We start from the raw sequence: 50,622 nt of genomic DNA on the forward strand, positions 1-50,622 counted from the left end.
CTGTGACACCAAGGGGTGGAATGTATTGGAATTGCGGAAGAACTGGCGAGGAGATAGATGTGGTGTCAGCAGTGGCCCCTTTAAGGGTAAGACTTGGGCATCCAGCAGAGTGTGCTGCACAGCTGGAGCCACTGGAAGGTAATAAGGCCCTCAGGGATATAAGGAGCACCTAAGGCAGAATGGGTTGGTGGGTGATAGGAGTGCAGGTTGGAGGTAGGAGAGGAGACTGACTGGGTTTATGGAATTGGGAATCGGATTGTGACTGGACTTTGGCTTTGAACTTTGATTTGGATACCCTGATTGATTGGACTGACCTACCTGGAACCTGACGGATTGGACAGTGACTTGGCTTATTGGCAACTCTGATTGATTGGACTGGCTTGCAAGGCCCAGTGGATTGGGATTTGGCAAAAGAAGCTGCAAAGCACAGCGTTTAAAAGTGCTTCTCTCGGAATACCGAGGGCATTGTTCTTATTGTTCCTGTGGAGGTTCCGTTTGGTTTTGTCGATTTGGTGATAGTTTGTTACCCATATTTGCTTACTGGTGGAGTTCTTTTTACTCTTTCTAAGTTGGTACAGAGGGGGGAAAAATACAAGCTAACAGAAAAGGGCTTTTAAGAGCACCTGGAGGAACACAGCGGAGTGCTTTTAAGAGTTAATCTCTTGCCCTGGTGGCTTGGGCTGAGGAGCACAGTTTCTGATAAGAGGACAGATGTATTACTGTTTATTTCCTCTGACTGTGTTTGCAGCTCTGCTTGTAGAGCGTAAGTTTGGATGGTAAATTAAGTCTGTGACCTCTTGGGAGGAAACATGGTGCTAAGCATTGCTAAAGAAAAACAATAAATCATTGCTGTGGTTTTGATAAGCTTGTACTCATACTTACCTATCAATGCTATACTTACCTGGATTTTGAAGTTGAGCTCTGTAACCCGTGCCGGGCGGGTAAGCTAGTTGTTATGGCCCCTCTTTCAGGGTCAGATGAAGCAATGAATGGGGAGCAACCCAGAAAACAGGTTACTTGATATAGAAAAAAGTAAAGCAGCTTGTCTGCTATACTTGGCTGGCCCCACGTCTGGGTGCCTGGTATAGCTACAATGGTGCTGAGAAGCAACTTGACCTTAAAGTCAGGTTGCTTATAAAAGCAGATGCAGTGAGAAGTCACAGAGGCAGCCACCAGAAGTTACAATGCAAGGCTGCTTGAAAAGCATACAAGGCTATAGAAGTGAGGCTAGAACAGCAGAAAGTCAATGCAGAGGGTCTCTGCTCGCTGCGTCAGATGTAGCAGTGAATGGGGAGCAACAAGGAAAGTCAGGCTGCTTGATATAAGAAAAAGCAAGAGTCCCTGTGCCCGGGCTAGAAGTTGCAGGGGGTCCCTGTTCTGGGCGCCAGATGTAGCAGTGCAAGATGCTGCTTTGGGGAGCACCCAAGGCTTTTGGGGGCCTTGGTGCTTAGTGGGAGACACACAAGACTGTATCTTGTTGCCTGAAGGAGAGTGTTAAAGCGGAAGCACTCTGAGGGTTTGAAAGTTAGAACTTGAGGAGCAAAGAGTTAGAGCAATGAAAACAACAACAGACATGTATAGAAGCGAGATGCAGAAGGAAGGCTTGATGCAGAAGGAAAGCTTCTGGGATTCAGCCTTCTCTGACTTTTATTCCCTCTCAAACAATACACAACAGGCTGGGGTTTTCCATTCTCTGATCTTGTTTACAATACTAAACCATGAGTCAGAAATCTGCGTAATAGGGACATTACAAAAGGATGCTGAGATTCACACTGGCTATAACTAGCTGGCTCTCTAGCTTAACCACAATCCACATTCCTAGATATGATTCTCTATAACATCTTCTTGTTGACAGGCTACAGAGCTTCAGACTCAGCATGTCACCAAGGCCGCGCAAGTTTGCTCTGTGCAAGTGCAAAGTGTGCTTTGCTTTATTGCCAACATACCAAGGCTAAGGCTAGCGCCTCCACATAAACACTACATATAGAAATAAAATTTCAATTTTTTTCTCCACACATTCCTCTGTCAATCCCAGTAAAAAGGCTTCTGATCTCATTTGTATATTTATTTTTAAATGTGTTTCATGTGATTAAGGCCACCTGGGGAGCTTTGTGAATGAGTGGGGATTTGAGTCTAACACCCCCAACCCTAATTCTCCTCTAGACCCACTCCATTTTATCAATAGCCTTCTTAAACTGTGGAGCCAAGAACTGGACACCGTATTCCAAAGTTCAAACACTTCCAAGACATTCTCCTGAAAGCCTGCAAAGTTTTTATGTTGTGGGTGTGAAATATTGCATGATAAATAAAATGCAAGATATCCAACTAGAACACCTCCACATGAAGCCAGATAATCTCTAAAATGTAAGAGAGAAAAGAGCACACAGGTTGAAGTTGGCATTTCAAACTACCTTTAGTTGGATTTGCTTGCTACCAGGACTCATGAAAATGAAAGAAAATCTGTGAAATGGGACTACCACTGAGCACAACTAGAATTTTAGAATTGCTTGGAAGGGGGTTAGGACTTTGTGCAGAGACACAAGCTGCACTTGCCATCATTCCCTCTTCAATACAATTGTTAAAGGTTGAGGCACTCTGTCTCCCTTTGCATCTGGTCACCCTACCTAAGAGTCATCAGAACCACCAGACTAGGAAGGCACTTCAAGCATTATGGCTGCATTGCAGATACCACTGAAAGTACTTAGAAATCCCCCACTGCACCCAGCAGCAACTGTAACATTTAAACCTCAAAACAATAGTTGGCATTTCTGGTGTGCCCTCCATCTACTACAGCATGCCCATGAGAACTCTCACATCTCCCAGCAGTGAAAGTTCGTTTTTCCATGTTCTTTCACCTGGAGAAGAAGCAGGAGACAGGGCCTAGGCAGTGGCATAGCTAGGGAGGGGTGGGGGCAGTCCATCTCAGGTACCAGCTTTGGGAGGGGTGACACCACAAATGACATAAACATCGCTAACTTCGTGGAGGTTACAAGTAACCCCATCATGCCATATACCATTGGATGCATAATTTCCAGCAGAATGCAATGCAACAAATCTGAAGGAAATCTCCTTTTCATCAAAAGTTATGGCCAAAAAACAGGAACAAAAATGCACGAAGCCCTATGGAAAGTGAAACCGAGCCATAGCGCGCGTTTACTCGCGAATAGGCGGACTTGCCTTAGTCAGTCAGAAAGGGCAGGTGGAGAGGAATCCAATGACACCAGAATGGTCCCTATCCAATGAATGCAGCCTCCCAAAAACAGTTTAGCTCCTCCAGAGGCACGCACAGGAAGGAGACACACAGGACAGAGGAGAGACTTACAAGCCCAGCCCTATGCATGTCTACTCAGAAGTTAGTCCCATTATAGTCAATGGAGTTTACTCCCAGGCAAGCGTGGATAGGATTGTCCTGAGGTTTGGTTGCAGGTGTTTGGCTATGTCACCCCCCCCCCCCAGTTTGCAACTGAGATGGAACTGCATGTTGCTCCCCTCACCTTCCCTCCTCCCTGCCTTCCTGGCTGCGATCTTGCCTCAGTGGGCTTGTGCACCAAGATCCTCCCCTCCAAACGTTGTCAGAGACATGCTAGCAAACCATACACAGTGCTGGGACAGACACACAAATCTGCTGGGGAAGGGGGCAACAGTTTGTGTGCCTACAACTGCAGCTGAATCTAAGTTGCTCACTGGGGTTACAAGCCTTTCCATGCTTACCTGGGAGTAAGCCCTATTGACTATAATGGAATGTAGTAATTAGCACAAGCCTGGACTTGGCCTTAGTATGTTGGCAACCAAGCAGAGCATACTCTGCTTCTGTGAAAGAGCACACGCGGCGCAGCCTTAGATAACATGCTGAGTCTGAAGCCCAGTAGCCTGTCAACCAGATGTTATAGAGATGTGCCCCTTATCTTAGTCAATAGAATATTGTGGTTAGTTAGTGAGCTGGGCAGATACAGCCGGTTCCCAGGCAGAGTGTATATTGGCAACCTTCAGTCTCGAAAGACTATGGTATCGCGCTCTGAAAGGTGGTTCTGGCATAGCGTCTAGTGTGGCTGAAAAGGCCAATCCCGGAGTGAGCGGGCATAGTAACCCTCTTTATATTGCAAGGGATTGCAACATGTGTAAGAATAAATAAAGCTTGGTAGAGGTGGAGCAACTCACTCTCAGATCTGCTCCAGCCTCAAGCTTTGCTCCTGCATCTACATTCAAACCTGTCTGTTGTCTCATTCTTCGCTCTTGCACCACACCAAGCAGGCCCTGACTCTCGGGTCTCGGCCTGCTTCCCAAGTAGCATTGCACTGCTACATTGGGACATACTTCTGAGTAGGTAGGCACAGGATTGGGCTCCAAGGCTGTATTCCTATGCACACTTTCCTGAGAGTAAGCCCTATTGACTATAATGGGATTTACTTCTGAGTAGACAGGCATAGGCTTGGGCTCTCAGTTGGCTGGCTGGCTGGCTGTGATGGGTTCCCTGGGCAGGAAACTGAAGAGGGGAGCACATAAGGCAAGGCAAGGCATGTGAGGCGAGCAGTACTGAGCAGTACAGGCCTGGCCTGGCCTTGTAGTAGTAATCATCATCTCATCATTTATTTGTAATTCATGGATCCCTATTCTATTCCAGTTCCTAAATGTAAGCTGCAGGCTCTTATGATTGTCTCCAGCCCCCTGCACCTCTCAATTTGTATATACACTTTCCTGGGAGTAAGCTCCATTGACTATAATGGGATTTACTTCTGAGTAGACAGGTACAGGATTGGGCTCTAAATTAGATATGCCTTTTAGATTTGTGGTCTCTTACAGAAGTAAGAGTAGTGGTGGTAGAAGTCTCCAGTGAGCTCTAAGAACATTTCTATTTCAGCAAGCCTTCTGATTTTGGTCCTCTTTAGCACCTGACACCTGCTGCTTTTATTGATGCGTTTATAATTTATTATAGTATTTTATGCGCTGGTGTGTTCATCAATGGACCTGCCTGCAACTGTTTGCTTTTTTTTACATTGCATTTTACAGTTTTATTCTAGATGAATACATATGTAAATTGTAAGCCACTTGCTGTAAGCCCTCAGAAAAAAAGTGGGATAACACAACTTAGTTTAATTCATACAACTTATGGTCCAATCCTAACTTTCAACAAGCACTTGCTTTTTCAAAATATTAGCTAACATTTCTCACTCACTCTAACAAATAAAAAAGACCCAATTTAATTAATTTGATGTCCTTGCAGTTCAGGGAGGGGGCAAAATGTTCTTTGCACTGGGTAGCAAGCAGCTTAGCTATGCCACTGATGCTAGTGCAAGCCTAAATATGACAGCAACTGTTACCCTGCACATGCCCGATCTCATCTGATCTTGGAAGCTAAGCAGGGTCAGGCCTGGTTAGTACTTGGATGGGAGACCGCCTGGGAATACCGGGTGCTGTAGGCTTATACCATAGTCTTTCGAGACTGAAGGTTGCCAACCAAATATGACGCTCATTTTCTGCATGAATTTCTATATTTATAAGGTTTTAGAGAGACTTAGGAGTGTGCTTGGTTTTCCATATTACTGTATCTAGCTGCCAATGCCACATGGGTGGGTAGACCTGGGCTCCGAAGACTTTTCCAGCCCTCTGCACCGCCCAATCCTGTTTTGCCCTTCCCTGCCCCCATTCTGCTAGCCCATCACCACCCTCCCCCACTGTTTCACCCCTCCCCCTTTGCAAAGGGGCCCAGAAGAAACTTTGTACCCCCGGATAAAATCCCTCCTGGCAGGAGGATCATAGAAAAACGGGTGTGTCTCACATTGCCAGGAACTATAAGACTGCAATCCTTTCCTCGCTTTCCTGGGAGTCAGCTCCATTGACTCTGATGGAACTGACTTCTGAGTAGACAGGAGGAGGATGGAGCCTGGCTGTGTCTGCAAAAGGCAGGCAATGCTGCTGCTGCTCTTCCTCTGCAGGTGGCCACGGGCTGTTCCCTCCTGCACCCAGTGTGGTGCTACTGAACGAAGCAATGGCCGGGTCACCCCGCCGCAGGCCAGGCCAGGGAACGGGCAGCACCAGGCGGGGCGGGAGCGCGGCTCTCCCGAAAGGCGCCGGGGAGTGGCCGAGAAGGCGGAGGGATGGAGTCCGAGCCGAGGCAGGGACCAGGGAGACCGCCAAGCAGGGAAGGAGGGACGGCAGAGCGCCGGGGGACTGCATCCCGCAGTGCAGGGCAGGAGCAGAGCGAGAGCCGCTTGCTGGCGCCTCGGTACCCGCAGGGCAGAGCCGGGAGCCCGACCCCCTGCTCGAACGGTAGGTGGCTCGCCCCGGGTCTCCGCACTGGACCTGGCAGCAGGAGGCGCCTCCCTGGGACCGTCGGGGGCTGCAGGCTGGCTGGGGGAAGGGGCGGCACTGGGGGGCTTTGGATCTTTGCCCAAGTGGGGAACAAGAAGCCCCCCTGAAGAGCCCCCCTGCCCTGAAGACAAGCCCCCCCTCGGGGGAGAAGTGAAGTCTGTGCTTGTGGAGCTCCCCCTTCTCCCAGCAGGGGGCTGGCAAAAGTGGGTCGCATCATGTCCTGCAAAGCCCTCCAGCTGGGGAAGGGGACTGGTGGGACGGGCGCCCGTTTCTGGACTTGGAATGACTGACAGGTGAGCGGGGTGCAGGCCGGACAGCCCTGGCTCTGGACAGCACCCCAGAATGGTGCCACTCAGCCCTGGAAGGTGTATCCTGAACAGCCCTGCAGAGGTTGTTGGGGGGGGGGGGGTGACACCTGTGTGAGTAGGTAAGACTTTTAGGGTCCAACTAGATGTGACAGCCATTTCCCCCCAGCATATACGCAACAGGAACAAAATGTGTACACCTGTGGGCTGGGCAGAAATGGGGTCATCACATTGTTTGGCCCTGTGTGGGTGTTTGCTTTATTATAAGTAGTAGCTGCAGGGGAATCTGGTGCAGATCAAGACTTATTTTAGGAAAAGGAAAAAAACAAAACAAAACACCAGCGTGCCTCAAGTGCCTTCCCAAGGTTGGAGGTTCTCTGCCAAAGGGCAGAGATCAGTCCTGTGGTCCAATGTCTTTGTCTGGATGAGGGTCACTGCCCTAATGAGCGACAAAACCAACATTCCACATGGGGACTTGACTCAGATTTCAGGGAGTCATCTGAGCAAACCAGATTGCCAAATGAAAGCTTCGCTGGTGCAGTTCTAAATGTGATCCTAACATGGAGCCAAGTGAGAGGCAAAGAGTACCAAAGGAGCCAGCCAAGAATGAAGAGGGGCTGCAGCAAATGCCCAGCGGTGAGGAGGCATCTCGGGGGCAGGTCCAGGGCATTACTAAGTGCAGTAAGGAAAGCCTGAAATGCTTTGCTGCAAATGAGCAGAACTGCAAAGGTGCCCAATATTATTTATTATTTGGTGACTGCTTAAGACAGCTTTTTACAGGGACAGCCCTTGTGTTGCAGCAGCAGATTCAGGAGTATCTTTGCTTAATACTACCTTGGTGCAGATATAATTTTTGCTGGGTTAAGGCAGTGGCAGGGAGGAGAAGAGAGACTGAAGTGGAGTGGGGCACCGAAGAAGCTGTACAAGCAAAAGCACAGGGTCCTAGAGGTAGAAGAGAGGCTGCCTCATTAAAAAAAAAAATGGGCCTGGGGTGCAGCTGTAACTTGTAATCACAGTAATTGATTGAGAAGTGGAGATGGAGGGAGGTTAGGGGAATACAACAGGGGGTGGTTGGCTGGCCCAGTTATGAGAACAAGAGAGGTTGGAGGAGTTGGTATTGCCTGGAAATGGGGTTAGCCTTGATGTGTGTGGAAGGTGTGCATTTTTAATACTTGGCCTAGAATCTAGCATATTAGAGTTAGAAGACATATTTGGAGGTCTTCTAATCCAACCCCCCTGCTCTGTGCAAGCACTATTGTCTTGGAAATAGAAAGGGTTGGAGGTCTAGGACAATTAATCCATAAAATTTGAAGAAATTGAAGAAATTTATTATATAACCAATTGGTCATTACAATATAAGAACACATAAGCACATATAAAACAGGCAATAGCGGTTCAACCCTCCAGACACATCAAATAAAACTGAGTGCATTAAAACCTAACGTAGGATAAAAGCATAAAATGTTAAAATGGTTCCGAAATGGAACAAACTTCAGTAATTTTCAAGATCTTACCAGCTAATAAGGAGAATAGGAAAATTTAAGATTTAGACAGCAGGAAATTGGCACGGATTTTCTTTGCCACAAGGGCAAAGCTAGCCACTTTATAAGTGACATCAGAGTTTGAGTCAGCAAGGAACCTGCAAATCAGGGCTGAGATGGATCTTTCTTGGAACAAGGAAATAATGTTGAATAGGTATTTAGATCTGGGAAGGTCGTATAAGGGACATTTTAATAAATAATGAGAAACATCCTCTATATCACCAGAATTACAAATACAAGTCCTGAGATGATAGGGAGTATTTTTATATCTGCCTTCAAGGACTGCAGACTGCATGCACTGAAAGCGCAGAGCCGTGAAGGCTTTGCGCAGTGCTGGCACTGTTAAATAGGATAAATAATTTTCTGAAACAAAAGATAGCTTGTGCAATGGAAGCCAGAATGAAAAAGATGAAGTAGAGATGTCGCACAGGTCACGTCTCATATGGTAAAGTCGGATCTTATCTTTTACCAAAGCCTTAGCGTTTTTAGACAAATAGGAAGGCAAAGAGTCCGTGACAATGTCATATTTCTCCAAGATCTGTTTTACCAAAGTAGCCCAGGACAGCCGAGCAGAGTTGGAAAGTTGTTCTCTAAAACACATCTTGGGAAGACAGGAATCATCCATTGCTGCTAATTTGTACCAATACAGGGCCAGCGCAGTATGACAGTGGGCTTCTATGGAAATTAAACCTACCTCCGCTCTAAGAAGAGGGGATAAAATTTGCCTGGGGACGTTTAACAGTAAACATATAAAAGCATTTTGGGCAGATTCTAGTGTAGAGGTTTTAGAATAGCCCCAGATTTCTGCACCAAAGACCATTTGGGAGATTATTTTCTTAGCAAAAACCTCTACCGCAGGAGTCACCAGATTACCTCCTTTAGTTCTCATAAAGTGTAGTAGGGATTGAGATGTATGAGCAGCTTTAAGCTTGGCCGTATTTAAATGGGGGGACCAAGCAAGTTGAGCATTAAAAGTAACCCCCAGATATTTAAATGCTCTACATGGCTTTTAACCATACGCTACTGGCTCCAATTACATTATAATGTGAAACCAGGCAGTCTCCTATCCAGAATGCTATCTGAGTCTGGTTCTTCTAAATGGTATAGCCAAATTAAATCAAAAATCGAATCAATTGGTTTTTCATTGGATTTTTTAAGTTTCTATCCATTCCCTGAAGTTTATCAAAGGGTAAAGCAAAGAATGCTAGACATTGAGGCACAAAACCTCTTTGAACTTGCTTCTAGAATTTGCTTCCCTCTTAATTTCTCTATTCCGCTAAAGTATGGGCAAATGGCTCCTTATCTGAGTATTCTGATCAACCCCTCGGAATGTCGTGCAATCTCTTTGGCAAGATTCAATGTGTTTCCATCCAAGGTCACAGAAGGCAGATATAGGCAAATACCATATAAAGAACGCCTCTGCCCTTGTAATTTGGGAAATGTTGAATCAATCATACACATTCTTTTTTATTGTCCTCGGCACACTAGATCCCGCCACACTTACATGACTCCACTTCTCAGCAAAATGAATGGGCTTTCAGATAAGGCAAAACTGAAGTGTCTCCTAAATGACTGCTCACCAGATGTGCTAGAGGGAATTTCTAAATTTTTACTTTTGGTGATTTCCAAGCCTTCTTTAATGTAATTTGTCAAAAAGGTTGATATTTTATGTTGAACTGTAAATGTTTTATTAGTAATTTAGTATCTTAACTCCGTTTTTGATAAACGGGACTAGGACTAATTATGTTTGCTTTTATGATTTCTCTATCTATGCCTAATAAAGGTTTATTCATTCATTCATTCTAAATGCTCTAAGTTGCTCAATATAATTATCATCAATTCTCCATATGTGCTTCTTTTTTTGTTTTCCAAAAAGAACCACTTTGGTCTTTTTATAGTTTATGGACAATTTTTCCCGAACACAAAAGAAGCTCAATCTGGACATCAACCTACGTAGCCCAATAGAAGTAATAGAAAAAAGTGCAATGTCATTGGCGTACAAAAGAATTGAAAGTTTGGTATCCTCTATCAGCGGAGGAAAAAACTCCGGTCCTTGAAGAGCATGTACAAGGTCGTTTATATAAAAATCAAAAAGAAAGGGAGCCAATAGGCAACCTTGACGAACTCCCTTATCAGTGGAAATTTTCTCGGAAAGCATACCTGATGTCCCAAGTCTGACTCTTAAGTTAGTATCCATGTGAATCCTCTGTACTAAAAAAAGAAGTCTCCTATCAATATTAGTTGCAGACAACTTCTGCCATAGACGCGTTCTATTGATGGAATCAAATGCCGCAGTAAGATTAACAAAAACCGCATATAATCGTTTGTGGCCAATCTGAGTATATTTGTGGATCAGATGATGGATTACAAAGCTATGATCCAACGTAGACTTTCCCTTTTGGAAACCGGCCTGCTCTCTGGCAATGATCGAATTATCATTCCTCTTTTCTACCGGGTCGACCACCAAGCCAGCATCTCCTCCCATGATTTTGCATTCTGCTTCCCCAGAGCTCTGTACCATGGATGTCTGGCCGAATTGGAACGACGAGTCTTGTTCCCCTGTAATTCCTGGTTCCAATAGCTGTGTTGCTATGGAAATTTCTTCAACCCTCGATATTGTGGCATCGCCTCGATGACTACAGAATCCTGCTCCATTTTGTCCATCTTCAGGATTTCTCTCCATGGTTTTGCCTTGTCATTCACCAAGTCAGTTTAAAGCAGGAGTCATTTTGGAACCTGAGCTTTGTAAACCTGCAAATCAGATCACAGGAAGGAGTCTATTATCTCCTTGGAGTGGCCTCCTTTGCCCTCTCCTTTTCAAAGTCCTTCTGACGCTATATATCGTGTTTCCAGTTTGAGTGCTTTGGATTCCAAAAGACCTTTATCTATAGCACCTACTACCCATGATACTTTAAATGTTATTTCTTGAAATATTGCTGGCTGGATTCATAAATCCTTGGACAATGACATAAAATTTGAAAACAGAAAACAGCAAAGCACCAGCCCCATAATCCTCTGGAAAGTCTGAGCAGATTAAAACAGCAGTATAACTGCTGAAACAGCACCCCAAAAATAAAACAGCAGAATGAAAGCAGCCGTCTTAAAGCAATCATAAAAAAACAAAAAGCAACAAAAAATATGAGCAGGTCACACCTCTACCCTAAAAATCCAGCTGGATTAAAAATGTCTATAGCAGGGGTGCTCAATAAGTCGATCCCAATCTACCAGTCGATCGCCAGGCAAAATGAGTCGATCGAAGGCTTCTCTCCCGTCCACACATTCCTGGGAGTGAGCCCCGCCCTGGGAGTGAAGCATCCCTGGGAGTGAGCCTCGCCCTGGGAGTGAGCCCCATTGACTCTACAGGGGTGACTCATGAGTAGACCTGGCAGTGAGTAGACCTGGCAGGCTTCTCTCCTGTCCACGCATCCCTGGGAGTGAGCCCTGTTGACTCTCCTGGGGATGACTTACCTTTCCCCTGTTTTTGCACTGGTGTGTATGGAGATCTGCCCCCCCCAACTTCCATCTGTTGGTTCTGTGTGCAAGGGGTTTTGCACTGGTCTTGCTGTGATGTCTATATAGAGATATTCCCTCCCCCACACCTTTCCCTTGTTTTTGCACTGGTCTGTATAGAGATCTGCTCCCCCTCCCCACTTGTATTGGAATAAAGGAAATCTGGTGAGGAGGTAGGCTGTGGTGTCAGCAGTGGCCCCTTTAAGGGTAAGGCCTGGGCATCCAGCAGAGTGTGCTGCACAGCTGCAGCCACTTGAAGGCAATAGGGCCCTCAGGAATAAAAGAGCACCTGAGGCAGGAAGGGCTCCACTTATTTATGTGAGTCAGCCTTTTCCTACATGAAGATCTTTAAGTCCAAGTACCGTTCCACCATGACTGATGAACATTTGGAAGTGTGCTTGAAGCTGGCTGTCAGCAGCTACTGTTCGGGCTATGCATCCTTGGCTGATTCACTTCAGTGCAAGTCATCAAAGTAAACTCAAGTAATTACAAAAAATGTTTATAGTTAATTATGTTGTGTTGTGCAATATTGGCTCATGCGGTTATGCAAGGTACACCAACATACATTGTACACATAAATGTTATATGTTATGATGGCGTGAACATTGTAAAAAAACTGGTAGATCTCCGGGCCTTGCTGGGTTTCAAAGGAGCTCTCGAGCCAAAAAAGTGTGAGCACCCCTGCCCTATAGCCACTGCTGAAATACTTCTAATATGAAGCATTGGGGTGGGGGAGGGTAGTGGATGTTGTAACTGAGTTGACCTAGCCCTAGCAAAAGAAATAACCATGAACTCTAGGGTCTGTGTCTGCCCCCAGATCTCTTCTGCAAGCACTTCCCAGCAGAGGCAGAAGCCCCATGAGACGTATTCCCAACATAGAAAATAACTTTATTGGCCCAGAACAAACAGGTTTTTTACCTGGTAAATCTATTTTGGACAACTGTTTAGCCCTATCCCATTTAATCTTTAAGTATGCCTTAAGTCTAAAAAGTCCCATCTTTATGCTGCCTTCCTGGATTTAAAAGGCGCATTTGATACGGTTGACAGGGAGCTCCTTTGGCTGAAACTGGGCAATTTAGGTCTAGACAAGTGACTCCTGATGCTGGGCACCCACCCCACACTAGCCAGCCTGGCGCTAGCCCGGCACCGGCCAGGACTGGGCTAGCATGGGCGGTAGCCCGTCAGTGAGGCTTGCAAATATGCGAGCATGTTACGGTACATTTGCGACAGTGCGCGGTGGCACTGTGTTCCTTACGCAGCATTGTGCCTCGAAGCTGGTCTGCATAAATTTGAAACTCTGGCCTGGCTCAAATTCTTGAGATTTGGGCTAAGGGTCGACTTTGAGGCAAATCAGAACATCACGCTTAGCAACACCCTTGCTGATGTTTCTTCTTCCCCTGGTCTAATTTCATTTTACAAAAGACTTCAGTTGCTAGGTTTATCACCTGATCTGATAGGAGGATTATCCATGTCTGCTGCTTACAATCTTATTCGGACCCAACTATTCCCTATAGAGAAATAGGATTTACAAGCTGCAGCCCCTAAGTCTTGTTCCCTTCTATATTTTGGTCTTTCGTCGCCCTCTGATTCGGGTTCAAGCTATCTATCCTTCATGTGTTTGCCTTAGATTCCTAGAGCCTTTATACTGGGTAGGTTTAATATCTTGCCTACAAACATGCTGAGAGCAAAATTTAATACTGTGTTTCCCTAAAAATAAAACCTACCCCGAAAATAAGACCTAGTTGTGATCAAGGCCTTGGGGGGGGGGCGGAAGGGGTCCTAGGGATGACCAGGAACGCTGCACTCCCACGCACCACCTAGAAAGTGCCTGCTGTGCTACCTTGGGCAGAGGACGCTGAGGAGGAGCTGAGGTGGGAAGCAGCAAACGAGGCAACCCTGCCTACCTGGCTCTGAGGCTCTTCACACTTTCCAGGGAGTAAGTCCCATTACTATAAAGGGACTGACTTCTGAGTAGGCAGGCAGGCAGGGATCCTCCTGGGCACTTAGGGGATACCCTCTCCAGACCTTTCAGGGAGTAAGTAACTATAAAGGGACTGACTTCTGCGTAGATAGGCAGGCAGGCAATCTCCTGGGCGCTGAGGGGATATTTTTGTATGGTATATTTTTGTACATGAATAAATGTAGTACATGAATGACTGTGGATTGTTGTGCATTAAAAAAAGAGAAAAAGACCTACCCCGAAAATAAGACCTAGTGTGTTTTTCTGAGCCCAAAAAATATAAGACAGTGTCTTATTTTCAGGGAAACACGGAAGGCCATTGGAGAGTCCCCAGTCATGTTCTTGCGATCTGACCTCAGTTGAATCCTTGACCCATGTTTTATTGTATTGTCCCCACTATGTTGATCTACGCCATCAATTTCTATTCCCATTTCTGGCTCAGATTCAAACTTGGTTCGGTATCTGCTGGATGGGAGAAATGAATGTTGCTCAATATGTGTTGCAAAATATTTATTTGCAGTGCTGTCAAGGCGTAAATCCCTTTGTATTTCTATTCCCCCACACAGTGATCCTGAACAATAACTGGTTGCAACCTTGGATGTTTTATTTTTGTTTTCTGTAAATCTGTGTGTTGCTTTTGCTGCCGTTTAGTGGATATTGTTTATGCAAACAAAGGTTAAATGAAATGAAATTAATATTCCCAACGAGTTTATCCGTTGAAACAAGACTATGAGATGCAGGTGACGGGGCAGGAGATAAAACCGAGGAAGACATTTTGGCTCTGATTATGATGTAGTGATCTATGTAAGTTCTGCCAGAAAAGCTTCAGAGACCCCTTGTCAACAAGCACCCCAAGGCTCTCTGCAAGGTGGGAGAATTGGTAGAGTAGATCTCCATCAGGTTGGACGGCCAGAGTAAGTGGGACCACATCATGGGCTGCTGGCTGCCACCACAGCAGGAAGGGCTGCCACCACATGGGGAGACTACCACCATGCCTTCACATATATCCCATTTCAATGAGAAGCCCTACTACTGTGAGAAACATTCCTATTGGTGTGTTTGGCCAGTTATTGGAAGGTGTGTAGTCCTCAGTGTCCAACTGTTTCTGCCCAGGAGAGCAGAAGTAGTTATGCTCCACCAAAAACTATCCATGCTTTCTCTGTCAAGCATCATTTTGTAAAATCAGAGGAACTACTACTGGATCTAACTGTAGTTGCTCATTTACCGATGCACACATGTGAGCCCTGCAGTAGCAGGCTCACATCCAGATGTAGTTCCAGCAGTGAACTGCCAGTGTCCTTTCACCCAATGTCAAATCATGCTCTTGAACCTGCTGTCTTCACTTCTCTAGGGGAGGCCAAACACCTGGTCAACATGGCTGCACTCATGCAATGGAAGAGACAGATGGAGGTAACAATAGTGGATGTCATCAGAAGTCAGGAGATTGAGTGATGCTGGAGGGTTTAGAGGATCTTCTTTATAGGGAATCTTCACTGTCCAGTTCTGGTCGCCAATTCTCAAAAAGGATATTGTGGAAATGGAAAAAGTACAGAAGAGACTAATCCTTTTTTTATGTTTTTTTGGGTGGTGGTGGTGGTAGTAATTTTTTGTAAGTTATAATAAACTTTATTATAATTTACACATTTTGCATAATTTTCAAATACCATTCATAATGGTAGGGTGGGCTCCATCATTATCATGGTTGTTAGGTGAGACATGTTAGGCGTGTATTTGTTCTCCAGTGTTATCTCTCAGTCCTTCCCTTCATATAATCTATCTTGATCCAGTTCCTGCATCCTTAAGACCAGCGGTCTCTAAACTTTTTGGCCAAAGGGCTGCATCAAACATCTGGCATAGTGTCGAGGGCCGGGAAAAAAATTTAATATAAAATTTAAATAAATACATTGGAGATGGAACTTAGATGAATGAATAAATGAGCTCAAATGTTCAGGATTTCTTCAAACACCCAAAGCACACACTTAAATGGACCTCTATTCCCCCACCTCATAAGCACAACTCCAGTTGTGTTTGGTCAACTGGGCCAGAGACTTTCAGGGGATCAGAGGCTGGCTATGGGCCAAATAGAGACTCACCACGGGCCGCATCTGGCCCCCGGGCCGGGGTTTGAAGACCCCTGATTAAGACAATGGGCAAGCATGGAGAGGATACACTAGAAATAAAAACTAAGTGGAGTTTGCAGCAGTGAGTGTGAATGGAAGCTCTGAATAAGGGGGATACATGGGTTTCCAGATGGCACAGGGGTTATAGGGCGGTCCCCTGCCAACTCCAATGTCATTCTAAGCAGGAAGTCTCCAATTCATCAAGAAATATGCGTGGGTCAACCTAGACAAAGAGAGGCTGAGATGAGAAGAATGTGTCTTCTACCCAAATGCATTCTGGGAATGTCTGTGTCAGGGGCTATCAAAGGGATGGCTAATCTATTTGTGTGTTGTTGACAGGTGATTAAGTCTGAGCTGCTGGAACAGATGCATTCACAACTCAATGACCTGCTGGACATAGCCTTGGAAGAAGCTGCACACTCCTTTCCCCAGCCTTTGAAGAAGGGCTCAGCAGAGATGCAAAGCAGGTGAAAGACCTTCTTAGCTGCTATGCTTACAACACTCTTGCTGCCCCAAATCATCCCCCTTAGTAGGAGGAATGGGCCTAGCAGTTTTCTTGTAACAGAAGATGTCACACAGGAGAGAGAATATGGCAAGAATGCAGGATGACCTGTGTCACACATGAAGTGATAGGAAAGGCTTTGCACAGGATAACAACATGAATAAAAAAATCTAGTAACACAAACTTGTACAAATTTATGGTGCAGCCACATTTGGAATACTGTGTTTGTTCCATCCCAACACATTGTTGGCAACCTTCAGTCTCGGAAGACTATGGTATCGCGCTCTGGATGGTGGTTCTGGAACAGCGTCTAGTGTGGCTGAAAAGGCCAATTCGGGAGTGACAATCCCTTCCACACTGGGAGCAAGTGTAGTGTGTCCCTGGTCTGTCTCCCTGGCTATGGGCCTTCCTTCTTTGCCTCAGACTGTTGGCCAAGTGTCTCTTCAAACTGGGAAAGACCATGCTTCACAGCCTGCCTCCAAGCGGGCCGCTCAGAGGCCAGGGTTTCCCACCTGTTGAGGTCCACTCCTAAGGCCTTCAGATCCCTCTTGCAGATGTCGTTGTATTGCAGCTGTGGTCTACCTGTAGGGCGCTTTCCTTGCATGAGTTCTCCATAGAGGAGATCCTTTGGGATCCGGCCATCATCCATTCTCACGACATGACCGAGCCAACGCAGGCGCCTCTGTTTCAGCAGTGCATACATGCTAGGGATTCCAGCTCGTTCCAGGACTGTGTTGTTTGGAACTTTGTCCTGCCAGGTGATGCCGAGGATGTGTCGGAGGCAGCGCATGTGGAATGCGTTCAGTTTCCTCTCCTGTTGTGAGTGAAGAGTCCATGACTCGCTGCAGTACAGAAGTGTACTCAGGACGCAAGCTCTGTAGACCTGAATCTTAGTATGTTCCATCAGCTTCTTGTTGGACCAGACTCTCTTTGTGAGTCTGGAAAACGTTGTAGCTGCTTTACTGATGCTTTGTTTAGCTCGGTATCGAGAGAAAGAGTGTTGGAGATCGTTGAGCCAAGGTACACAAAGTCATGGACAACCTCCAGTTCATGTGCAGAGATTGTAATGCAGGGAGGTGAGTCCACATCCTGAACCATGACCTGTGTTTTCTTCAGGCTGATTGTCAGTCCAAAATCTTGGCAGGCCTTGCTAAAACGATCCATGAGCTGCTGGAGATCTTTGGCAGAATGGGTAGTGACAGCTGCATCGTCAGCAAAGAGGAAGTCACGCAGACATTTCAGCTGAACTTTGGACTTTGCTCTCAGTCTGGAGAGGTTGAAGAGCTTTCCGTCTGATCTGGTCCGGAGATAGAAGCCTTCTGTTGCAGTTCCAAAGGCATGCTTCAGCAGGACAGCGAAGAAAATCCCAAACAGGTTGGTGCAAGAACACAGCTCTGCTTCACTCCGCTTCGGATGTCAAAGGGGTCTGATGTGGAGCCATCAAAGACAACAGTGCCTTTCATGTCCTTGTGGAAAGATCTGATGATGCTGAGGAGCCTGGGTGGACATCCAATCTTGGGGAGAATCTTGAAGAGGCCGTCCCTGCTGACCAGGTCGAAAGCCTTTGTGAGATCTATGAAGGCTATAAAGAGTGGCTGTCGTTGTTCCCTGCATTTCTCCTGCAGTTGTCTAAGGGAGAATACCATATCAGTGGTGGACCTGTTGGCTCGGAATCCGCACTGCGATTCTGGATAGATGCTCTCTGCAAGTACCTGGAGCCTCTTTAGTGCAACTCAGGCAAACAGCTTCTGAGAGAAGGAAAACTCCATTCCAAGAAGTATATCATAGAGCTGGAAGGGATGCAAAGGGGGGGGGGGGAAGCAACCAAAGTGATCAAGAGACTGGAGCGTTTTGCCTGGGAGGGTTCTTTAAGTTGAGAGAAAAGCAGGTGAAGGGTGGAGGCATGAAGATCATTATAAAATTCTGCATGGTGTGGAGAAAGTGGAGAGGGAAAATTTTTCTCCCTGCTTCCCACAACACTAGGAGTCATCCAATGAAACAGAGGGCCCAATCCTATTCAGCTTTCCAGAGCCATGTCAACAGGGCATGTGCTGCATCAAGGGGTGATGGGGCAATCATGGAGGCCTCCTCAAAATAAGGGAACACTTTTTCCCTTACCTTGGGACTGCACTGCAACTGCATCACTGCTGGAAAGTTTGACAGGATTGTGTCCTAATTGGCAGAAACCTAATTGGTTTCTGGATGGATCAAGAGAGAGAACTTTGTCACACAAGCATTGTAAATTTTCCTGGAATTTGTGCCATGATATGTGGTGAGTGGCCACTGGCTCAGATGGCTTTAAAAGAGAATTACAGTAAATTCACTGAGCATCAGCTTATCGTCCATGAATTTATCAGTCATGATGGCTAAATGGAACCCTGTCTTTCATGACTCTGCACCTCTGTGTACCAGTTCCTGGAGTGGAAAGGGCCTGTTTCCTCAATACGCTGTTTGTGGTTTTCCTGGAGGGACCTGGGTGGCCATTGTTTGAATTGAAATGATGGACCAGTTCGACCTTGGGCTGGTGTAACCCTGCAGAGCTCTTCTTATGTTCTTAGCCTTAATTCTGGCAATTGTGAAAGGCAGTGGCATAGCTAAGGAGTTGGCAAATGCACCATGGAACAAGCTTTGGGGGAGCAACAAGCGGAGCTTGACGCTAGTAGTCAAAATTATGAAAACCTTTGTCTGTATGAATAATACCATCATGTTATACATCATTGGAAAGGTAATTTAATGCAGTGAAACAAACCACATTGGAATATCTGTACTCTATTAAAAGATAAGGCCAATTAACCAGAAAACTCTGTATTTACATACTTAATAAATTTCATCTTGGGGGAGGGCTGCAATATCTTCTTTGATCCCAGGTAGCAGATGCCTTAGCTTTACCACTAGTGAAAGGCACTGGAGCAAAGGCAGTAAAAACAAGAACAATAATTGCAAACTTCCTCAGTGTTGCAACTGTTGAGTGAACAAGATAGGGAAATATAATTACCTACCATGAATTTTAAGACAAGTAGGCGATTGGAATACATGAAAAGATACTTCTGGCTAGGATTGTACATTGCTCCTCACTTGATAGAGCAAGTGATCTTCTTGTTAAGTAGGGGATAAGATGCTGCAGCATCTCTGTGATGCTCTTTTTCTGACTCCTGCTCACCCCTTGCCCAGAAGCAAACCAGGTCTGACAATTAACACTAATCATTACCTTCTGTGGATCCTTGCAGAGAAAAAGGTCCTTTGCAGGACAGGCAGAAGAAAGTGTTCATTGCCCAACAGTCTTTGCTTGAGTGAGTATTTCTTGTGCCATCACCCAGGCAGGGCCATCCCAAGTCTTCCTAACACATGAGGTGGCTTGGCAAATGCAGCTTCCCCCTTACCTGGTGATGTGCCAACCTCTGTGCTTCCTACTCTCTGATATTCTAGCACAGCACTCTCCTCCCGTCCACGTTTCCTCTCTGACCCCCTCTCCTTTTTCCAGTCCAGGAAATGGAAGGAGGAGGAAGAGCAGTGGAGGCAAGTAGGTGGACAGAGTTGGGCTCCCCCACCAATCTGCTGACTGAGGGCCCAATCCTATCCAACTTTACAGCACTGGTGCAGCTGCAATGCAGCCCCAAGGTAAAGGAACACATGTTCCCATACCTTGAGGAGGCCTCAGTGACTGTCCCTATACGGCAGGATGTGGCAAACGCCCCATTAGTACAATTGCACCAGTGCAGGAAAATTGGATAGGATTGGGCCCTGAGGCAACCACTTCAGTTGACCTGATGAATGGGTCAGCCCTGCACCTAGATCATCAAAGGGGCTTCTAGGATGAATTATGTTCTCATTTCTGACATGTGAGATGCCTGATCAACAGGCCAGGCTGTTCAGCAACTTCTCTCAGAGGCAAGTAGCTTAGACTAGGGAGCTGAGCCTAGGAGAATTCATAAATAGAGGTAGCAAGTACCCCATTGGCTCCTTTGTCACCTGATTCATCTTTTGCGGGATGGCCGCAGTTTTTCTTCCTATCACTGGTGGTAACTGGTGTGTCTTGTGGCACAGCAAAACTAAAGTCAGCCAGTTCTGCTCCCTGTGAGCTCTCTTGGTAGTCCAAAGAGTGAGTCCTTCTACCAGAATCCCACCCTGGTTCAAGACCCCTAACATCACACAGTATGGCCCACAACCCTGCTGCTTGTGGCAACAATTCTGCATTCTGAGAAGGGGAATAATCTGTATTCTAAGTTATGTATTTTGCCACCCAAGCCAAATCCCTCACCCAATGTCATGTTTTAGAATACTGTTGGTGCCACAAAGCAACGTATAAAATGCATGCTGTACACTAGGTTCCCTGTGCACCTTTACACAGTTTACACATTAAAAATTACTTCTTTTTAAAATCTGCTTGTAATAAAACATGGAATATCTTTATTTGAAATTGGTAAAAGAGATTTCCCACCAGCCCTCTCCCCACCCTGGATATTGATGAGAACATACAATGGCTTCTAGAGATCACATACAGTTGTTCTGTGACCAGTTCCAGCTTTCCATTCACCCCATCTTACAGCTTCCCTAAGGTCAACCCTGCTCCTTTTACTTTTTTTTTAGTGAGCTGCTAGAAGTCAAACATTTCCACTCCATCTACCACATATTTGTGGCCCTGTTTTGTGTGTTTGCTCTCAGCAAAGTTGTGGTGGATTCCATCGATGAAGGACAGTATGGTTCGGATATGGAGCTGAGGGTTGGGAGACTTTTCTGTCTTGGGTGGCAGACAGACATGGGCTCGCAACACTAAGGAAAAAAGCACAAGTGAAGGCAATTGTTGATGACACCATGATAAACATTGATACAGAAAGGGCAAAGCACATTTGTGGGGGTGACGAACTTCTTGTAGCTTTGAGTTTTGAAAGAAAAATAAGCAATGCCTTTTACATTAGTGTTCCCATTCTACAAATTCAGAAGTTAGCCCCTGGGAATTACAGGTGGAGCCTATTTATCCATGTTAGTTCTGTGACTTGTTCCACGGGTAACCAAAAAAAGGGGTTGTGCTAAATTCCATAGAGTTAAGCAAATAGGCTGCAGCCTGACACTTGGAGCTGGAAGGAAACTAAGGCAGCTGTTTTCAATCTCCTCCGCTCCTCCCCCTTTCTCAGGTGGGATGCTGAGCTTTTAAGAGTTCAGTCCTATGCATTGCTACTGAGAAGTAAGCCCCACTGTAGTCAATGAGGCTTACTCCCAGGAAAGTGTGGAGAGGATTGTAGCCTAAATCTCATGCTTTGCTTGCTGGGAAGGCTTGCTTGCTGAACTGTTTTGTTTCGTAGGCTGCCCTGTGTGTGTCTGAGTGAGAGAGAGAGCTCCAACTTGCTGCACATGCTCTGGCTACAGAAGTTTTCTTCCCCCTTCCCCTCTTCAGCCTCTTTGCTGGCTCAGGGGCTCCAAGAGTGCTACTGTTCCTTTGCAAGGGGAACCTCTTCCATGGCTCCAAGTTATTTCCCTTGTTGCAATGTTTTGGGCTGCCTGGAAAACAGGCATGGAGAAGCCAGCGCAGGGCAAAGGAGGCAAAGATGTGTATGACTTTCAGTTCCCTCCACCTGCTTCAGGTTGAGACAAATCAGGTTGAGATAAATAAATAGATAAAAAATCTGTGGATAAATAGGTTGCACCTGTATATATATTTATATTTCCACCCATGCAAGATTTGCAACCCCATGTTCACTCCAATCTGGGGATTTCCTTATGGCACAGGCTGTGCTAGTCTTGCCTCTGGTGCTTTCAGTCATCCTTCAGCAGACATCCTATAATTGCAGGTATCCCAGCGACACTTGGGGTTAATGTTTCCCCTGAAGGGTTTGTCTACCTGAAAACTTTGTGGTTCAGGGAAGACCAGACGAAACTAGCAAAAACCTATGTAGAAATCAGTATTTGCTGATCAGCCACTAGATCAGAGAGTAAAGTATCTGGGGGCAGAATGCTAACCCCATATGTCAGCACTGACATAAGGGCAATGTCCTTGAATGACACCCAACTGCAGGATGCAGCACACGTCCCATTGGCACCACTATGCCAGTGCTGGGAAGTACTGAGAAGGGGTTAGGATTGCGCCCTGGGTGTGGTTATCAATATTCCCAGTTCAAGACCACTGGTACTTTACAGTCCCCTATTAACGGTCCATTAATGACCCTTTGCTTAAATGATGCTCATATTGTCTGTGTTGTCTTCATGGTTGCCTTTCTTTCTTCCACAGGCTTGTCCTGGACTTCGTGCTCTTCATCTTTGCTTTTGGGAATCTGCCCAGGGCACTCTTTACCTGGCTCTGCATGTTCCTCTATACCTTGCTTGTGCCCTACAAATTCCTGCAGATGTGGGCCAGCGCCTTGAGGACTGCAGTACACCCTAGGCTCTTCACAGCCACCACAGCAGTGGTTCTGCTGGTCTGCCATGCTGTTGTACTGGGCTTCTACCCCGTCTATACTGTTGTCTACTACCGCCCAGGGCCTGTCTCCTGTTTGATTATCACCTTGGAACAGGTGCAGCACCATGACTGTCCTGGCCCACTAATGTAGCTCACTGTGTGGAAAAGAATCTCCTAAGCAGTTTGGTTGGGGTGGGGGGGGGGCATGATCTTAAGGGTGAACCAGATATGTAGAATATTCTTTTGACATGGTATATCCAGCTATATTTTACTTAGGGCACAATCCTGTCCGTATCTACTCAAAAGTAAGTCCTACTGTGTTCAGTAGGGCTTACTTCCAGGAAAATGTTGACAGGAGTGCAGCCTTAGAGATCTTCCAAAGCAAAATCGAGATTCAGCAGTAAGGAGGCCCAAATTCTTCAATCAGAATGTATTTTGTGTATTAAGCAAAACTCCATAATATTGCCATTCCCCTGCTGATGACAGCAAAAGAAGCACACACGCATCATCAGTGAACCTAAACAGGATCCAGTCTCTTGCAGCATGGCAGTGGGCACACTCTTTTGCTGTGTGTGTGCGCCATGCTGGTAGTATTGTGGCAGCTGGAGTTAAGAGTGAGTTTCCCTGACTGCATTGATGATTTGTCTTTGCTGTTCCAGCATTGCCATGACCCCAGATGTTTGGATTGTTGGAAGGTATCATAGCCTGGAAGCATCTAGGTGCCAATTAGGTCAAGCTAGAAAGTGGGCAAGTAGTCAAGCAGATGGGCAGCTGGCAAATGCCTTAGCGGAGACTGATATTTTGGGAGCAGCTCAGTCCAACCTGAGCAAGAAGTTGCTGGGAAGCCAGAAAGCAACTTTATAGGACCAGGTGTAATCTCTGTGACACCAGGCCTCTGCCAAGCTGGTAGCCAGTAGCATAGCTAAAAGGGGCTCACAGCACTAAGTTTTGCAGGCACCTGAATAGGCTGTGCAAGCAGTTCCTCTCCATCAAAGCCATTCCAGGTGGCTGAAAAAAACAAAGTCATCTCCTCTATTTTGCTCAACCTACTGGAATGGCTTTGAAGGCTGCATCATCAGTGGAAATAAACAAGATGCATTCTCTTGCAGCATGGCAGTGCTGCATGCTCTTTTGCTCTGTGTGTACTCCCTGCTGATAGTACTATGGCAGTTTGAGTTAAGATTGAAAACAGAGGTTTCCCAGACAGCACTGATGAGTTTTCCTTTCTGTCCTTGCCCAGCTTTATAGAACCAGGTGGATACTTTGTGACACCCAATCTCTGCTGAGCTAGCAGCCAGCAGCATAGCTAGAACTTGGTCACAGCACCATTCCAAGTCATCTCCTCTGTTTTGCTCTAGCCATCCAGAATGGCTCTGAAGGGGAGGGGGAAAGACATCTTGCACAGCACGTTCTGGTGTCTTCAAAACTTGGTGCTGTGACCCCTCTCTAGCTTTGCTACTGCTGGTAGCTGCAATACAACCCTCTGGTCATTTGCAGCAGACTGCAGGCCAGGAATTCCCTCCACTGGCAAAGTACCATGGTAGAGAGTGATATCTGAGTCCCTGTGCCTGAATCCCAGTTCAAGATCACAAGTACCAAATAAGTTTATTTTCATTTTGTGTCAATACTGGTTTTCCTTCCCCTTTAGATCCGTCTCATCATGAAAAGCCACTCATTTCTGCGTGAGTCGGTGCCTCCTATCCTATATGCCAAATCAAAAGATGGTGCGTTTCATTTTGGACTCTTCCTCATGGATCTTTCCATGATTCTCAACAATGGTGCAATTCTCTATCATCCAATTTCCAGTGCTTACAGATCCTGCTTCCCACCCTTTACTGGTCCTCCAAAAGCCAGGGCTGGTTCAAGACTTCCCAATACATGAGGCATGTGCCAAAAGCTGCCCTTTCTTACAAGGTGATGTGCCAGCATTTCCCACTCACTACAATGGATATTGAAAAGAAGGATGGAACAGAACAGGACATAGGGAGTGAAGGGCATTGGAGAAACTCTCCTTCACACTTCCCCTTCTGCTCCACCCCCTCTTTATTCCTCAAACCAGGGAGTGGGTGGACACCCCCCACCAACCTGCTATGTGAACTCAATACCTAAGTCAGTCTCATGGATGGGCTGGGCCTCTGGCTACCAGAGACGAATGCCTTCTCCATTTCCCAGTCTTGTGCAAATAACAAGAAAGGATTTTTCAGTACAAGCTGAACTGATGCTCTCTGTTTCTTCAATAAGTGCATTATTTCTCTTGGGGCCAAACTACACATTACATCAAGCATATCAATGTGCCTGGCATGTGCAGGTGGCTTTTTCTCCCTACTAGCAGCCAAAATGTGTTCAGAAAGAGTGTTCAGTACAGACTGGGCCATGGCATGAAAGACTTCAGTTCCATCCCTATCCTACTTAGCTCACAGCATACAGAGCCCGGATACTTGGTGAAACTATACAACTGCCAGGCTGCAGGGTGCTGCCTGAACCTACACACCATGCTGCTGTGTGCTCATATGCAGTGAATCCCTTTTCTCAGCATGCAGCACAAACTCGTGTCTCTCTGCTTCTCCCTCTGTGCTCTCAGCTGCTTCTTTGATTTTTGTTTTCTTCCAGGGAAGGTGCATCCACCTGAATTCTCAACTTACCTGTATTTTCTCTTCTGCCCCACATTGATTTACAGCAAGAGTTACCCAAGGTGAGTCTTCGCTGCACCCCTGTTCATTCTTTGGAGACTTCCTTTATCCCCACCTCTAGTGCAGTTATCCTGTAGGCCAGGAAGAGGGCATAAAATTGAGAAGGGGGGCCATAGGGTTCCCAAATACTTACAGTGTAAGAACCCATCCTGTGCACCCACCCAATGGCTGCTCCTTTCCTTGCAGGACACCCTATGTGCGCTAGAGGTATGTCATCAAGAACTTTGCTCAGGTGAGAGATGCAGAGTGGTGTTTTAGGAAGATGATATTCATGCCTGGCTTCTCTGTGTATGAAGAAGATACTTAGGGACAGGCCAACAAGCATAAGACACACCCATTGCATTGGGCTGGAGGTTTATTCCCCCCCCCTTTTGCAGTTCTTTGGCTGCGTGTTTTTCATTAACTTCATCCTGGATCGTCTCTGCATTCCTTTCTTCAGCAATATGAGCAAGCAGCCTTTCAGCATCAAAACTTTGGTGCTCTCCATTTTCCATGCTACATTGCCAGGTATATAGGCAGAGTGGCCTAATCTGCATGGTGAAATGAGTTGTGGGATACAACAAACGGAACTTAAATCCGTTATGGTTCATTTTTGGGTGGGACGTTCTGGAAACTCCATCAGCCATATCTCCAAAGCATCCATCTGTCTGTTAATTCTTGTCAGTGGACCCCACCCCTAATATATCCTCTACTCCTTTTTCTCTTGAATGTAATGGATAACAGAAAAAAAAAATTAAAAAAAAATGCAAAATGAGATAAATCATACGATTTATACATTATAAATGAGAGAAATCATACAATTTATTTTTCATAATGTGTATGATCACAGGATTTAGGATTCTGTTGGCCCAGAATTCCGATTCATTTATTAATAGCAATGAGTTCACACATTGCTCTGTATTTGCTCTGTATGCAACCTATTTACTTGTGTATTTGACTGTAGCTCTTCACCCACCTGTGAAAAGAGCAGCAATATATTGCAGGGTTTTCAATTTTACTTGCAAAAAATGAAATTGTCTGCCTCTAGTTCCTACCTAGGCTCCCTCATTGAATCACTGCAGAAGACCAAAAAGACATATTTAAACCAAAGGACCAAAAGGCAGGAGGACCTGATCTCCTGTGGATCAACCTAGAAAATCAAGCTATAGCACTCCATAAAAGCAGTCACACCACAGGAAAGGTACTTGCAGAACAAGAGCCCCCAGTTAATTCAAGCATGTAAGCCAAGCCACGTAACTACAGGGGCAAGAAATATCCAGGACCTATGGCTGTATGACCTGGGAGAAAGTCTCTTTCTAACCCTGAAATGGCCTAATGAAATAAGAACTGCCTTACTGAGTCAGAGCTCAATCCTGAACTCTTGAGCGCTTGTAGTACAAGTGTACTGCTGGTGCTGGGTGTTGCAAATGTGCCGTAAGGCACACCCGCACCAAATCTGGCTGGTGCCAGTCGGCGCTGAGACCAGTGCTAGCCAGACGCCGCCAAGAGCTGCGGTGGTGCTGGTGGTGGTCTCGCAGGCGGGTGGGAGGAACCGGGGCAAGAAGGAGGTGGGAGCGGCCGAGCTCCCAGATCCTGAACTCCGTGTCAGGCTGGAAGGCCAAATACAGGGTCTCACAAGTCTGCGACAGCAAATTTTCTGGTGGAGACTTGAGAAGCAGGGCTTCATTGCAGGGCTTGGGGCTTTCCCCGAGGAAGGGAATGAAAGTCCCCTTTCCCGAGGAGACCTCTGGTGGCTGCTGTGGGGCTGCAGGATGCAACTACGCCTCACATGGTTGTCACTGCACCCAGCAACGGCAGCAGCTTTAGAATTCGGCTGCCAGACTCATGATCCACATAGATTAGTACACTATTCTGTCTCCAGACAATAGGAGATGTTTTTTTCACTAACAATAGTGCAGGAGCTGAGCCTAAAATCAGCATCCAAACCACGGCAGGGACAAAGTACTACAACCTCCCTGCTACCTCACCTACTACACCAGTTTGCCATATTTTATACCCATGTCCAGGTGCTATTTATACATAAAACTAACACCCCACAGGCACGTTATGCATATTTCATGTGTAGCCGGATGCTGAGGCCGGGTATCTGCCAAGATGAGGATTGGAGTTTACCAACATTGCACCCGATCAAGTTCATGGCAGATTTGATGTTTCCCCCTCCCTACAATAACCTTATCCATCTACTCCCCAGGGGCATTTCTGCTCCTGTTGGGTTTTTTTGGCTTCCTGCACTGGTGGCAAAATGCTTTTGCTGAGATGCTGCGCTTTGCCGACCGCGCCTTCTACAAGGTGATGGTGGGGCTGGGGGTGAGGTGCAGGGAAGGGATGGGGTTGTTTCTGTGCTGTTTGTTCTAGGCGGACCCAGTGGCGTACAAAGTCCATCTGGCACCCAGGACCCATAAAATTTTGTCACCCCATAACATTAATATTATTTTTTTTGTTTTTTTTACCCCATATTATTTACCCCATAATAAAATTTTATTATTTTTTTACCCCATATTAATAAATAAATAATTATTATAATTATCTATTTTTGTATCCAGAGTTGCCATTCCCAAAGAGATCATAGCATCCCCCAGCACATTCCCCTCTGCACAAAAACAGCATCCTCCATATAGCAGCCCCCCAAACACATACCCAACAGTTTTTGTTCCACTCCTCCTGAGGACCCCCCCCCCCAAGATCTCAGTTCCACAATCACCAAATTGAGCACAGGCAGGCAACCTGAACGTTCTTCAGCAGGAGAACACTGTGCCACACATATGCCCAAAAGGGTTTGGCAGTCAATGGAGGTACACTCTGCACATGCTCAAAGGCAGCTCTGTTTTATGGTTGCATCCAGATTAACCATTCCAACAGTTTTTTAGAGCATACCACTGCAATTTCCCCCTCACACAAAACAGCATCCTGCACACAGCAGCTCCCCAACACATATCCTTTGGTTCCCCTTCCCCTGAGACTACCCCCTTCCCAGATCTCAATTCCACAATCACCAAAGCACAGGCAGGCAGCCTGAGTAACTCCACTCCTCACTATCACAGAATCAGGCTGGCAGCCCCCAGCAGGCATTGGCTTCTTCTCCTTTCTCTGGTGCTGCACGAGGAGAGGGAGAACAAGTGCAGGCTTCTTGCTCCTCCTCCCAACTACAGACTGAGAACAGCACCAGCTGATGGGGGGGGTGCCACATGGAGGCTTTGCTGTGAGGAGATAGACTTTTGCAGCTCTCAACCCCCTTCCCCTTTGACGGGCCAATAATGTTTTGGGCACCAGCCAGGGTCACTCACCGTATTGGTCCACATCCTCCCTTACTTCCTGGCTGGCTGGCTCACTCACTCCTCATCCCTCAATCAGGGCCATCACTTGCTGGCTGGCTGGCTGGCTGGCTGGCTGGCTCAGTGCAGAATCTTGTGCAGGATTTCTAAGAAGTAAGCCCCATAATAGTCAATGGGGCTTACTCCCAGGAAAGTGTGGATAGGATCGCAGCTTGCTTGTAGTCTTCTTGTGGAGCCCAAGGGGTCTCAGGGAGAAACAATATAACTGAGGAAAGTCTCCCTGCACTAAGCCAAAGTGGTGTGTGGTTCTCATCTTTGGGGTGCTCTGGCAGGATGCGTGATTGGAAATTTTTTTTGGGGGGGGCACCCTCACTGCTCCTGGCTGCCCCCATTCTTCACTGGGTTTTCAACCACAGCCAGAGTGGCTGCACCTCCCACTGTTCAAAGTGGGAAGAGAGCCCAAGTGGGAGGGTACAGCAGCAGCAGCAGCAAAAAAGGCTCACTGAGCCAGGAAAGGCGAAGCCTGGCAGCCCAACCCTATGCATGTCTAGTCAGAAGTAAGCCCCATAGTAGTCAAAAGGGCTAACTCCCACGAACCTGGGGTAGGATTGCAACCTCAGTCACTTGCCCTCTCTGCTTCCGAGACCCAAGAAGCTGTTGTCAGTCTGTCCCCGCACTAAGTCCCCCACACATTGCTGTTTGATGTGGGTAGCATTCACAACACACACACCGCCTTCCCCTTTGTACGCCAGTGGATGGACCTTGTAGGACAATTGTTTTCCTGTGTCAGCTTTCAAATGTTTCAAAGACATTTGTAGCCTTTCTGGTTGCAAAGAACACAGCTGAGCACACAAGCGTCATGAGTTCAGAACGCTCTGAGATTAAAGGTGGAGTGTGTGACTAAGTAATGGTGGGGCAGCATCTGTAGCTATAAATTATGCAGAAGTATAGAGAGGGCTGTCTTTTCCCTTGAATGAAGGCATTCCTGTTGCAGACCTATCTGAACACATGCAGCCACCTCCTGCCGTGTCAGGCCCTTGGTCCATTTCGCTCCATATTGTCTGAACTGAGTGGCAGCTGTTGTCCAGAGTTTCAGGCAGGGGTCTTTCACTTACCTGGGATGTCAGAGATGGAAACTAGAAGCTGCACCATTGAAATGACTGAACTGCAGCCCCAAAAAGTTCTGCCAGTGAAACCCATGTCAAGTGAACAATTTGCAGAAGACAGAATTTGAACTCTCTTGGCTTGAAAGACTGCTGGTCTGGGGCAAGGTGGAAGGAAGATAGCTGTGGGGGTCTTGGCAGATGTTTTTCAAAGAAACATCTGTACATTGAGTTGCAGAGAATGAACACAGCACCAGGGGATGCAGCTCATGATTTCAGCCCCCCAAAAAAGATGAGGTTGACAGGTCTTAAGCCCACTGCAGAATTCCTTCCTGGTGTCAAAAGTGGATTTCCCCTTAGCACAAACTATGCTCTGATGGAACTGGCTATTGGTACTGGGCTGAGAGGACTGGTGGCAGAAGAAACTGGCCATACAGCACACAGTAAAGAGCCTCTCTTGCATGTTACAAGGTCCCAAATATGCAGCAAGATGGGCCAGGTGCTTTGTGCAAGTGTGGTTCCTCCCCTGTCCAAGCTCATCACTGTGTCTCTTGCTCTAGGACTGGTGGAATTCCACAGGATTCATTACATACTACCGGACGTGGAATGAGTTTGTGCATGACTGGCTCTACTACTATGTGTATCAGGACCTCCTGTCGGTAAGGCTTGGGTAAACCACAGATATGGACAGTCAACGTGAGGCCCTAAGTGCTTAATCTCCCCCCCCCCAACAGGGCTTCCTATGCAGCCCCAGTGTGTATAGCTCTCATTCTCAAGGAGCCCCTTATAATTATAAGGAGCCTTCTTTTCTATTTTGACAGTTTTCCTGTACACGACACCAGACACAAGCTCTGCACCTACTCCTTTCCCTTAATGGCGGCAGAGACTTTGGCTGTTCACACTGGGGCAGATGGAGATGTTTGAAGAAGTTCTTTTGTCATGTCTCTGCCAGCAGAAGAGTGTCCAGTGATCCTGCAACCCTGGTCAATATGACCAGATACAAATTAATTGCTGGTCATAACCTCAATATCTGAAATTTCCAAGAATGCCCCTCCTTCTTTCATATCAATCCTGACTTTGACGAGCTAAAAAAGTGATCTGTAGCAACCCCAAGCATTGCATCATCCTGTCAGGAGACGCCGATATCTTGATTGGATCTTCAGTGCTCAAAGGGTATAAAGAGGAACCTGGGAGGTGGGTCTTTGTTCAGTGTTTTTGGAAATCCTTGGAAGCTGTCCTCTATGCCTTGTCCCTCCATCATGGACGGGGAACTTCTGAAACTTTGGAGGACAGGTGAAAGCTACATGCTGTTCTGCCTTTCCATCTTATGCCTGTAAGTAATAGGTTTACTGTTTTAGTTTTGTCTGTGTTAAGTTTTTTTTTTGGGGGGGGGGGCGGGGGGTCCTATCAAGTTACATTCTTCTTAAGAATGTAGATTCTTAAGAAGGGAGTTACATACTTCTTAAGAGATGTAACTGTAACTAATGTGTATTTCAATCAAATCCATTAAGCTACTCAGCTTGTTTATTGTGAGTACTGGAGGGAACTGGGTCCAACTAAAACCCTGCCATGAAGTTCTGTAGGTTAGCTTGTTGAATAGCTAAGCTGAGTCCCTGGTAAAGGGACTGTAAGGAGCTTGTGAAAGCTAGTGTTGGCCAAGAGGCTGGCAGTTTTCCTTGAGGCTGTTCAAGCCTGGCCCTTATTTTCTTAAAGCAGCTGTTAAGGGCCAATTTACCTTGCTAGGATGTGTACCATAGTGCCTTCAGTTGTAAAGCTAAGCCATGTCCTATTTGTCTTCACATTTATTAATATTTTTGGAAGAGCAAGTAGTTGAGGCAGTTTGCAAAATGTAGCTAAGTACCACAGCTATTTTAAGAAACATGCACCTTGGTGGTGGAGTGTCTTTATAACTGTGTAATTGTCGTGCATTAGAAAACTACTACCTCAGCCCAAGTGGCAAAGACCCTAACTTTAAGATAGGGCAGGGGTGGGCAAACATTTTTGCAAGAGAGCCACATCATTTCTCTGGTACTGTGTCAGGGGCCGGGGGGGGGGGGAAGAATTAATTTACATTTCAAATTTAAATAAATTTAAATAAATTTACATAAATGAATAGATTAGAGAACTTATGTGGATGAATGAATTTTATAATACACATGAAAACTATAATACAGGCATGTAGAACCACATGAGAACTGTGAACTGTTTGCCACACACCTCTTGCACAGTGAAAACATACAGACCAAGCCAGAAACACATGGAGACATAAGTCATTTAGAGGCAATTTGGGGGAGCGGGGTTAAATAATGCCCAGGGAAAAGCAGGGAGTATGAAAGGCCTTGCTCTAACTCAGCCCACAACTCATGTCTGGTGGTTGCAAATGGCAATCTTGGGCCAATGCGGGCTCCAACAGTCTCCAAGGGGCCAGAGGCTCATTGGAGACTGGGGGCTCCCTTCAGGCTGGTTGGGGGTCCCCAAGGGCTGCAAATGGCCCCCAGTCTCAGGTTTGACCATTCCTGAGATAGGACATAGTCCACCTTATGGTAACTTAATTGGTGTTTAAACCCCCCTCTCCGTAACCCCGTTCTTACAGAACTTTGTTGTTCAAAAGCAGTATATAAATGTTCTCAGCAACAATAACAAACTATTGTGTTCCTCTAAATTTTTTTAAAAGGCAAAGAGTCCACCTAACCAGTGAGAGGTGGGGCAAGTGTGCAGCCCGATCCAACATTTGGATCTATAGGTTCAGAATGCAAGCTGTCACCTTGGGCCAAAGTCTGCAGACCCCATTTTGAATTCTCTTTAAACACTAAACAGGTGTTTAAAGAGAATGCAGGTGCTGGATTATCGACTTGCTCTGAATGGGGTTGCACTCCCTCTGAAGGAGCAGGTTCGCAGCTTGGGGGTCCTCCTGGATTCGCAGCTGCTCCTGGATTCCCAGGTGGCGGCTGTGGCTAGGGGGGCCTTTGCTCAGCTTCGGCTGGTGCGCCAGCTGCGACCGTACTTGGATCGTGCAGACCTGGCCACGGTGATCCATGCCACGGTGACATCGAGGTTAGATTACTGTAACGTGCTCTATGTGGGGCTGCCCCTGAAGACGGTTCGGAAACTACAATTAGTACAGAATGCGGCAGCCCGTGTGGTCACCGGAGCCAGGCGGTTTGACTCTGTCAGCCCGCTTCTCCGGGGGCTGCATTGGCTGCCCATTCGTTTCCGGGCCCAATTCAAGGTGCTGGTTTTGACCTTTAAAGCCCTATACTGCTCTGGGCCAGGATATCTTAGAGACCGCCTACTCCCGTACAATCCGGCTCGCCATCTCAGGTCATCAGAGAAGGCCTTTTTGCAAGTGCCGCCACCCAAGGAGGTCCGGGGGGTGGCTGCAAGAAATAGGGCCTTCTCGGTAGTGGCACCAACATTATGGAACTCCCTTCCCCTTGACTTGAGAATGGCTCCCTCTCTTGAGAGCTTTCGGCGAGGCCTGAAAACACTGTTGTTTAAACAAGCCTTCTGATTTCTGGCCTTCTTAACTTTTTATACATCTTTTAGTTTTACAGGCTTGATTCCTCGGTGATCTGCTCTTTTACTCTTTTAATCTGACTACTGTTTTTATGGCCCTGTAGTGTGTTTTTAAATGTTTTTATCTGTTTGTATTAATGTTTTTTAAATTCTATTGTTTTTTAATATGTTGTTAGCCGCCCTGGGTCCCATTAGGGAGAAGGGCGGGATAAAAATAAAGTTTTATTATTATTATTATTATTATTATTATTATTAAACTCTTAAGCACTCTTTAAACACTACAGAGGACAGGTACTTTGGTGCAAAGCCTGTAACTCACCTGTGCTGTTTGCCTTCCAGCTCCTCTGAGGGAAGGCCCGGGTTGCAGCTATGCTGTCTGCCTTCTTCACTTCGGCTGCTGTCCATGAATATGCCTACAGCTTGAGCTTAGGTTCAGTTCAGTTCAGTAAGACCTTTATCGGCATAAAATACAGAGAAAGAACAAGACAGGAATGTACAAAGACAACACAACATAAGCATAAACATCAGTCACTGCCCAGAGTCCCAGGACTCTGCCTGGCTATTACCCCAGATAAAAAGGAAGCAACATTATCCAGAGTCTCAGGATCAGGAGTGGAAAGGAGAGACTGAAGCATAGTTGAATCCTCCCAGCCCTGCATCCTAGCTAGCAATGGACCTAGAAATTTCTTGCGTGACACAACATGTAGCGGGCAGTAAAAAAAGGTATGCATTAAAGTCTCAACGCAATCCCTACCACACTTGCATTTCCTCTCTAAGTAGGGGATACCGCTGAACCTGCCCGTTAACAAGGCTGATGGAAGAGCGTTACACCTTGCCAGTGTGAAAGCTCTCCGGGCCTGTGGGCACACCAGGTGGTAAAAGAAGGAGGCCGGTTTCCCAAAACTGACTGGAATATGAAGATGGAGTGGAGAACATGTGGTTCTGGCAGCACTAAACAGCTCTTGTTGTTCAATATCCAGAATTCTTCCTTTGACAATTCTGTAAGCTGCATCACAACCAATCATACCTAACTCTTCAGTGTCCAGCCCTATTGACTTAATTTTAGTTAGAAGATCAGTGATCTCAATAGGCAGGACTGGATCCAATAATAATTGTTGCATTAGATCAGAAGAGGTGGGGTTAAATAAAATCCTAAACCAAAATTTCAGAAGTCTTAACCATACAGTAGTCCTTAGTCGAATTAACCCCACCTCGAGACACAGGACCGAGTAGGGAACGCACCTGGGTAAGCCCAAAATCTTCTGTAAAAAGGAGGCTTGGACACGTTCTAGTGGTTGGTTAATAACCTTATACCAGACAGGAGAACCATAAAGAACCTGGGAAAGAACCTTTCCCTTAAACGCCTCCAGAGCAGCCAGAACATAACCATTTCCGCAGGTGAAAAAGAAACGGGAAATGGCTGAGGAAGCTAGTTTGGATGCGTTCTGCACTGCCTTGCGATGAAAAGCCCAAGTGAGTCTGTAATGGAAGTTGATACCCAGGTACTTGAAATGCTTAACCTGTTCCATTTTGTTGCCATTACAAGACCACTTAAAAGCTTTCCATCTGTTAGCAAATATCATTATCTTAGATTTAGCATAATTGATCTGCAATTTGTTGGTCAAAAAATACTCTGTGGCACGACTGAGCAGACATTTCAGGCCAATCCTAGTACGAGATATCAGTACTGCATCATCCGCGTACAGAAGTAGCGGCACTTGGCTTGCGCCAAGCTTTGGACAATGGCCATCTACTTCCTTCAGGGAAGGGGCAAGATCATTTAGAAATAGATTGAAAACATGGGGGCCAAGACACAGCCCTGTTTGACCCCTTTGTTAGTGATGATGGAGTTAGATTCCCCCTCCAGGAGCATCTAACCCTGCACGAGGTATTTAGATGGAGGGACCTAATCAGCAGCAGTAATCTTTTATCAATCCCCATGTCTTCCAACTTGGCCCAAAGAAGCTCCCTATCCACAGAATCAAAGGCACCTTTCAAATCAAGGAAGGCTACATAAAGACGAGCCTTACATATCCTGACCTGCTTATAGGCCAAATGAGACAGGATCAGGCAATTATCCAAAGTTGATTTGCCCTGGCAGAAGCCAGATTGCTCAGGGCCTAAGATGCCTTGCGAAGTAACCCAGAGAGTGAGTTTATTGCAAAGATATTTAGCATAGATCTTACCTAGTACAGAAAGCAAACTAACAGGCCGAAAGTTTCCTGGTATGGTAGGGTCACCCTTTTTATGAATAGGCACGACTGTTGCTGTAAGCCAGGCATTGGGTAATAGGCCAGAGCTGTCGATCATTGTAAAAAAGTGGGCAAGTAACTGGGCCCACCATTCCGGGTCACCTTTTAAAAGCTCGGGTGGTATTTCATCTGGCCCTGCGGCCTTCCCTGGCTTCAATTGCATAATTAGCTCTTTAATTTCATCAGGGGTCACAGGAGGCCAGATAGGCAGATCCACAGAGGTAAAGTCTGGGTTGGTGTCCGGGGATTTGCTCTTATCATAAAAAAGATCTGTAAAGTGTTGAACCCATGTGGACGAAGGGATAATAGCAGGGTCGTATGTTTCTGATCTACATGAACCCGCTACAACTGCCCAAAATTGTTTATTATTTTTGTGTTGAATCGCTTGATGCAGCTTGTTCCATTGAGTTAAAACAAACTTTTTCTTTTTCTCTGTCAATAAAACTCTGAGTTGTTTTTTGAGAATGGAGAGTTTAACTAAACAACTGGGGTCGTTGTACTTTCTAAAATCTAAATAAGAAGCCCTGATACACATCTTAAGATCCCTACATTCACTGTCAAACCAATCCTTTTTGTCAAAAGCACTGCATGTCTTAACTGACATGGGCCTGGTACTCAGGGACTTAAAAATGTATCTAATAAAACCTTCAAAGGATTTGATTTGAATAAAGGGATCAGAGTCCTGTCGAATGGCCGATAAAAAATCTCTGCTTGCTGGTTCCGTACATAAACGATGGAAGTTTGAAGAAAGAGCACTGTTAGCCACAATTTTATACCTACACTCTAGATTTGGCTCTACCTCAGCTTGTGATGGAACACTCCCAGAATGGAGGTCAAGGACCAAGATTAAAGGTAAATGGTCACTATAGGTTACATCCCCAATGGTAAAATCCTTCACATGGTGCTTCATTTTAGTGGATACCAAAATGTAATCCACAACGCTGGCGCCACGAGAGGATACAAAAGTAAATTCATCAGCATTGGGGAATTCTTTTAGACCATTAAGCCAAATCATGTTAGTGGTAATGGAAAACTTAGCAAGGGCCATACCGTTGGCATTATAGTGTGCATCTTTGGACCACCTGCTTAGTGCACAAAAGGGGGGGAGGGAGCTGTCATCATCCACATCCCAGGCTCTGTGGAAGATTTCCGCTGAGTTCCCTACCCTCGAATTTAAATCACCCAGCAAAAGAATTTCAGCATGGGGGTGGGCCCTTTTAAGCTCATTCATACAAGTCAATAGATCATTCCAGAGCTGGGTCCTTTGTAAGCTACTAAGCAAAGGAGGAATATAGGTGTTGATGCAGATTAAGTCAATGTCTGCAAAAGACACCCTCAGTGCTTGTATCTTACAACAACCTGGAAGGATGTCTAAAGGGCATGACTTAAACCGCTTCAGTACAAGGCTGGCTAAATCCACCGAAGGACGACCATTAGAGGTGGGTTTAGTTGCAGGTACTGCAAAAGCCTTGTAGCCAGGGATGTACAGATGGTCCACAACCCATGTCTCCTGCAACAGAATAATATCAAACGTTCTGAGATAGTTTAAGAAACTGCTGTCATTTTTCTTATTCTTCCACCCTGCAATGTTCCAGGAAAGAATTCTTAGTTGGGAAGAAGTAGCAGGGGCTGGAGAAGCATTAATTAGTCAATCTTTGCTTCCTGATGGACACTCAGCACCAGAAGGATGATGAGACATGCAGCTACTCAGGGCTAAGTTGGTCACAGGAGATGGTGTAAAATCCCTGGAATAAGGGACGGGAATTGCCTCTGTGGCTACTTCTGAAGCAGATTGAAGAGCAGATGCTGGCACTGGAAGGGTCAGAGGATGTATTTCATAGGTCAAAGTTTTCGTATTATAATTGAGAAGTTCTGCTTTAACCCTGTCCAGGGATCTGATGATATTTAATTGTTCTGGTCTTGTGAGTTCCTTAAAGGCGCTGATGGCACCCTCCACAATGTCATCCCCCTCCAGCTGTAATTCCATTATCAGATCTTTAGCCACCAGTGCAGGAGGATCTGCCCTAGGGCCTTGTTCCATTGACAAGGGGCCTTTGGGGGCTGGGAGCGCCCTTGGAATGAGTGAATGGTCATCAGTAGGTAAATGCATTGGGAGGTCAGTAGTAATTGAGTTAGCTGAACCTGAATTTTGGCCATTCACTTCTATGTCCCCAAGGAACCTGGAGGGTAGGTGGGAGCCAGGAATCTCTGGCAAAGCTTTATAGGACTCAAGAGCTGATTCCAATTCCTCATCGCAGGGAACAGCAGACGTTGCCCCTGATGGTACCCCATCCAGGGCTTTAGATATTCATATTAGGCTGTGATGAACTTGGGGAAGATGACAAGACCTGGGCTGAGTCCCTAGGCAATTGTTGGATAGCCACAACATGATGCAAGACCTCCTCCGAGTTAGTTGAATGGCACAGCAAACCCACTCCATTGAGATAGTCCACCTCACTGGCCGATTCATTCATCAGCACAGACTTAAAGGCTTCAGAAGGAGAGCTATCCATAGGCTCAGCTGCTCCAGTTAGGGGGGGTATGCAGACGGAGGGTGACTGAGCTCCCACCATCTCAGATATCAACGAAGAATGTGCCTGATCTGGTGCTTGAGGTTCGGTGCCAGCGCCAGAAGGCTGGACTTGCCATTCACTATTAGAAGATGAAGATTTCAAGTGAAGCAAAGCATTTCCCAAAGATTCAGTGGCAGTCTTTAACTCATTAACACTCGGCAGCACCAAGGGGCTTGAATCAGGAGAAAAGCAATTGGCAACTCCCATGCTCTGGGTGCGATTATCTCTCCTCCAGTGACTGGGCACAGAGCCAGCCTGCACAAGGCTGGATGGAAGGAGAGGAGGGGGAGGCTGCATTTTTGGGAGCAGAGGTTTAATAATCATGTCAGCAAACACCCTCCGCAAGAAAATGCCAAAGGACCGAAGAAACAAACTCTTCCCATGCAGCTGGCCTGGGATCCGAGAGGTGCCAAACTTCAAAAGAAGCCGGGTCCAATTTGGAGACTGGGGAATCCAAGGGAGTTTTATGATTTCCTGCAGATCAACACAGTCAGCCTGAGATGGATCAAGGTGTAATAATCTGCATAGAGAGTCTTTTGCCCTCAGTTTATTGGCCCAGCGCCCCTTATGAATGGGAGAGTCCTGGAATTCCAGCAGTATCTGATTTTTCAACAGACAGTAAGCAGCTTCTCCACAATCCAGATTCTCACGCAGCCCAAGCAGTTCAGCTTCCCGTGGCTTGTTAAAGTTCAGACCCAGAGCTTGAGCAGAGAGGGAAGGTAAAGGTGGTTGAACAGCCTTGTGAAGTGAGTCCAGCTGGGCAAGTATAGTATTAAGCTGTTTGCATACAAAAAGAAGCGTGTTTCCAATGATAATATTCTAATCGCCCAACAAGGTCAAGAAGCAGTTACTGGGACCGTTCTGCTGAGATAATGACTGCTTGTCCTGTGGAGAGGGAGCTGAAAGGGTGGGTGAGGGAGGGCAGGCTGACGCCGTGCCAGTATGACTGAAGGGAGACTGGTAATTCCTCTCTGCCTCTGATTTGGAAACATGAAGAGCTTCATATCTGTTGGAAGAAGCAAGATTCATGAGCTCACCTACTGTGTCTGACCATGCTGGGAGATCCTCCAGGCGTAGCTGCTTGGCTGACTTGATAGGAGAGTTGCCCTGTCCAGGGGAGTGTTTATGCCTTCTCCTCTTCCCCATCGAAGCAGCTTTTTAAAATCCACTGTAATCCAAAGACAAGGGTGCAGACTGGAAACAACTGGTAGTGTTGCTTTGCTCTACCAGGACTCAGGAAGCATCCAGAGGAGGAAAAAGAGTCAAAGGATCCAACTAAAGAGAAATATCAGGGCATAAAGCAGGAGCACAGTAGCAGGGATCCTACCAGGTGACCATCTTGAATCTAATTCACTTGAGCTTAGGCTTCTTCTATCCAGCCTGTTTCATGCTCTTTGCCATCTTTGGAGGTCAGTGCTGTGGAGTTGATATTAATTGCATTGTTACATTGATGGTCCATCTTCATTGGCAATCTTTCCAACGTGGCCCACACTTGCTCCATGTTTTTTTGGTCTAGTGCAACTGTTGTCCAGTGCGGCAGTCCCTGTGGTTTAAATGGCCTGGAAAAGGTATCTCAGCAGTGAGTAGCCAGTCGGCTGGGGGTTCTTTTGACATGGTATGGGATCCAGAGCATGATTCTGGTGCTCCATCGGTCATCTGTTTGGCAGATGACACATCCTGCCCATCTGTGCTTTGCAGAAGCCATGTACTCAAGCGGGTCGCCGTTCTTGGATTCTTGCTGGAGGTTTTGACTTCTGAGACCAAGTTGCCGTTGCTTTTGCCGGTTTGTCCCGAGGAGGCATTTTTCTAGTGCCCGGTGGGCAGTTCACATGGCAGTAACTATGGTCTTGGTATCGGCCCATGTTTCTGTGGCATAGCAAAAAGCTGGAAGTACTATGGAGTCAAACAGGTGGGTTCTCAGCTGCAGATCCTGGATCTGGCTGGTGACTTCTCGGATTGATCCCATGGCAGCCCATACAGCTTTCCTTTGTCTCCCGATTTCAATTGTTAGGTCGTTGGCCATGTTCACTTCACATCCCAAGTAGATGTAGCTATCAACTTTATCCAACTTTATCATAGAGTTGCATGTTGCCCTTGTTGCACCATTGGTTGGTCATCATCTGAATTTTCTTCATATTCATCTTCAAGCTGATAGCTTTGCCTACTTTATTCAGCTCATTTAGCATCTCGTTCATCTCCATTGTATTGTTGCTGATAAGTACGATGTCGTCTAGGAACCGCAGGTTTGAGAGCTTCATTCCTTTGATCAGCAGACCCTTATGGTCCTAATCAAGTTGGCTCATGGCATACTGAAGGGCTGAGGTGGAGCTTTGGGGAGATGGTGTCACCCTGTCAACTCCTTTTTCAATGGGGATGCGCAGCTTGCGGTCAAACAATTGAATAGGTTTTGATGTCCCGGTGTTGCATTGTTCTCAGATGCTAATGTACGACAGGCCCACTCCAGTGTGCAGGAGAGAGTTGAGACAGCATTGACTTCTACTGAGGAAGGCCTTTTTGTAGTCCACAAACGTCAGTATAAGCGGCATCTTGTACTTTCGGCATCACTCGATCAGCTGGGTAATGGTGTGGATATGATCTGTGCAGCAGAAGCCCTTTTGGAAGCCGGCTTGTTCCACTGGCTGGTATGTGTCCAGTGTTGACTCCAATCGGTCCAGGATGATCTTGGTAAAGATTTTGTAGGGGATTGATAGCAGAGTGATTGGCCGGTAGTTGCCGATGTCTTCTTTGTCGCCCTTCTTGTGGATCAGGACTGTCTTTGAGTTTTTCCTTTGGTCAGGGATATTCCCAGTCTCAAAGTAGGAGTTAAAGTGAAAGGCCAGCAGTTTGTAGATGCTTTTGCCTCCTGCTCTGAGAAGGTCCACAGAGATTCTGTTGGGTCCTGGTGCTGTTCCCTTCTTCAGCGACTGAATGGCTTTCTCGACCTCACAGGTGAGGATGGGCTGTGGCTTCTCGTCTGTTGGAGAGGGACACCTTGGTACAGGAGAGGTGGATCGGTATAGCTGTGTAGAAGTTTCTGCGTTCTGTGTCTGCTCTTGCTGTTCTTGGCCTTCCGGTGCTGTCCTTCAGGCAGGTGGTAACAGATCGTTGGTCGGTAAGGTCTCTTCGACAGCATTTCAGACTACCTTGCTGAGCAGCAGTTGAGAGGAGTTTCTTCTTCTGGTACTTACCAATGGATTCTTTAATGGCAACGCGGCAGGTCTTGTTGATGATGGTCTTCTGCAAGTGTGTGACTGCTGGATCGCTTCTGGTTTCTCCTCAACGCTTCAGAAGTTCCTTCGCTTTTGCATTCAGTCATCCTTCTTCTGGTTCTTCATGGTTCTCTCTGCACAGTGGGTGAATCCCTTGGCCTGCTCTTTGTAGTCTCTTGTAGGGTCCTTGATAGGATAGTTGTTGATGGCCAGTTCCAAATCTGTCTCGTTGTATTGAGGGTGCGGATTGGAGCTTGACGGTGAGTGTCATGTTTGAAGCATCAGACATTAAGGTGGATCTTGGCTGGTGATCAGATCCACAGTCAAAGGAAGGCAGAACGGTATTATCCAGGAGACTCCATCTACGGTTGGTCAGGATGTGGTCTAGCTCTGAATGGGTAGATCCATTAGGGCTTTCCCAGGTCCATCTTTGATGTTCTGGCTTTTCAAAAAAGGGGGTTGCCGAGGAACAAGTTGCATGAGGACATCAGGTTTAACAAATGGAAGCTGTTGTCATTCCTTATTCCATTTCCATGTCGGCCCAGTCTCCAGTTGCCATTGCCTATGATGGCATTGAAGTCTCCATAGATGTGCTTGTAATAGGACTTCTCCTTCTTGATGGTGGCCTCAAGTTCTGAGTAGAAGGTGTCTTTCTCCTCTTCTTCAGCAGCAGTGGTGGGAGGGTAGCAGTTGATGATGGATGTAATTATATTCATTACAGCTGCCAAATTGTCTCCAGTTTTTGTAAGTGCCTGGCTGATCTCTACTCCACTCTCAAAATACACAAGCTCTTCACAGCTTCATAAAGGCACACACACACAAAATTTTTAAAATCCAAATGCAACCAGCCATAACCACACCAATCACCTCTTTACTTTTATAAGATGCTAGATCAGCCATTTTCAACCTTTTTCATCTCACAGCACACCAGCAAGGCACTAAAATGGTCAAGGCACACCATCAGATTTTTGGCAATTGTAAAGGCACACTGTGCTGTCACATCCCTCAATGGCCCTACTAATAACTGACCCTCTCCCAAATTCCCGTGGCATACCTGGGGACCATTCATGGCACACCAGTGTGCCACGGCACAGTGGTTGAAAATGGCAGTGCTAGATGGTCAGGAAAACAGCCAACGCTTTGCCTGATTCACATGTTCACCAGCTGAGGATCTGTCAGGAATTGCTGGAGTTAGATCCATGAATCTATGGCTCTGTCTATGGTTGCCCTGGTTGAATCGTGTCTTAGATGCCTTCCTCTGTGCCATGTAACAGAATATCCTTTGCCTGTAATCAGCAAGTGCTTGCTGGCCAACAAACATCTTACTCTTGCCAGGTTATATATCCCTTTCCACTTTCAGACAGTTTTCTTCTGCTCATTCACTATCTATAGGATCAAAGAAAATGGGCACAGTGTTGTTCTTTCACATACCCCACTTCTATGCCCCTTTCCATATGAATCAGGGTTCCCAAGCACTGGAGCACCACCACCCACACCCACCCAGGCTAGTCATTGACTAGCATGAGGGGTACGTTTCCATTGGGACTTTGCCTGGGCAATGGAATCTCTGCTTGCTCTGTTGTGACCTTCTTGGCTCTGATCTGTAGTATGGCTCTTGGCCAGGGGTGCTCACACTTTTTTGGCTCGAGTGCTACTTTGAAACCCAGCAAGGCCCAGAAATCTACCAGAGTTTTTTTACAATGTTCACGCCATCATAACATATAACACTTATGTGTACAATGTATGTTGGTGTACCTTGCATAACCGCATGAGCCAATATTGCACAACACAACATAATTAACTATAAACTTTTTTTGTAATTACTTGAGTTTACTTTGATGACTTGCACTGAAGTGAATCAGCCAAGGATGCATAGTCCGGACAGTAGCTGCTGACAGCCAGCCTCAAGCACACTTCCAAATATTCATCAGTCATGGTGGAACTGTACTTGGACTTAAAGATCTTCATGTAGGAAAAGGTTGACTCACATAAATAAGTGGAGCCCTTCCTGCCTCAGGTGCTCTTATATCCCTGAGGGCCCTATTGCCTTCAAGTGGCTGCAGCTGTGCAGCACACTCTGCGGGATGCCCAGTCCTTACCCTTAAAGGGGCCACTGCTGACACCACATCTACCTCCTCACCAGATCTTCCTCGATTCCAATACAAGTGGGGGGGGAGCAGATCTCTATACAGACCAGTGCAAAAACAGGGGAAAGGTGTGGGGGAGGAAAGATCTCTATATAGACATCACAGCAAGACCAGTGCAAAACCCCTTGCACACAGAACCAACAGATGGAAGTGGGGGAGGGGGGGAGATCTCCATACATACCAGTGCAAAAACAGGGGAAAGGTAAGTCAGCCCCAGTAGAGTCAACGGGGCTCACTCCCAGGGATGCGTGGACGGGAGAGGAGCCTGCTAGCGGCTCCTCTCCAGGTCTACTCACGAGTCAGACCCAGTAGAGTCAACGGGGCTCACTCCCAGGGATGCCAGCGGCTCCTCTCCAGGTCTACTCACCAGTCAGCCCCAGTAGAGTCAACGGGGCTCACTCCCAGGGATGCCAGTGGCTCCTCTCCAGGTCTACTCACCAGTCAGCCCCAGTAGAGTCAACGGGGCTCACTCCCAGGGATGCCAGCGGCTCCTCTCCAGGTCTACTCACCAGTCAGCCCCAGTAGAGTCAACGGGGCTCACTCCCAGGGATGCCAGTGTCTCCTCTCCAGGTCTACTCACCAGTCAACCCCAGTAGAGTCAACGGGGCTCACTCCCAGGGATGCGTGGACGGGAGAGAAGCCTGCCAGCGGCTCCTCTCCAGGTCTACTCACCAGTCAGCCCCAGTAGAGTCAACGGGGCTCACTCCCAGGGATGCGTGGACGGGAGAGAAGCCTGCGATCGACTCATTTTGCCTTGCGATCGACCGGTCGATCGCGATCGACGTATTGAGCACCCCTGCTCTTGGTTCAGCCCTGAAAGAAGAGACCTTGTGGCAGAGTGAGTGTGCACCCCACAAACAAAATAACATGTAATATGAGCACTGCATATGTACTTACATACATTAGCCTGATTTGTGTTTTCTTTCCTCCCCCATCAGGGGAGGAACCCATAAATTAGTTCTCTGTGAGAGTAGAAATTCCTACATGAATGAAATGAAATGGAAACTGCTGTTCCTCCAGGAAAAAAGGTGGATTGGGTTGCTGCTTTGGAAGGCAGGCTCTTGGAAATGGACAAGTAAGAAGTTCTTTTGTTTTAGCATCATCTGGACCATACCCAGCTAATCTCCTCTTATTTTTAATTTGTCTCTCCAGTGATCCTTAACTTCATCATCCATGATAAGCGAACAAGCCCTGTCTGGAATGTGCTCTTTTGGGCACTCCTCCTTGTGGTTCAAGGAATCCAGATTTTCTTGTACAGCCACGAGTGGTATGCTCGAATCCACTGCCCACTCACCAGGAGGTGAGAATCATAAAATAATATTGAAGGGCTTTCAAAGCCATCTAGATCAGGGCATAGCAGAACGGGGTAATTTGTACCTGGGCCCAGAGTCAAAAAGGGGGCCCAGCAGCCAATGGAAGGGGCCCAGAAATTTCCAAGGATCTGTCATTTTCCTATCTACTCAGACTTGTTGCCCGCATGAGATGCTTGGGGCACTACCACGAGCATGTGGCTGTAGCTACTGGCAAGCCTATATGCTGGGCTGAGGAATGCATCCATGACACTCCTTGACACAGTGTCAAATCTGGGAGGAAACTGGCCTGCTACAGTAGCTTTTTGGCTTGTGGATCTGCTTAGCATGAAGCAGATAGGAGAGGTATAGGAGCTCAGGGACTCATCTGTGGGGTTATAGCTGCTGCAGAAGCAAGAATTGGTACGCACAGGACACTTTTCTAGTGTGAGCCTAAATATGATAATGCTAATTTTCTGCAATGTTTTTCTATATTTAAAAGATTTTAGAGGGGCTTAGGAGTGTGTTTTGTTTTCCGTATGACTGTATCTAGCTGCCAATGCCACATGGGTGGGTAGACCTGGGTTCCAAAGACTTTTCCAGCTGTCTCTACCTTCCCTTCATCCTGTTTTGCCCTTCCCTATCCCCATTCTGTTTGCCCATCACCACCCTCCCCCGCTCCTTCACCCCTCCCCCATTGCAAAGGGGCCCAAAAGAGATTTTGTGCTCCCTGATAAAATTCCCCTCAGAGGCCCTGATCTAGCCCAGCCCCCGCCAGGCACAGGAAAATTCCCTGTAGAGCAACTCCAAAAAGTGCCTGTCAAGCCTCTACCTGAAAACTTCCAGCAAAGGAAAACCCACCAGTTCCCTTGGTAAGAAGTTGCATTGCTGAACTGCTCTTACCATTCAGGATTTGTTCATGACATCCAACTTAAATCTCCCCTTCAGCCTAAGCCTATTAGGTCAAGCTGCTCTCTGGGGCAGCAGAGAACAAATCTTTGCCCTCTTCCATGTGACAGCCCTGCAGGTATTTAAAGAGTTCATGTCCCCCTCAGTATTTTAATTTCCAGGCTAGACATACCAAGTTCTCTCAACGTTTACTCACTAGACTTGTTTTCCAGCCCCCTGGTTTTGAAAGCCCTTTTGCGGTCAGGCACTCACAGCAGGCTCTCTTAACCTGACTGAGGCTGGGTGTGCAAACCGAAATTCAATTGCATTGTGTTTGACCTTCAGGACTCCTCTCTGTATAGGGTGAGGATGGTGGTGCTTTTAAGGAGGGAGGCCCTTCACTGTTTTGGGGGGCCTACTGCCTAGCTGTTCTCTGGACCTAATTCTTGGGTTATCTCTAACCCAAGAGACATTGGATAAGCATGACTTCCTACAGCCTTTGACCCACAGGAATTTTTCCCCTCACTGATTCTCTCTGGCTTCATTTAACCCGCTTCCCCTTTTCTTTCAGAGGACTTTCTGGGGGATAGTGACCCCACAATCCTGGTCCTGCCGCACCTAGACCACCACTGCTGGCACTAATTACCTTTGGAAATCCAACTTGTCCCACTTTGCTCCAAAAGACCCTCCTGGCAGATGCCTTTGATGATTCTTTTCAGCTCTTCTACAACAGTGTCTCGTTCCTTGCCAAAAGAATCCTCAGTGGCCCTGGAACCTCCTCCCTTCAGTCTGTCAAAAGCCAAACTTGAAAATATTTCAAGCTAGACCTTATTTTATAACAAACCAGAAACTAGCTGAAAGGAAATATTTTTAGTATTTTATATCTGGCCTTGAATAGGATGCAAAGATGAGAAACAGGCAGTCAATGTGCCCAAAAGAGTAAAAAAAATCAGAAGATAAAGTTCTTTGCTGCAGTGGCATACAAATGGGGGGGCTGAGGGGGCCGCAGGTGCCAGGTACCAAGCTACAGACGGGTGACAAAGGCCACCTCCTAATTTTTTTAAATATTGGTATTTTTGAATAATACCATCATGTTATATAATCTGATGCATAATTTCATGCAGAATGCAGTGAAACAAACTGCGTTGAAATAGCTCTGTTCTAACAAATGTTATAGCCAAAAAACCAGAAAGGAAAACCCAACTACTTTATACAACAAAAGTGGGTTGCACTGGGATTTTTGTGACAAAAGGTGTGCTCTGTAACAAAAGTGGATTACACTCAGATTACCACTGGAATATGTAGCTTGTTACAAGCATTCCAGAAAACCAAAAGTATTCTTCATAAATGTACATGTTTTCCTTACTTCTATATTACAACAAAACCACTTTTATAGGTATGATAGACCCTAAGCCCACTGCATATTATCTTGATGGGCATTCTCCGTTCTGATTTGGATTATTATCTCTAATATTCACTACTTATGTGAAAACCTATTATACGTAAGTTCAATAAAAGAAAATACTTACCATCTGCGCTTCTTTTCTGGCCATTACTATTATTATTTTTTTCATATGACTCTTACCAAAAATAATTTTGTCATAGAGCGGGTGCCAAAAATTTATGGGCCCAGGGTGTCTTATGACCTTCATATGCCATTGCAATGCTGTGTCAAGTCAATTGTCCCTTTATGCTCTAGTTCAGGGGTGCCCAAACTCTGGCCTGCGGGCCATTTGCAGCCTTGGTCTCCAGCCTCAGGCTCATTGGAGACTGTTGGAGCCCACACTAGCCCATGACTGCTGGTCACGACCACCAGATATGAGCTGCAGGCCAAGTTAGAGCAGGGCCTGTAAAAGGCCTTATCCAAATGCAAGGCCTGCCATTTCTTTGCTGCTCTTCTGCTGCCTGGACAATGGGGCTGCCCCCAGCGGCTCTAAGTGTCGGCTCTCTGCAATGAGAGCAGGACCACCTGGAGTTGGGGCCTCACTGCAGCACTAGAAGCATGTGCGGAGCATGGCTGAGAGCAGTCTGCCTGGCTCGAACTAGCCCTTGATCACCCGAGAGCCAGGAGTGAGAGGGCAGCTAGAGGGGATGGGGCTTCAGCAGCCAGCACGGGCCTCAAATAGGGCCAGCTGGCTGCCTGGAGAGTAGGCTTGCTGGGTGACTTCAAGCTCCTGATAAAAACCAAAACAGTAGCATTGCTTGAGGGAGTTTGGAGGGTGTGTGTGGGAGGGCAGGGAGCCAAGTGCAGTTCAGACTGTGCTCTGGAGTGAAGTTGGAAGGAGGTGGGACTGGCTGGAGAGGAGGCTTCTGGAGCGCTGGGTGACCTCAAGCTCTGAGTGAGGGGGAAAAATAAATATCGGTTGCAGCAGCTGCTTGGTCCTTGATTTCTTTGCCTGGTTTCTTTACATGGGGGGGGGGGGGAAGGAAGCAAGTGTGATGAAAGCACATCACTGATTGTGCCAAGTGCATTAATTTATGCCTCCATGTGTTTTGAGGCTTTTCCTGGGCGTTATTTCCACCTGGGGGAAATATATATCCCCTGGGGGCTGGGGATAAGAATAGGCCCTCAGTTTGGCTGTACTTGTCCTAAGAGGTGACTAAACAGCCACCGGGTACATGGGACTTGTTAGCCTGGGAAGGCAGCTCATCTGAGAGAAGGAAAACGCTGATCCCAAACCTCCACTGCCTTGTGGTTACATCCAGTTATGGAAAAGGCTTCAGGAGTCAACCTCCAGGCAAAATCCGGAGCCGGAGTCCCTGAAGCAGTTAATGGCTGAACATAGTCAAGTTCTGGCAACTCCTGCAACACCGCTACCAACTGTACTGGCTTCTGCCTTTCCATTGGACCATTTCAGCGACATGGAGGGGGGGATTTGCTGCATGGGTAACAGCCTATCCTCCATACCTACTTTACCCAGGCTTCGCACACTGGAGAGGACACTCTGTTCCAGAACCACTATTCAGAGCGCGATACCATAGTCTTCTGAGACTGATGGATGCCAACATTTCCACCCCCTTACCGAGATCTGACAAAGTGATGTCTCAATCTGTACTTTATGTTCTGGAGAGTGTAGCCATCAGATCCATGGGCTAGGTGTGCTATCTCTGGTGAAATCAAATTCCTAAGCATTCTATGTTTCAACTTGCCTCTGATAAAGTTATGTCTCAATCTGTGCTTAATGTAATATTGAGACACACCCATAACACAAAAACATTAAAATAGTTGTAAAGAGTTGAGTGTGTGTTTTTTAATATTACAAAAGTGAAGTATCTCTAGTCGGCATCCAAAGAGCCATCAAGTCCTTGAGCCCAACTAAGATTTTAATCTTGTGTTTCTTGAAACACACCCCCAAAACTGAGGGAAGTTTCAAAAACTGTGATGTGATGTGATATTGTGATGTGTACACTGCTCAAAGAAAACAAGTTCAAAATTCCACAGGATGTCTGCAGTCAGTGTCCTGGGAGGGCCTAGGACTGGAATCTAGGAAAGAAAAAGTAGGGGTTCTTTGATGTGCAGGAGCGTGTGGCCTCTGGGACCCCAAGTTCCTCTGGGAGCTAAGTGCCAGGTAAGGCACCGTGAGTTTAGCATCTGGGCGAGGAGAAGGCAAGTGGATCTCTGAGTTTTGGAGAAGGGGAAGAGGAGGAGGAGAAGGTAAGTGTACTCTTTCTAACTCTTTGTCTTTCTAACTCCTTGTCTTCTAACTTTAACTTTAAATCAACATTGAAATTTAGCTGCACCTAAGGTAGCACCTAATCTAACCTAAGGGAGGGAATCTAAGGTCCAGTGAGGCGAGGGCAATAAAAATAAATACATAGGTGTGTACATAGGTCTACTCTGAGCAGGAACAGAGTCCTACTCGTGAGTAAGAGCCCAAGGGTCAGGCACTTGGGAAAATAAATAAAACTGAGGAAGATAAAGTGGAAAGCAAGTTTTTCTACTTTGTTTTAAATTAACCCTATACTTAACCCAAGTTAAAGTTAATCTAAGTTAGAACATAACTAAACAGTTCAGTAAATTGGGACACAGGATCTAGGTGAGAGCAATAAATAATTAAACACACAAACTCAAATAAAAACTAGCTTGAGGTTAAAAAACAGTCCAGCCTAAGAGAACAGAACTAGGAGGGTAAGAACCTAGGAAGGGCCAGTTCCCAACCACCCAGGCAATCTAGCATAGTCCATCTCAGCAATTTAGCATCGCCACCTTTAGGTGATAAGAGCCCCATTAGGCTAATCCAAGCAACCCATTCAGGGGCCTGCAGAGTGGATTAAGCCCATCAGCAGTATTTTTAGTATATTAGACTAGATGGCATGTGACCACTAGCATACCTGGGGGGCAAGCGGGGCAAATGCCTCGGGTGCTGACCCTCCAGGAGTGCCTTGGAGCCTCGCCATGCCCGCGCCAGGAGGAGCGCTGTGGAGAGGCAGCTTGCTGCCTCTCCGTGAGTGCCTGGGCACTGACTGAGCCTCCCCTCCCCTCCTCCTTTATAAGAAGATAGGAGACAGGCACCCTAGAAAGGCACTTACACTCTAGGGCGCCCATCTCATCTCCTTTTATAAAGGAGGAGGGGAGAGGGGGTGGTCCAGTCGGTGCTGAGACGCTGCCTGGGCGTCCCTCAGGGGTGGAGTAGAAGCAGCACGTGCCCGCTCCGACTTTGTAGGGAATGCGGGCCGCTTCCCGGCTGGGTCGCCCTGCTCCGCTGCTGAGGGCAACTTCGGAGAGGACACGCGCCTTTTCCTGGCCCCCATGGAGCCGTGGAGATCTCCACTCCGCTGGGAGCAGCCCCAGACCTTGGCCATGGAGACCCCCACAGCGCGGAAGGCTCCGTGGGGGCCTTGGCTGCCTCCTCCATTCCCCCTTGTTTTCAAAGGGGGAACTGAGGAGGCAGCTGCATGGAAGTAATTGCGGTGACGATGACTCACCACAATTACTTCCAGGTCATGTGCATGGGGAGCGCAGAGAAGGGGGGCAAAACAGGGTGTGGGGAGCGGAATTCTGGGGGTTGCTCCGGGCGCGGGGACCCCCCAGGAACACCACTGCA

General features: G+C 46.7%; 2 pseudogenes; both read left to right on the forward strand.

Moving 5' to 3' along the window:
• Positions 1-5,303: 5,303 nt before the first annotated feature.
• Positions 5,304-5,420, forward strand: LOC136643076 (5S ribosomal RNA; annotated as a pseudogene).
• Positions 5,421-5,874: 454 nt separating this feature from the next.
• Positions 5,875-46,199, forward strand: LOC136638782 (sterol O-acyltransferase 2-like; annotated as a pseudogene).
• The last annotated feature ends 4,423 nt before the right edge of the window (positions 46,200-50,622 follow it).

This window comes from Tiliqua scincoides, chromosome 2 (genome assembly GCF_035046505.1).
Source record: "Tiliqua scincoides isolate rTilSci1 chromosome 2, rTilSci1.hap2, whole genome shotgun sequence".
In the NCBI taxonomy this organism is placed as follows: domain Eukaryota; kingdom Metazoa; phylum Chordata; class Lepidosauria; order Squamata; family Scincidae; genus Tiliqua; species Tiliqua scincoides.